This window comes from Tamandua tetradactyla, chromosome X (assembly GCF_023851605.1).
Source record: "Tamandua tetradactyla isolate mTamTet1 chromosome X, mTamTet1.pri, whole genome shotgun sequence".
NCBI lineage: Eukaryota > Metazoa > Chordata > Mammalia > Pilosa > Myrmecophagidae > Tamandua > Tamandua tetradactyla.
In genome coordinates, this window is record NC_135353.1 from 104005172 (window position 1) to 104077260 (window position 72089).

The 72089-nt window shown below is 39.0% G+C and overlaps 1 pseudogene; it reads left to right on the top strand.

Moving 5' to 3' along the window:
- The first annotated feature begins 14110 nt into the window (after positions 1-14110).
- On the top strand, positions 14111-43610 carry LOC143671979 (iron-sulfur cluster assembly 1 homolog, mitochondrial pseudogene; annotated as a pseudogene).
- The last annotated feature ends 28479 nt before the right edge of the window (positions 43611-72089 follow it).

A 72089-nucleotide genomic window follows, 5' to 3' on the forward strand; every position in this document is an offset into this window, starting at 1 on the left:
TATGGCTGATAACATCCGCAGTCAGCTAAGCAGACTGCCTACCGCAATGAGTGATGTTTAATTAGCTGCAGGCTTAAAAGAGAGAGGTCAGAAGAGAAGTCAGTGCAGTACAGCTCAGGCAGCTCAGCCTACCTCATCTCAGCTCTCCCAGCTCAGCCCAGACATTTGGAGATGCAGAAAGCAATCAGCCCAGGGAAGGCTGTTGGAACCCAGAAGCCAGCAGACGTCGCCATGTGCCTTCCCATGTAAAAGAGAACCTCGGATGAAAATTAGCAGCCTTTTTTCTGAAGAACTATAAATTTTTAACTAAATAAATCCCCTTTTATTAAAAGCTGATCCATGACCAAAAGGGGCAAAATAATATAACTAGTAAAGTGTCAGTGGCAGAGTTGAGAGGCTACTCTGGAGGTCACTCTTATGCAAGCTTCAGTTAGTCACTGCTACTTATCATAACTTGCCAACCCCCAACCAAAACCATTCCAGCCAATCCTAAAGAATACCTAGCGCAATATATAAGATTCTACAAAAGGTCCCACGCACTAGGGTAACTTTCCAGAAACCTACAACTTCCATATGGATCCCTGGACCAGATAAGTCCTGAAACCTAGAGGGCCCAGCCTCACCAGAACATCAGCTAGTTCTATCTCCCTACCCCATATTATTGACAGCCCCTTCCAACATGAACAATTTAGAAAGGCCATAGCCCAAATACCCCTAAAGAGTGGGATAGAAAGATCAAAGGGGATGGTAGATTTATACAGAGAAGGTAGGGTTTAACAAACAAATATGATTGTTGAATCATTAAAATGGTATTTCTTTTAGTCCTCAGTATCTTAGAGCAGCTAGAAGTAAAAAACTAAAATTGTGGAATTGTAACCTATACTAAACTCTGAAATCTGTTCTGCAACTAATTGTTGTGCTGTGCTTTGAAATTTACTGCTTTTTTGTATATATGTTATTTTTCATGAAAAAAAGTCGATTATGATGATAAAAAAAATATTTATTATTTCTAGCCTCCTATGTTCTGGAGCAGCTAGAAGGGAAAACCTGAGATGATGGTTTGGTAGCCCATGACAAACTCTGGGATCTGTCCTGTAACCACTTGTTGAAGAGTACTTTGAAAACTACTGCTTTTTTCTTTCTTTGGTTTGTATATATGTTATATGATACAATTTAAAAAGTCAAAAAAAAAAAAAGAAGCTGATCCATCTCTGATGTGTGGCATTCTGGCAGCTTTGGCATGCTAAAACAAATACCATGAGCCAGTCAGCCAAACCAGGCCAGAAATCTGGGAGTCAGTGGATTACTCCCTCTACTTCCCCCTATCTAATCAGTGTCTAACTCCTACTGACTATAAATGCATCTCCTATCCAGCCACTTCCCTTTATCCTCCCAGCCGCTATCCCAGACTAGACACTCCTCATCTTTCACTTGAAATACTACAGCAGTTTCTTGAGGGAGTTCCTCTCTCGTCTCACTTTGCCACCATCTCTTTTCTAAGGTATTCTTCCATTCCTTATGGTGTTATCAGTTTTCTGAACAAACAAATCAAAACAGATCCAATATTCAGTTAAAGAAGGAAGGTGTGTTTATTTCTTCTATACCTATGTGCCAATCTGAATCTTCACTGATGGTAGTAAAAGAGTTTAAAAGATATGCACTATGATAGAAAATAGGAGATGGGCATCAGAAGACAAGAGACAGTCAGAAATTTAAGAAATATGAAAATTGGACAGAGAAGTGGTTACAGGTGAAGCCAGAAAAAGCGGGTGAACCGCAAAAGAATAACAATCAGACTTACCTCAGACTTCTATAAACACCTCAGAATGCTAGAGTACCACAGAGCAATATCTTCAAAATTCTGAGAGAAATAATGGTTTCTAGAAATGCAAGGTCTCAGAAAAATGTATACTTGACACAATTTTTATTAATTTCCTGTGGTTGCTGTAACAAACTATCACTGACCTGGTGGCTTAAAGCAACAGAAATGTATTCTCTCACAGTTCTGGAGGCCAAGATTCTGAAATCTGAATCACTGGGCTGAAATCAGAATTTTGGCAGAGATGCTCTTCCTCTGGCAGCTCTAGGATAAAATCTGTTCCTTACCTCTTCCAGCTACTGGTGGCTGCCAACATTTCTTGACTGTGGCCACATCACTCCAATCTCTACCTCTGTAGTCACCTTGCCACCTCCTTTTCTATGTGAATCTTGAATCTCCCACTTCCTATCTCTTATAAAGACATAATAAGGGCATTTGGGACCCACACAGAAAATTCAGAATTATCACCATATCTCAAAATCCTTAACTTATTTCACACCTGCAAAGACCCCTTTGTCAAATAAGGTAACATTTACAGGTTCCAGGAATTAGGACTTGTATATCTTTGGGAGCACCTTTCAGCTTGTTCACGTGACCAGGTCTGAGAACCTGGCCTGGTAATGTGGTGGTGGTCAAATGAGAGATGTTGCTGCTGTTATCTTTCATCTACTCCTCTCCCCTCACTTAATTCACTTATCCTCATTTTCTCAAGCATCATTCATGCTTCAAAGTTTCATTTAAGCAACTCCTGGAACTCATGTGTCTTGGCTAGAAGTGAGCTCCTGGACTTGACACAGCCCTCAACCACTCCCACACCTGTCTCATCTCTTCAGTTATTATCTCTTTTATACCAGGATCCATTTTTCATATTTACATCCAACAAACTTTATTGAAATTTTATTTTGTGCCAGATAGTAAACATATCAAGCAAATGGTAATCTTAGACTGTGATAAGTGTTACGTGAAAATTTTAAAAAGGTGACAAACCTAGGGTTTGGTAGTGGCAGTTTGGTTTGGATGGTTGGAGAAGGTTCTCTGAGAAGGTGGCCTTTGAGTGGAGACCTGAATAAGATGCATCTTTCTGCATATCCCACAGTTCTTTGCATATAGCCCATAGTGCATACTATGTGTTGCTGATTGACCATGGAGACTCAGGGTTGGAAAGTTCCTTAAAAGTTCATTTAACTCAGACCCCATCTTACATAAGTTTTATCTCCTGGCAGTAGTCTACTCACCCAAGTAGGACAGTCTGCCTCAAGGGTGTCTCCTGTCCTCAAAGATTCCCACCAAAGAAGGTTCTCAAATGTTACTTATAAATAGCTGAAAAACTAACATTTTCCAGACACCTTCTTTGTCAGACACTTCCAAATCCAGTATCTAACTTAACTTTTAACTTAGAAGTACTGTTATTATTATTATTCCCATATGAAAATGAGGAAAACTTAGAGTTTATGTAACTTCCCCAAGGCCACACTGATAGCATGTATGTAATAAGTGTACTGCTTTCAAAGATGGTGCATCTTGCTACCATCCCTTACTCCCTTAATTATGAAATTTAAATCTTCCGTTTCAGGCTTTAGAAACGGAAAGTTATTATTATTATTATTATTATTATTCCCATATGAAAATGAGGAAAACTTAGAGTTTATGTAACTCCCCCAAGGCCACACTGATAGCATGTATGTAATAAGTGTACCTGCTTTCAAAGATGGTGCATCTTGCTACCATCCCTTACTCCCTTAATTATGAAATTTAAATCTTCCGTTTCAGGCTTTAGAAGTTCTTTGAGATTCTTAACTTCAAGAAGGCTTGATATTATTGGGCCTTTCTCACTGGAGTGATCAGCTCAGCCTTTTCCACATAGTGACCCCATAAAGATGTAAAACTTCACTCTGTTTAATCTTCATAATCACAATATGGAGAATGAGACTGTGTTTGAATAAAATTCCTCTGGCTGGACGTTCCTATGCCTCACTCAGGCTCCCTTCTTCAGTTCTCTCGTATACTGTGTGTGTGTGTGTGTGTGTGTGTGTGTGTGTGTGTGTGTGTGTGTAATAAACTCCTTACTTGCTTGGTCCTCAGGCAAAGGATTCATTTCAATCCCCTTCATTGTTCCCCCTTGCTTCAATCTCCAACTCTACTGGACATGTTGTACTTCATATAGAACCCTATCTATACATTGGGTCAACACAAGGCATCTTCCCTGCTGTGTCCCAGAGAGGACCTGTTAGCCTGCTATTCCTATTCCATCCTTAAGCCTCTTTCATACTTGCAGGGCCTGGGCCTGTTGCCCAGGAGGTAGAAAAAAAAAGTGAGAGCCTCAAAATTCTCTGGGTATCTCTATGACAGCCTGTAATGAGGGAAGTATGCCCCCATGTGCTCTCTTCATGCAAATGCAGGCAGAGATTAGAGCTTGCAGCCTTGCTGGTGGATTCTTCTCTGTGGCCTGGCCAAGGATCTTAGCTTTTCTCTGCCAGCCTGAGCCATTGCATGTCCAGCATTTGAATCAGTCTAGCTCTTGGGAATTCTATCTCAGTCTCATTCCAGATGATATCTCTGGCCATTTTCAACTTCTGAATCTCTCTCACCCTCAAAACTGCAACTACACAACAATAATAGTCTCCATTTGTTGAATTTGTAGTACATGCTAGGAGATTTATATGCATTAGTTCATTCAATCTGCACAGGATACTGACAAGTGTATCTTCATGGGATTTTAAGCTACTTGTAAGTTCTCTATGAATAAATGTGTATTCAAGACTTTTGCTCATTTTTAATTGAGTTGCTTTTTATTGTTGAGTAGTAGAATTTCTTTACATATTCTAGATATTAAACCCTTATTGGATGTGTGGTTAACAAATATTTTCTTCCATTGAGTAGGCTGCTGTTTCACTACCTTGACAAAGTCCTTTGAAGCACAAAAGTTTTTAATTTTGAGAGGGTCTCGTTTATATTTTTTCTCTTTTGTTGTCTGTGTTTTAGGTCTAAAGTCTAAGAAACCACAAGATCTTGAAGATACTTCCTGTTTTGATTCGTTAAAGCTTCCAACATAAAACATACCAGAAATGGACTGGCTTTTTTTTTTTTTTTTTTTTTTTTGCATGGGCAGACACAGGGATGGACTGGCTTTTAACAATGGGAATTTATAAAGTTACAAGTTACAATTCTAAGGCTATGAAAAATGTCCACATTAAGGCACCAACAAGAGGATACCTTCTCTGAGGAAAGGCTGATGACATCTGGGGTTCCCCTGTCACATGGGAAGTACATGGTGATGTCTGCTGGTCCTTCTCTTCTGGGTTTCTGGTTTCAATGACTTTTTCTCTCAGCTCCTCTGGGTCCTTGCTTGTTTCTTCTGGGGCATTTCTCCCTCAACTCTCTGGGGTTTACTGTCTTTTATTCTCTTCACAAAGGACTTCAGTAAAGGATTAAGGCCCACCAGTCAGGTGTGGCTGGGTCACATCTCAACTGAAATAGCCTAACAAAATTTCCACCCACAATAGGTCTGCCCCCACAAGAATGGATTAAAAGAACATGGTCATTTCTGGGGTACATAACAGAATCAAACCAGCACACTTCCCCCTATTTTCTTTTAGGAGGTTTATGGTCTTGGTTCTTACATTTAGGTCTTTGATCCATTTTATATTAATTTATGTATAAGGTGTGAAATAGGTTTCTTCCTTTATTCTTTTGCGTATAAATATCCAGTTCTCCTAGCACCATTTGTTGAAGAGACATTTCTGTCTGAATTGAGTGGACTTGACTGCCTTGTCAAGTATCAACTGGCCATAGATGTGAAGGTTTATTTCTGATCTCTTAATTCAATTCCATTTACCAATATATTGATTTTTATGCTACTAACTGTTATTTTGACAACTATAGCTTTTTGATATGCTTTTTTCTTCTTTTTTTTGGGGGGGGGTGTGGTCCAAGAATAATATGCTTGTAAAATCAGGAAATGTGAGTCCTTCAACTTTGTTTTTGGTTATTTGGGGCTCCTTTTGGTTTGCTAAAGCTGCTGGAATGCAATATACCAGAAATGGATTGGCTTTTACAAAGGAGTTTATTAGGTTACAAATTTACAGTTTTAAGGCCATGAAAATGTCCAAATTAAGGCATTTCAAGATGCTTCTTGAACTCTGAAGAAAGGTCACCAGCATCTGGAACACTTCTGTCAACTGGGAAGGCATGTGTCTGTCATCTGCTGATCTTTGCTCCCAGTTCATTGCTTTCAGCTTCTGATTTCAGGGGCAAACTTAGCTTCTTAACTTCTCTGGGGCAGACTCTGGATTGCATCTCTTAGCTTATCATCTCCTGGGTGGTTTTCTGTCACCAAGCATCTGTGCTTTCTCTGAAATCTCTCCCTCTTAAGGGACTCTAATAAATGAAATAAGACCCACCCTGAATGGGTGGGGTCACATCTCATGGAAACAACCTAACCAAACGGTTGCACCGAACAATAGGTCTGCCCACACAAAGTTAGATTAAAAGGACATGGCTATTCTGGGGTACATGACAGTTTCAAACCAGTATATTACCCTTCCAAATAAATTTAATAATTGGGATTTCCAATTCTGCAAAGTAAGCTACTGAAATTATGATTGAGATTGTGATGAACCTGTAAAAGAATTTTGGTGGAATTGACATCATAACAATATTTAGTCTCCCAATCCATGAACAATTTTATTTTCATTTTCTTTGATTTCTTATAAGAATGTTTTATAGTTTTCTGTATACAAGTCCCTTACATCCTTGTTCAAACTCATTCCTAGATATTTTATTCTTTTAGTTGCTACAACAAATGGAATTTTTCTTGCATTATTCCTCAGATTGTTCATTACTACTCTATAGAAATGCCACAGATTTTTACATGTTGACTTTGTATCTCATCACTTTGCCAAATTCATTTATTAGCCCTAGTAGCTGTCTGGTAGATTTGTGGGGACTTTGTATATGTAGGACCATGACACCTGCAAACAGTGAGTTTTACTTCTTCCTTCCCAATTTGGATGGACTTTTTTCTTTTTATTGCCTAACTGCTGTATATAGAACTTCTAGTACAATGGTGAATAATAGACGTGACAGTGGGCATCCATGTCTCATTCTAGACATAGAGGGAAAGCTTTCAGTCTCTCACCATTGAGTGTGATGTTAGCTGTGTGTGTGTTTATATATATATATATATACCCTTTATCATGTTGGGGAAGTTTCCTTCTATTCCTGTCATTCAAAGTGTTTTTAATGAAAAGAGGATGCTGTATTTTGTCAAATGACTTTTCTGCATTAATTGAAAGAACACAGCATGGATGATTTGCTAGGGAGGGCTGATACTTGCCTGAATTAAGATTGCCAAGCTCTGGAGACCCATAACTCCAGGGTTGAGCCAGGCCAGTAAAAGTCACCCCTTCTCCCATCATGGGTGCAATGTACAGCCAGGCCATGGTGCTGGTGGTGGGAAGAAAGAGCCCCTTCTCTCCTCCTCACTTTCCCAGACTTTGTCTTGGGAGCTGAAACCCTGGAAGGATGCAGGGAAGGGTACCAGACAAGTGGCAGAAGCCTGAGCTTTGTTCAGGGACTGTGGGTGCCTACATCCCCAGCATGAGCTGGGGGCAGAGACCAGGTCTCCAACCTTCCATGCTGCCTTAGCCTCTACTCCCTCCCTTTCCCTGCCTTTCCCCTCAGTCTTCCCCTTTCCTTCTCCTCTCCTCTTTCTGGTCTGACCCCCAGCTATTCCACTCATCTTCAGAGGACCCTCATGCCCCTCTCATCCCTTCCCCCATAGAAGCCAATAGGTGTTGGGCTTCTGGGAGCCATCCTCCCATAGGAACCCACAGAGGAGCTCATAGAAGCAGAGAATGCTCTGGAAAGGGGCAATCCTAGACACCAGAGCCCAGTCCCCTGACTTTCCAGAAGAAGAAACTGAGACCAGCCAGAGGGCTGAAGCTAAATTGGGTGGAGTGTGTGTGTGTGGGGGGGGTGGGTGATGGATGTGGAGGTGTACCTGTGGGGGGGTTCCTCTGACCTCATCACTTGTGTATGTGTATGGTAGAGGTGATGCCGGCAAGGCAAGGGGCTTATGGTAGAAGTGGGTTTGCCTTTCCTCATCCCTCCTTACCTTAGTGTGCCCTTCCTTGGAAGGGCAGGGATGGGGGTGGGGTGGAGTGGGCACCCTGCTCTGAGGGTCCGGGCCCAGCTTTATGCCAAGATCAGAAAGTGCTGCTTGGAGGACGAACCACCTATTCACTTGAGCAGGGGCAGGGCAGACCACCTGTGGGAGTGACATGGAGGTGAGGTGTTCCATCAGCCTGCAGCAGAAAACTCTGGCCATTTTGACATAGGCTAGTAAAGTCAGGCAACAGCCTACCTTGTGTGTGGCACACTCATAGAGACAGCCACTATCATGCTGTCATGGGCAGTGGGTCTGTTGTGTGGATTCTAGGGGCCAGCTCTCCATCAGGCTGACACCTTGCTTGGTATTTGTTTGGGGCTGGGGGAGCAGGAGAGGGCCTTGGCAGGGACTGAGTGGGCTTGGGTTCCCTGCCTCCAGCTGCCCCATCCCATGCCTGGAAGGTGATCATGGACTGCTGCATTGTTTCAGTGGCTCCAGGAGGAAGGCAGCAGGGAATGAGTGGCCCCTTTTTCATGGATTAGGGGAGGGTTTCCGAGAGAGGTTAAGTGGCCCTGGCTTGGGCCACTCCCTGCCAGCCCATGGCTCTGAGCTTAGCACAGTGTTCCTCCTTCCCGGGTGCTTTGGGGTACAAGGCAGGCACAGCCAGGGTGGTGCTCTCGGCTATGGGCTGTGAGGGTTTCTTTGTGCTGCCCACAGAACATAGCTCTCTGTCCTCACCTCACCCTGGCAATATACAGTGAGGACCCGTATACCCTTCACTTGCAAGCACCTCCCTCATTCATCCCTGTGAGCTGTCTGCCTCTTCCTCTGTGGCCCCCTTTAGAGCAAACCCCTCTGCCATTGGCCATGGCTCTTCAGGAATTTTTTTTGTAAACCATGACTATACCACCTTGTGGGCACCTGATCAGTAGCCATTCATGAAGCTGAGTAGAAGCACCTAGCCAAGTGGGAGCAGGCCTTTACCTTCCCTTTGTATGTATGTGTGTGCAGACATTTTCTGGCAGGCAATGATGGATACTTCTTCCTTCTCTTTTCACAGGGCCTATCCTTTGCCAATGCAAATCTCAACTGCTGTATCTTCCCCAACCTTTGGGTCATCTGCAAGGCCTTGGGGAATGGGGAACTTCACAGCCTCTGCCTTCACGATGTGGCCCTTGTCCAAGCCATTGGATTCGGGGCCTTTTTCCCTCTGCAAATGGATGCAGGAACAAACCTATCACATTGTGCTCAGAGAGCATTACAGTCTTGAAGCCACCACTGTAGCTGTCTGCCCCACAATCTCCTCATCCATGAAATGGATGAATTTACAAGTACAAAGTACAGTGCTAAATTGAAAGTATTTTCAAATCTGTTTTTAAATTTAAAAATATTTTCAACATTCAAAACTATAGATTAATATAACACTCAGGTTACCAACCACCCACAATTAATAAATATTTCATCATGTTTACTTCAGCCCCCTTTGGACTCTTTCCCTTTTCCCTCCCTCCCTCAAAGTAAGAATTATCCTGAAGTTGGTATACTGTATATCATTCTCTTGCATGATTTAATTCAAGTCTACTACATACACCTGCACCCATCAGCAATATAAAGTATTTTGGGTCATTTTTTAATGTCTACATAAATATTATCTGGCTGTATAACTTTCTGTAACTTGTTTTTCTCACATGTTTTTCTAGTTTAATTCTAATTAATAAGCATTGTAACTTATGAATTCCCCTATTGATGGCCATTTGGGTTGTTTCATATTTTTCACAAACAGTGCTGCAATGAATGCCATTGTTCGTGTCTCCTTATACACATATGTGTTTCTCAGTATATAGTTAGAAGTGAACTTGCTGGACCTTAGAGTATTTACATCTTTGATTTCACTACACATTCCTAAATTACTCTCCAAATGGTTGCACTAATTTCTATCAGCAGTAGATGAGAATTATTTTGCCACGTGTTCTAGTTTGCTAGCTGCTGGAATGCAATATACCAGAAACAGAATGGCTTTTAAAAGGGGGAATTTTATAAGTTGCTAATTTACAGTTCTAAGGCTGGGAAAATATTCCAATTAAAACAAGTCTATAAAAATGTCCAATCAAAGGCATCCAGGGAATGATACCTTGGTTCAAGAAGGCTGATGAAGTTCAGGGTTTCTCTCTCAAGTGAGAAGGCAAAAGGTGAACACAGTCAGGGCTTCTCTCTCAGCTGGAAGGGCACAAGGCGAACATGGCATCATCTGCTAGCTTTCTCTTTTGGCTTCTGGTTTCATGAAGCTCCCCGGGAGGCATTTTCTTTCTTCATCTCCAAAGGTCACTGGCTGGTGGACTCTGCTTCTCGTGGCTATGTTGTTCTGCTCTGCTCTCTCTGAATCTCCCATTCTCCAAAGTGTTTCCTCTTTTACAGGACTCCAGTAAACCAATCAAGACCCACCCAAATGGGTGGAGACATGTCATCACCTAATCCAGTTTAACAACCACGATTAAATCACATCTCCAGGGAGATGATCTGATTACAGTTTCAAACATACAGTATTGAATAGGGATTATTCTGCCTCTATGAAATGGGATTTTGATTAAAATCCCATTAAAACATGGCTTTTCAAGGGGACATGCATCTTTTCAAAGCAGCACACCATGTTACACTTGGTATTGTAAAATATTTTTCAAAAAATTTAACATTTCTTAATGTAATGTGCACACATACTTTTAAAATCAAATAGTTCAAAGGGGCTTACAATGAAAATCAAAAGTCCTCTGGCCTCCCCTTCCAACCCCCGTTCTGGCTCTCCAGAGTGATGCCCTTTTTATTCTTTTCAGGTGTTTCTTCTAAAATATTGCTATTTATATTGTTATCAGTTTCACATTTTATCTATTGACTCCCTCCTATGAGAGGTGATGATTTGGTTTGTTTATACCTGTTCCACCTCTATTTCTCTTAACTAGATGTTGATACCCTCCCCATCCCCTCACTGTGAATGTTAGTTGATAATACTCACAGCTGTGCCCTTCTCCAGACAAATTACCCTCAGCTAGATAGGAGAAAGCTTGGGAGGTGATTCCCTTCCTGCTCCCATTTCTCCCCCACTGCAACCTGTGACCAATGACAGACTGAAATGGGGTGGAGAAGACCAACCCCATTGCCTCAAGGTAGGACTCACTTTTTGTTGTAATTCATGTTTTAGAGTTACAGGTGGGAACAGGCTGAAGGTTGTCTCCAGATGAAACTATGTCCTTGCTTAGCTCCTTCCCCTGCCTTCTCTCATTTCCCTCATAATCTTTCTCCTGAGAGCACTCCCTCAATAAATCTCAAATCCCTGTCTCAGGCTCTGTTTCTAGCATTCCAAGGGCAAGACAGTGAGAGTGTTCTGCCCCAGGTGCAGACAGATGCATTGTCCAGAGAATTTTGAAAGAATAATCATACTGACTAAAAATCAGTCTCCTTCTTACTATAACCATGAACCAGCAATTCTAAACAATGTTGGTGGGAAAATACTCCTCTCTGAAAAAGAAGCTTTTGTTGATCTGAAACTGTTAAACAATTACAGCCACAGTTACTGTTGGGTTTTTTTGTTTTGTTCTTTTACTGTTGGGTTTTTTTTTGGGGGGGGGGGCGGTGCATGGTCCTGGAATCAAACCCTGGTCTCCCACATGAAAGGCGGGCATTCTAACCACTAAACTACCTGTGCACCCTACTGTTGGGTTTTAATAGGATGTATGCAAGTGTCCAATTATCTTGTTTTTATTATTTATCCTTTAATAAAGTTTGTGTTGTACATGGAAATTGGATTTGGAGAATTGCCATTTATGTAATCAGCCCATAACAACACATATTTAGCAACATGCATGCGAATAAATTTGTAACAGTTCAGGATCATTCAGAATTGCTTGAGCTCATTTTAGGTGCAGTTTGTGTTTCCAGTTCCTGTGGTTTATTCCTGAGTTCACACTGTATATTTGAAATAAACAATGACTGCACTGTGATTATAAATAATAGTTAACAAAGGCTCCATTCTCTGCGTTTCATTTCTGCCCATTAATATCATGATTATTAGTGTAAATAATATATCACATAGAGGAGAGGGAGATATTAACAATGATCCTTGTTTATTGTTATTCTTCAGTTTTCTTCCCCACTTCCCAACTTTTGTCACCTGTACTTTAACTTTCATATTGACATATTGATAAGATTTATTTCATTTCTAACTTTTTCTGAATATCTATTCTTGTCCCCTGTGCTTCATCTATAGTTTGATTCTAAAAGTTGAAAGCAATAAAATTCTATTCATACTATAATTTTAAATGTACTATAATTTTATTTTTTCTTGTATAATTTTTGTTTTATCCCAACACTTCTAATTGGTTCTATTTTCCCCTTCTTTTACTGATTTTTCACTGCAGTCTCATTTTTTTATCAAAATTTCTATCATGTTAGGTATTCTAGCAAATTTCTTTTTATTCAGAGTTCTCCGTCCTGGAGTCTTCCCTCCTCCTACTCTAATATTTTTTTAATATTTTTATTGACAGGGAAACATACAAACATTCTTAACATATAAACATTCTATACATGGTGTACAATCAATGGCTGACAATATCATCACATAGTTGTATATTCATCGCCACGATCATTTTTTAGAACACTTGCATCTCTCCAGAAAAAGAAATAAAAAGAAAAAAGAAAAGACTCATGCATACCATACCCCTTACCCCTCCCTCTCATTGACCACTAATATTTTCATCTACCCAATATATTTTAACCTTTGTTCCCCCTATTATTTGTTTACTTTTTATCCATATTTTTTACTCATCTGTCCATACCCTAGATAAAGGGAACATCAGACACAAAGTTTTCACAATCACACAGTCACATTGTAAATGTTACATCTTCATACAATCATCTTCAAGATACAAGGCTCTTGGAGAACACCTTTGTAGTTTCAAGTACTTCCCTTTAGCCCCTCAAATACACCATAAACTGAAAAAGGATATCTATATAATGCATAAGAATACCCTCCAGGATAACCTCTCAACTCTGTTTGAAATCTCTCAACCAACAACACTTTATTTTTTCTCATTTCTCTCTTCCCTTTTGTGGTCAAGGAGGTTTTCTCAGTCCCTTGATGCTGGGTCCCAACTCATCTTGGGATTTCTGTTCCATGTTGCCAGGGAGATTCACACCCCTGGGAGTCACGTCCCATGTAGGAGGGAGGGGAGGGCAGTGGGTTCCCTCCCATGTTGGCTTAGAGAGAGGGGCCACATTGGTGTAACAAAAGAGTTTCTCTGAGGGTGACTCTTAGGCCTAATTTTAAGTAAGCCTAGCCTATCTTTTGCAGGAATAAGTATCATAGGGGCAATCCCCAAGATTGGGGGCTCAGCCTATTTGTCCCCACTTGCTTGTGAGAGTATCAGAAATTCTCCAAATGGAGAAGCTGAATCTTTCCCCCTTCCTCTCCATTTCCCTAAGGGGATCTTGCAAATACTTCTTAATTTTTGATAAGATGTGTGAGATTAGTCTGGTTCTTATTTCTATGCAGATGACTTATTTACTCTTTTGAAGCTTTCAGGATGTTTGTTTTGCCCTTAATGTTCTGAAATTTTATAATAATGTGATTATACATGGGGCTCCTTTTCATTTCTTGGGTAGGTATTTATTTTACCCTTTCAATCTAGACATTAATGGCCTTTGGCTCTGGGAACATCTTTTGCATTATTCTTCTGATATTTTTCTGCCTCTATACTTTCTCTCCTCACTCTATCTTGCATCTTTACTATTTGGATGATGAATTTCCTGGATTGATTATGTCCCTTACCTTGATTTCTTATGCTTTCTATCTCCTTGTCTTTCAGTTCTCCTATTTGAGAATTTTTCTTGACTTTATCCACCAATTCTTCCATTGATGTTCAAATTTCAGAGATAATTTTTTAAATCCCAGGAACTCCTTTTTAGTTCTCTTTTTATATTTCTCTTAACAGTCTGCTCTTACTTTCTAAATGCATTCTTATCAAGTCACTCTGTAGAGACAACTTAGAGTTTAAGTTCACGTCTATTCCCTGAATTCTTAATGTTTTTTCTATAATAATAACTTTTGGATGTTTATCTTCTTCTCTATTCAATGTTGGAAACATTCATTAAGTGTATTGTAAGAATGAAATTAAGTTTAGCTTTCACACAAGATGGCACAGGAAAGGGCTTCAGGACAGCTCAAACTGGTCTTGCAGGTAGGGAAGGAGAAAGAGCCTCTGACACAAGCCTAGAATTGGAGCCAAATAGGTGGAAACAAGTTTAAATAAATAGCAGCCAGGGTAATTGAAATGTAAAGCATAATCAAATGTGGGAACCTTCAGTGGGAAATTTGAATTAGTTGGACAACCTGGATAGGTTGTAACCTCTGGAGTATCCAATCATTGGGGAAACAGAGGAGGGACCATGCATTAGGCTTAGGAAATAAATACTGCTGCTTTGGTTGCTTGGTATACCAGCCACCACATTTGGTTGGGTGCCTGTTTATGCAAGATTGTAAACAAATTATTTTCTTCTCCACAATTGGTGAATGTTTATTCTCTTTCAGGTATGGCATTCTTTCTAACAATTTTGAAGGCTCATCCAGGATCCAAGGCTTTGGAGCAGGACCCCCAGGGAGGAAGAAGAGAAGATGCACCCCACTGATAGAACGGTCTCAGACTCTGCTGTTGGGGGCCTACTTCCAACAGCCAGAAGAACCCGAGACCAGACACTTGGATCTGTCAATTGTGGATGACAAAAGGGGAAGGGAAAATCTGCCTCACAGTGACCGGGCAACTCTGTGCACTGACCAAAGTAAGAAAAAGACTAATTAGTATTGCCTTGGTGGTCAGGATGAATTCTGATGAGCCTAGAGTTGAGTAAGCAAGTGCAGAGTCCCAATCCACGGTTCCCTTCTCCCACAAGGGAAAGGGCTGGAGTCAGATGAAGTGAAACAGTGGTGAGAGAAAGAAACCCAGGAAAGACACAGAATGGTTAGAGGCATCCAGCAAGCCAGGGAAAAAGGGAGGAGGTATCTATGGAGTCTTCCAGGAACATTCCCCTGGATAGTCCATAGGGAGAATGTCAGAACATTGGATCAATACTGATAGACCAAGGGAAAGGACAAAAAAAGAATGGTTAAATATTGTTGTTATATCTGGATTAAAGAAAGCATTGTGCAGCCCAATGTATTCTGGCCAAAATACAGGGCAGGTTGGGATTGGCTTTGTGCTGACCTCATACTTATGTTAATGAAAAGTAGGGAAGACTTCCTGGAAGATGGCGGCTTAGTAAGACGCGCGGATCTTAGTTTCTTCTCCAGGACACCTACTAGGGGAGTAGAAACGATACAGAAAGCGCCCAAAGCCATAACAGAGATAAAAAAGACAGCGTACCCCATCCTGGAATGGCTGGCTGGCTGAGAGAAGCAGCTCGGGTGAGATCGCCGAGGCGTGCGGGCCTTACCGGGCGGGATGGCAAGCGGCCGGAGTTACTCCCTTCCCCCTTCCCGGGCTGGCTGGGAGAATTGGAGAGGCAGTCCCCTGAAACAAAGACGGCTGGCGCCCACACCACGCGCAGCCCCCGGACCAACTGAGAGAATTGGATCGGAAACCCCCAGGCCGCGGAGAATGGTGACGGGAGGGGGAGGCCCCTTCCAAACCCGTGACTCCCAGGGAACGTGCACTCTCTCGGGCGGGCCGCTGCCGCTGGCGCCCTCCCGCCACGCTTGTTGCCCAGGGCCGACTAGGAAATTCGGACGGGCTCTTTCCCTGGCTGCGGCGACCAGCAACCCTCCCTGCGTTCGGACCCCGGGCCGGCTCAAGCCGTTTCGGCTAGCGAACCCCCAGGACGGCGAGAGTTTTCCAAAGTATAAGGTCCCACAGCACCTTTTACTGGTGGGACCCGCAGACAAACGTGTGCCACAAGCGCCACCTACTGGGCAGGATAAGAAAAACAGAACCCAGAGATTTCACAGAAAAATATTACAACCTTGCTGGGTCCAACACCAAGAGAAATCTGAATAAATGCCCAGACGCCAGCAGCAGAAGATAACTGTCCACGCTCAAAAGATTGAGAATATGGCTCAGTCAAAGGAACAAACCAATAGCTCAAATGAGACTCAAGAGCTGAGACAACTAATGCTGAATATACGAACAGAAATGGAAAACCTCTTCAAAAATGAAATCGATAAATTGAGGGAGGACATGAAGAGGACATGGGCTGAACATAAAGAAGAAATAGAAAAACTGAAAAAACAAATCGCAGAACTTATGGAAGTGAAGGATAAAGTAGCAAACATAGAAAAAATAATGGATAGCTACAATGATAGATTTAAAGAGACAGAAGATAGAATTAGTGATTTGGAGGATGGAACATCTGAATTCCAAAAAGAAACAGAAACTATAGGGAAAAGAATGGAAAAATTTGAACAGGGTATCAGGGAACTCAAGGACAATATGAACCGCACAAATATACGTGTTGTGGGTGTCCCAGAAGGAGAAGAGAAGGGAAAAGGAGGAGAAAAACTAATGGAAGAAATTTTCACTGAAAATTTCCCAACTCTTATGAAAGACCTAAAATTACAGATCCAAGAAGTGCAGCGCACCCCAAAGAGATTAGACCCAAATAGGCGTTCTCCAAGACACTTACTAGTTAGAATGTCAGAGGTCAAAGAGAAAGAGAAGATCTTGAAAGCAGCAAGAGAAAAACAATCCATTACATACAAGGGAAACCCAATAAGATTTTGTGTAGATTTCTCAGCAGAAACCATGGAAGCTAGAAGACAGTGGGATGATATATTTAAAATACTAAAAGAGAAAAACTGCCAACCAAGACTCCTATATCCAGCAAAATTATCCTTCAAAAATGAGGGAGAAATTAAAACATTCTCAGACAAAAAGTCACTGAAAGAATTTGTGACCAAGAGACCAGCTCTGCAAGAAATACTAAAGGGAGCACTAGAGTCAGATACAAAAAGACAGAAGAGAGAGATATGGAAAAGAGTGTAGAAAGAAGGAAAATCAGATATGATATATATAATACAAAAGGCAAAATGGTAGAGGAAAATATTATCCAAACAGTAATAACACTAAATGTCAATGGACTGAATTCCCCAATCAAAAGACATAGATTGGCAGAATGGATTAAAAAACAGGATCCTTCTATATGCTGTCTACAGGAAACACATCTTAGACCCAAAGATAAACATAGGTTGAAAGTGAAAGGTTGGGAAAAGATATTTCATGCAAATAACAACCAGAAAAGAGCAGGAGTGGCTATACTAATATCCAACAAATTAGACTTCAAATGTAAAACAGTTAAAAGAGACAAAGAAGGACACTATATACTAATAAAAGGAACAATTAAACAAGAAGACATAACAATCATAAATATTTACACACCGAATCAGAATGCCCCAAAATACGTGAGGAATATACTGCAAACATTGAAAAGGGAAATAGACTCATATACCATAATAGTTGGAGACTTCAACTCACCACTCTCATCAAGGGACAGAACATCTAGACAGAGGATCAACAAAGAAATAGAGAATCTGAATATTACTATAAATGAACTAGACTTAATAGACATTTATAGGACATTACATCCCACAACAGCAGGATACACCTTTTTCTCAAGTGCTCATGGATCATTCTCAAAGATAGACCATATGCTGGGTCACAAAGCAAGTCTTAACAAATTTAAAAAGATTGAAATCTTACACAACACTTTCTCGGACCATAAAGGAATGATGTTGGAAATCAATAATAGGCAGAGTGCCAGAACATTCACAAATACGTGGAGGCTCAACAACACACTCCTAAACAACGACTGGGTCAAAGAAGAAATTGCAAGGGAAATTAGCAAATACCTCGAGGCGAATGAAAATGAAAACACAACATATCAAAACTTATGGGACGCAGCAAAGGCAGTGCTAAGAGGGAAATTTATTGCTCTAAATGCCTATATCAGAAAAGAAGAAAAGGCAAAAATTCAGGAATTAACTATCCATTTGGAAGAACTGGAGAAAGAACAGCAAGCTAACCCCAAAGCAAGCAAAAGGAAAGAAATAACAAAGATTAGAGCACAAATAAATGAAATTGAAAACATGAAAACAATAGAGAATATCAATAAGGCCAGAAGTTGGTTCTATGAGAAAATCAATAAGATTGATGGGCCCTTAGCAAGATTGACAAAAAGAAGAAGAGAGAGGATGCAAATAAATAAGATCAGAAATGGAAGAGGAGACATAACTACTGACCTCACAGAAATAAAGGAGGTAATAACAGGATACTATGAACAACTTTACGCTAATAAATACAACAATTTAGAGGAAATGGACGGGTTCCTGGAAAGACATGAACAACCAACTTTGACTCAAGAAGACATAGATGACCTCAACAAACCAATCACAAGTAAAGAAATTGAATTAGTCATTCAAAAGCTTCCTAAAAAGAAAAGTCCAGGACCAGATGGCTTCACATGTGAATTCTACCAAACGTTCCAGAAAGAATTAGTACCAATTCTCTTCAAACTCTTCAAAAAAATCGAAGTGGAGGGAAAACTACCTAATTCATTCTATGAAGCCAACATCACCCTCATACCAAAACCAGGCAAAGATATTACAAAAAAAGAAAACTACAGACCAATCTCTCTAATGAATACAGATGCAAAAATCCTCAATAAAATTCTAGCAAATCGTATCCAACAGCACATTAAAAGAATTATACATCATGACCAAGTAGGATTCATCCCAGGTATGCAAGGATGGTTCAACATAAGAAAATCAATTAATGTAATACACCATATCAACAAATCAAAGCAGAAAAATCACATGATCATCTCAATTGATGCAGAGAAGGCATTCGACAAGATTCAACATCCTTTCCTGTTGAAAACACTTCAAAAGATAGGAATACAAGGGAACTTCCTTAAAATGATAGAGGGAATATATGAAAAACCCACAGCCAATATCATCCTCAATGGGGAAAAATTGAAAACTTTCCCCCTAAGATCAGGAACAAGACAAGGATGTCCACTATCACCACTATTATTCAACATTGTGTTGGAGGTTCTAGCCAGAGCAATTAGACAAGAAAAAGAAATACAAGGCATCAAAATTGGAAAGGAAGAAGTAAAACTATCACTGTTTGCAGACGATATGATACTATACGTCGAAAACCCGGAAAAATCCACAACTAAACTACTAGAGCTAATAAATGAGTACAGCAAAGTAGCAGGTTACAAGATCAACATTCAAAAATCTGTAGCATTTCTATACACTAGTAATGAACAAGCTGAGGGGGAAATCAAGAAACGAATCCCATTTACAATTGCAACTAAAAGAATAAAATACCTAGGAATAAATTTAACTAAAGAGACAAAAAACCTATATAAAGAAAACTACAAAAAACTGCTAAAAGAAATCACAGAAGACCTAAATAGATGGAAGGGCATACCGTGTTCATGGATTGGAAGACTAAATATAGTTAAGATGTCAATCCTACCTAAATTGATTTACAGATTCAATGCAATACCAATCAAAATCCCAACAACTTATTTTTCAGAAATAGAAAAACCAATAAGCAAATTTATCTGGAAGGGCAGGGTGCCCCGAATTGCTAAAAACATCTTGAGGAAAAAAAACGAAGCTGGAGGTCTCGCGCTGCCTGACTTTAAGGCATATTATGAAGCCACAGTGGTCAAAACAGCATGGTATTGGCATAAAGATAGATATATCGACCAATGGAATCGAATAGAGTGCTCAGATATAGACCCTCTCATCTATGGACATTTGATCTTTGATAAGGCAGTCAAGCCAACTCACCTGGGACAGAGCAGTCTCTTCAATAAATGGTGCCTAGAGAACTGGATATCCATATGCAAAAGAATGAAAGAAGACCCATCTCTCACACCCTATACAAAAGTTAACTCAAAATGGATCAAAGATCTAAACATTAGGTCTAAGACCATAAAACAGTTAGAGGAAAATGTTGGGAGATATCTTATGGATCTTACAATTGGAGGCGGTTTTATGGACCTTAAACCTAAAGCAAGAGCACTGAAGAAGGAAATAAATAAATGGGAACTCCTCAAAATTAAACACTTTTGTGCATCAAAGAACTTCATCAAGAAAGTAGAAAGACAGCCTTCACAATGGGAGACAATATTTGGAAATGATATATCAGATAAAGGTCTAGTATCCAGAATTTATAAAGAGATTGTTCATCTCAACAACAAAAAGACAGCCAACCCAATTACAAAATGGGAAAAAGACTTGAACAGACACCTCTCAGAAGAGGAAATACGGATGGCCAAGAGGCACATGAAGAGATGCTCAATGTCCCTGGCCATTAGAGAAATGCAAATCAAAACCACAATGAGATATCATCTCACACCCACCAGAATGGCCATTATCAACAAAACAGAAAATGACAAGTGCTGGAGAGGATGCGGAGAAAGAGGCACACTTATCCACTGTTGGTGGGAATGTCAAAGGGTGCAACCACTGTGGAAGGCAGTTTGGCGGTTCCTCAAAAAGCTGAATATAGAATTGCCATACGACCCAGCAATACCATTGCTAGGTATCTACTCAAAGGACTTAAGGGCAAAGACACAAACGGACATTTGCACACCAATGTTTATAGCAGCGTTATTTACAATTGCAAAGAGATGGAAACAGCCAAAATCTCCATCAACAGAAGAGTGGCTAAACAAACTGTGGTATATACATACAATGGAATATTATGCAGCTTTAAGACAAGATAAACTTATGAACCATGTAATAACATGGATGGACCTAGAGAATATTATGCTGAGTGAATCCAGCCAAAAACTAAAGGACAAATACTGTATGGTCCCACTGATGTGAACGGACATTCGAGAATAAACTTGAAATATGTCATTGGTAACAGAGTTCAGCAGGAGTTAGAAACAGGGTAAGACAATGGGTAATTGAAGCTGAAGGGATACAGACTGTGCAACAGGACTAGATACAAAAACTCAAAAATGGACAGCACAATAATACCTAATTGTAAAGTAATCATGTTAAAACACTGAATGAAGCTGCATCTGAGCTATAGGTTTTTGTTTTGTTTTGTGTTGTTTTGTTTTGATTTTACTATTATTACTTTTATTTTTTTCTCTATATTAACATTCTATATCTTTTTCGGTTATGTTGCTAGTTCTTCTAAACCAATGCAAATGTACTAAGAAATGATGATCATGCATCTATGTGATGATGTTAAGAATTAATGATTGCATGTGTAGAATGGTATGATCTCTAAATGTTGGGTTAATTTCTTTTTTTCCGTTAATTAAAAAAAAAAAGAGAAGGGATAATTGGAGCTGAAGGGATACAGACTGTACAATGGGACTGGATATAAAAACTCAGAAATGGACAGCACAATACTACCCAATTGTAATGCAATTATGTTAAAACACTGAATGAAGCTGCATGTGAGGTATAGGTTTTTTGTTTTTGTTTTTTTTCTTTCTATTATTGTTTTAATTCTTATTCTGTTGTCTTTTTATTTCTTTTTCTAAATCGATGCAAATGTACTAAGAAATGATGAATATGCAACTATGTGATGTTATTAAGAATTACTGATTGTACATGTAGATTGGAATGATTTCTAATTGTTTTGTTAATTCTTTTTTTAATTAATAAAAAAAAAAAAAAATGGGAACTCCTCAAAATTAAACACTTTTGTGCATCAAAGAACTTCATCAAGAAAGTAGAAAGACAGCCTTCACAATGGGAGACAATATTTGGAAATGATATATCAGATAAAGGTCTAGTATCCAGAATTTATAAAGAGATTGTTCATCTCAACAACAAAAAGACAGCCAACCCAATTACAAAATGGGAAAAAGACTTGAACAGACACCTCTCAGAAGAGGAAATACGGATGGCCAAGAGGCACATGAAGAGATGCTCAATGTCCCTGGCCATTAGAGAAATGCAAATCAAAACCACAATGAGATATCATCTCACACCCACCAGAATGGCCATTATCAACAAAACAGAAAATGACAAGTGCTGGAGAGGATGCGGAGAAAGAGGCACACTTATCCACTGTTGGTGGGAATGTCAAAGGGTGCAACCACTGTGGAAGGCAGTTTGGCGGTTCCTCAAAAAGCTGAATATAGAACTGCCATATGACCCAGCAATACCATTGCTAGGTATCTACTCAAAGGACTTAAGGGCAAAGACACAAACGGACATTTGCACACCAATGTTTATAGCAGCATTATTTACAATTGCAAAGAGATGGAAACAGCCAAAATCTCCATCAACAGAAGAGTGGCTAAACAAACTGTGGTATATACATACGATGGAATATTATGCAGCTTTAAGACAAGATAAACTTATGAACCATGTAATAACATGGATGGACCTAGAGAATATTATGCTGAGTGAATCCAGCCAAAAACTAAAGGACAAATACTGTATGGTCCCACTGATGTGAACGGACATTCGAGAATAAACTTGAAATATGTCATGGGTAACAGAGTTCAGCAGGAGTTAGAAACAGGGTAAGACAATGGGTAATTGAAGCTGAAGGGATACAGACTGTGCAACAGGACTAGATACAAAAACTCAAAAATGGACAGCACAATAATACCTAATTGTAAAGTAATCATGTTAAAACACTGAATGAAGCTGCATCTGAGCTATAGGTTTTTGTTTTGTTTTGTGTTGTTTTGTTTTGATTTTACTATTATTACTTTTATTTTTTTCTCTATATTAACATTCTATATCTTTTTCGGTTATGTTGCTAGTTCTTCTAAACCAATGCAAAGGTACTAAGAAATGATGATCATGCATCTATGTGATGATGTTAAGAATTAATGATTGCATGTGTAGAATGGTATGATCTCTAAATGTTGGGTTAATTTCTTTTTTTCCGTTAATTAAAAAAAAAAAAAAAAGAGAAGGGATAATTGGAGATGAAGGGATACAGACTGTACAACGGGACTGGATATAAAAACTCAGAAATGGACAGCACAATACTACCCAATTGTAATGCAATTATGTTAAAACACTGAATGAAGCTGCATGTGAGGTATAGGTTTTTTGTTTTTGTTTTTTTTGTTTTTTTTCTTTCTATTATTGTTTTAATTCTTATTCTGTTGTCTTTTTATTTCTTTTTCTAAATCGATGCAAATGTACTAAGAAATGATGAATATGCAACTATGTGATGTTATTAAGAATTACTGATTGTACATGTAGATTGGAATGATTTCTAATTGTTTTGTTAATTCTTTTTTTAATTAATAAAAAAAAAAAAGTTAAAAAAAAAAAAAAAAAGAATAACCTCTAGGATAAAAAAAAAAAGAAAAGTAGCCCTTCTCCAAAGAAGAGTCATGTGTTGTCGGAAGGGAAGGGCGACCCCTCTTTATCCTGTAAATATCAAACCCCCAGAGCCAAAGCCTAAGTCTTTAGAAGCTAAAGTCCACAATCCTTTACTGAGCATTCCCCACCCTATGCTTCTCCCTTGTAGCAGGGACTATTGAGCCCTGAAGGCTCAATGGAACTAGCCTGCATTTTAACTGGGGAACTGGAGGGACAATCAGGGCCAACTGCTCCACCCATGACAACCCATTAATAGCTGAAGAAGGGGTTGGATCAGTGTAAAAAAGATATATGAAATTTTCCATTTCTGGGTGCTCCTGAGGAAAAAGGGTGAAAGAACATAGACCTGTTGAGTCCCTATACCTTCTGAGAGAAGTACCTATTGGACCAGGGGAAATTGGTCATATATCTGGTCTAAACTTATGGCTATCCTAAATATCCTGTTTATGGGGGAACAAAGGGGAATGGTGAGAAGGGCAGCTATGAAAGAACAGGAGAGGCAACACCTGCCTGGATAAGGGATAATGGCAGCAGAGCAGAAATTCCCCAAGGTAGATCCCAATTGGAATAATAATGATCAGGAAGACAAGGCACAAATGAGAGATCTTAAAGACCTCACTTATACAGGGAATAAAATTGTCTGTACCAAAATCTCAGAACTTAAATAAAGCCTTTGAGGTCAGTCAAGAAAAAGACAGCTTAAACTATCCTGTAATTTTTAGTCCTTAAAAAGGACTTGAAGAAGCTACCCAGTGTTACTGATACTCTGGTAATTCTCTAGTTTATCTCTTTAGTTCAACAGAACTATTTCAAAGTGAAATCTGGCCACTTAATGCTGGGTCTGGGTTTCTCTATAACAAATCCTTTTGCCAAATGCAGGAGTTGCAGACTTGCTACTGGTAAAAGTTAAGCAAATGAGTGAATAAAACTATCTTGATGTGGGAGCATTTTCCTATAGGAGTTCAGTCTTAATGAATGTGGCAGTGCAGGAACTGGACTCCTAAGAGAGTTATGGTGTCTCCTGACAGAACCTGCCAACTACTTCTGGGCAATAAGGTTGACATTATTTGAGGTGGCAGGAAGGATGCCTGATTTCTGATGTATTTGGGCAAGTAGCTGAGCCAAGGAGAGGTTGGATGATTAAAAGAGACACAGGTTAAACTGAAGATTTCATTTGGGAACCAAAAACCTCAAATAATCTCTTGGACATTGAACCACATATTTTATGAATCTTTTCCAGCAAAATCTTGTTGGATATTATGTTTTTGAGGAGTGAATTTAGACAAGACTCCTTCTGCTTGCCTGCAAAAGTTGAAAGACCAGGTGAAAAAATACTCAGGGATGGACCCTGATAGTCCTGTGGCCCAAGAATGTAAAGGGGTCTTGGCCTGACATTCAGAAAAGATCCAGAAAATAGATGGTTGGATGGATCAAACAGTAGGAGAGTTATTGAGAAAATCTCAGAAAGCATTTGTGAGAAAGGAAGAGGAAAAGCAGGAGTAACAAGCTAAAGTTATGTTAAGTAGGGTCGACCACATGGTCAAGAAGAGATTAGAAATAAAGCAGGGAGGAGACAGGCAGAGGCGAGATAAAAAAAACAGTCTGGGCCAAAGGGGATAAAGGGTGAAGAGGGCACAAGACTCAGCAGGGTCTTATAACTGTGGGAAACCTGGTCATTTCAAAAGGGAGTTTAAAGAAAGGAGGGGGAGGGGTGATACCCCTGGTGAATTCTGAGGAATGGGGGGGTCAGAGGCTCTTCACCTCAAGGATCCACCAGGAGCCTTTGATAAATCTGAAGATGGGCCCATATCAGGAAGAAATTATATTTTTGATAGACACCAGGGCAGCTCAATCTTTTGTGAACCACATCCCAAAGGGAATTAAATTCTCTGATAGCTCCCTCACAGTTTGGGGGGTAAAAAGGGAAGAATTTAAAGTCCCCATTTTCAAACCTGCTGTTAGGAAGATAACCAAATATACGCCCCCTGCTGTACATTCCAGAAGCTAGGAGTAACTTGTTGGGAAGGGACGTGGACCCATGGGACTGGATGGTGGGCATGGTCCAAGACTACTGCATGGAAAGCCAGAGGAGAGTGTAGCAGGATCTGTATGAGGAGAACTGCTGTCTGTTGGGACTAAGAGGGACAGAAGAGGGACAATGTGAAGGTAGAATAGCTTCAGGGGCAGAACTGTGGAGGCTGGAATCTGAAGTCAGAAAGCCTCCAGCCAGGAGAGTCGACCCACCCAGGTGCTTGGAGGGGGTGAGTTTGCCCTGAGGGCAGAGGGTGGGCCTTCCACCTCATTGCAGTGGAGTAGTTGTTCTGCCTCAGGCTTGGAGAAGGTACAGCACATTCTTTGAGGTTTGGGGAAAGCTTGGCTGCCACCACATGGAGGGGTTGGTCGTGTGGCCCAGAGATGGCAGGGAGCCCAGGCGCAGCCCTGATACTTGGAAAAGGTGGAGCCAAGAAGAGAGTGGTTTCTCCAATGTCTCCCAGGGTTGCATTCGGAGAGGCCAGACACTGTGGGCCCTTGGAAGGGGTGGGACTGCTATTTTCTAGAGCCCCGAAGATAGATGGCTCTCAGATTTTGAAATCTAGTGGAGTTTGCCCTGCAGGTTTTTGAGGCTGTTTGGTTTCAGTGACCCCTGTGTTCCTTTCAATTCCTCCCTATGGAAATGGGAGTATTTATCCTATGATTGCCTCTCCTTTGTATGTTGGCAGCAAATAACTTGCTCTGAGTTTTACATGTCCAGAGCCAGAGGAGAATTTTGCCTTAGGACAGACTATGTGAATAGTTGACTTTGCAAAGGACCTCTTTCTTAAGAATTATATACTAGCTTTGTCTTCTACTCAGTCATCCCTCAGGCACATTGGCTTGCTGGGCCAGACCCCTCCTCTTGAATTTGCTGTCCATCAACACCAACCTAGCAGTTGGATCCTGATCAAATCATGGAAAGAGTCCAAACTCCAACTGACCTGGGAAGGACCCTATCAAGTTTTGTTGACAACTGAGATGGCCATCCAGATGGCAGAGAAAAGCTGAACTCACTACACGCAAGTGAAAGGACCAGTACTTGAGCCAGATAAGTACCCAACAACACAGTCTGATTCCTGGGAAATAAGTCCGACTTTGGATCCTTAAAAAATTACATTACAATTAGTACCAACTCTCCTCAAACTCTTCAAAAAAATCGAAGCAGAGGGAAAGCTACCTAATTCATTCTATGAAGCCAACATCACCCTCATACCAAAACCAGGCAAAGATATTACAAAAAAAGAAAACTACAGGCCAGTCTCTCTAATGAATATAGATGCAAAAATCCTCAACAAAATTCTAGCAAATCGAATCCAACAACACATTAAAAGAATTATACATCATGACCAAGTAGTATTCATCCCAGGTATGCAAGGATGGTTCAACATAAGAAAATCAATTAATGTAATACACCCTATCAACAAATCAAAGCAAAAAAATCACATGATCATCTCAATTGATGCAGAGAAGGCATTTGACAAGATTCAACATCCTTTCCTGTTGAAAACACTTCAAAATATAGGAATACAAGGGAACTTCCTTAAAATGATAGAGGGAATATATGAAAAACCCACAGCTAATATCATCCTCAATGGGGAAAAATTGAAAACTTTCCCCCTAAGATCAGGAACAAGACAAGGATGTCCATTATCACCACTATTATTCAAAATCGTGTTGGAGGTTCTAGCCAGAGCAATTAGACAAGAAAAAGAAATACGAGGCATCAAAATTGGAAAGGAAGAAGTAAAACTATCACTGTTTGCAGACGATATGATACTATACATCGAAAACCCGGAAAAATCCACAACAAAACTACTAGAGCTAATAAATGAGTACAGCAAAGTAGTAGGTTACAAGATCAACATTCAAAAATCTGTAGCATTTCTATACACTAGTAATGAACAAGCTGAGGGGGAAATCAAGAAACGAATCCCATTTATAATTGCAACTAAAAGAATAAAATACCTAGGAATAAATTTAACTAAAGAAACAAAAAACCTATACAAAGAAAACTACAAAAAACTGTTGAAAGAAATCACAGAAGACCTAAATAGATGGAAGGGCATACCGTGTTCATGGATTGTAAGACTAAATATAGTTAAGATGTCAATTCTACCTAAATTGATTTACAGATTCAATGCAATACCAATCAAAATCCCAACAACTTATTTTTCAGAAATAGAAAAACCAATAAGCAAACTTATCTGGAAGGGCAGGGTGACCTGAATTGCTAAAAGTATCTTGAGGAAAAAAAACGAAGCTGGAGGTCTCACGCTGCCAGACTTTAAGGCATATTATGAAGCCACAGTGGTCAAAACAGCATGGTATTGGCATAAAGATAGATATATCAACCAATGGAATCAAATAGAGTGCTCACATATAGACCCTCTCATCTATGGACATTTGCTCTTTGATAAGGCAGTCAAGCCAAATCACCTGGGACCGAACAGTCTCTTCAATAAATGGTGCCTAAAGAACTGGATATCCATATGCAAAAGAATGAAAGAAGACCCATATCTCACACCCTATACAAAAGTTAACTCAAAATGGATCAAAGATCTAAACACTAGGTCTAAGACCATAAAACAGTTAGAGGAAAATGTAGGGAGATATCTTATGAAACTTACAATTGGAGGCAGTTTTATGGACCTTAAACCTAAAGCAAGAGCACTGAAGAAAGAAAGAAAGAAATGGGAGCTCCTCAAAATTAAACACTTTTGTGCATCAAAGAACTTCATCAAGAAAGTAGAAAGACAGCCTACACAATGGGAGACAATATTTGGAAACGACATATCAGATAAAGGTCTAGTATCCAGAATTTATAAAGAGATTGTCCAACTCAACAACAAAAAGACAGCCAACCCAATTACAAAATGGGAAAAAGACTTGAACAGACACCTACCAGAAGAGGAAATACAAATGGCCAAAAGGCACATGAAGAGATGCTCAATGTCCCTGGCCATTAGAGAAATGCAAATCAAAACCACAATGAGACATCATCTCACACCCACCAGAATGGCCATTATCAACAAAACAGAAAATGACAAGTGCTGGAGAGGATGCGGAGAAAGAGGCACACTTATCCACTGTTGGTGGGAATGTCAAATGGTGCAACCACTGTGGAAGGCAGTTTGGCGGTTCCTCAAAAAACTGAATATAGAATTGCCATACGACCCAGCAATACCATTGCTAGGTATCTACTCAAAGGACTTAAGGGCAAAGACACAAACGGACATTTGCACACCAATGTTTATAGCAACGTTGTTTACAATTGCAAAGAGATAGAAACAGCCAAAATGTCCATCAACAGACGAATGGCTAAACAAACTGTGGTATATACATACGATGGAATATTATGCAGCTTTAAGACAGAATAAACTTATGAAGCATGTAATAATATGGATGGACCCAGAGAACATTATGCTGAGTGAGTTTAGCCAAAAACTAAAGGACAAATACTGTATGGTCCCACTGATGTGAACCGACATTCGAGAATAAACTTGGAATATGTCATTGGTAACAGAGACCAGCAGGAGTTAGAAACAGGGTAAGATAATGGGTAATTGGAGCTGAAGGGATGCAGACTGTGCAACAGGACTAGATACAAAAACTCAAAAATGGACAGCACAATAATACCTAATTGTAAATTAATCATGTTAAAACACTGAATGAAGCTGCATCTGAGCTATAGGTTTTTTTTTTGTTTGCCTGTTTGTTTGTTTGTTTGTGTCTTTGTTTGTTTTACTATTATTATTATTTTTACTTTTTTCTCTATATTAACATTCTATATCTTTTTCTGTTGTTTTGCTAGTTCTTTTTCTAAATCGATGCAAATGTACTAAGAAATGATGATCATGCATCTATGTGATGATGTTAGAAATTACTGATTGCATATGTAGAATGGAATGATTTCTAAATGTTGTGTTAAGTTCTTTTTTTTCTTTAATTAATAAAAAAAATTACATTACAGGGACAATAGTTAGGAGGGTAGAAGGGAATTTTGGATTTAGGTTTTGGACTCTGTATTTTAATCTAACATAGTTAATTATGACCCTGTCTTACCCAAGGAAGACAGATGAGGGATCTGAGGCCCAATTTAAAAATGAGAGTAGTTGTACTAGTCATAATGTTCCAAATCGGAGATGCAACAAGCCCCATCAAATTGGTAGTGAATGTAAAGAATCCTAAACTGTACAGTTTGATGCTTGCCAAATAATAGACTATGGAGACTTAACAATTGAATGGCAATTGAGTAGGGAAAACAAGTACTTGTGTTCAGAACCAGTAGGGGGTGTTACATTCAAGCCTCTCCTTGCCCTTCCTGGGATGATATATGATGGACTACCCAGTTTCACGGGTGTACTGTGAACATGGGATTAATTTCACAGACTTAGAGGCCATTAAAGGAAAGGAAACTCCCCACCAAATTGCAGAAATCTTAAGTATAATCCGGTGGTGATAACCATCAAGAAAGCAGACAAACATCCAGCAGAGGGTGGCAGCAGAGATGCAGTAGTAGTTGATAGAATATATGGGATGGGGGCAGACCTCATTGGGAAAGACCCTTTAGGAAGGTTCAGGATAAAAGTCCTTTCCCTGACACCAACAATGCCCTCTCCAGTTAACAGAATGATCCCAAAGTTGTCAGGGTGGTCAAGGCAGAAAATTTGAAGAAAAATAAAGGAAAAAGCTTACTTAGTTCCTTTGATAGGGGTGCCATTGGGAATCCCGAATGAGTTTAAAGCTAAGAATCAAGCAGATGTAAGATTTGAGTCATCCTTATTCTGGTGGGTCACCATCAACAAAAATGTGGCTCAGCAAAGATTTATCAATTATGTCAAGGATGCAGTTTAAGGAACAGAGAACAGTTAGATACTACTAGCCAAATGATGTGGGAGAATAGGATGGTCCTAGACATGATGCTAGCTGAAAAGGGAGGCATTTGTGTTATGGTCAGGGATAATTGTTGTGCATTTATTTCCAATAATACAACCCCAAATGGTACTATCACCAAAGCTTTAAGAATTGACAAAAAATTCGGACATTGATACTCCCCTCATGGGATGTTGGTTTGGGAAATGGAAAGGGGTGGCACTGTGCATGCTAACTTCTTTAATTATTGTAACTGGGGTACTCATAGCATTTGGATGCTATATTATCCCATATGCCCAAGGGTTAGTTGAGAGACTCATTGAGGCTGCTTTAACCAAGCAAATGTCTATTCAGTACAGGCAAAACAATTTGTATGCCCCCAAAGAGGAAGATCCCTATGATGAAGAGTGTTAAAAGGCTCTTATCAAATTTGAAGAAAATGTGAAAACTAAAAGAGTTCAAAAAGAAAGAGGGAGGATTTGTAAGAATAAAATTAAGTTTAGCTTTCACACAAGATGGCACAGTAAAGGGCTTCAGGACAGCTCAAACCGGTCTTGCAGGTAGGGAAGGAGAGAGAGCCTCTGACACAAGCTTAGAATTGGCTCCAAATAGGTATACACAAGTTTAAATAAACAACAGCCAGGGTCATTGAAATGTAAAGTGCAATAAAAAATAGGAACCTTTGGGGAGAAATTTGAATTAGACTATCCAGATAAGCTGTAACCTCTGGAGTATCCAGTCAATGGAGAAACAAGGGAAGGACCTGCATGCTAGGTTTAGGAAATAAACACTACTGCTTTGGGTTGCTTGGTGTGCCAGCCACCATATTTGGTTGGAAGCCCATTTTTGCAAGATTGTGAATAAATTATTTTCTTCTCCACAATTGGGTGAGCATTTACTCTCTTTCAGGTATGGCTTTCTTTCTAATAGTATGGAGATACTTGATTTTCCATTCATATTTTATTATGATGATTTATGGTTGGGAATAAAATGAATAAATAACAGAATCAACAATGATGGGGAAACCCCATAATGAAATACAATGATATAGTGACTTACAGTTAACAAATGGCAACAACACCTTCATCAGGTAGTCAGAGACAGCATTGTCATTAATGCAGCAAATAGACATCATGCATCCCAAAATATGCACTCAAAAGGATAAAAATCCCTTCTGTAGTATGCTTGATGAAAATGCATAACACAAACTTAATCTTGAGGAAACAGCAGACAAACTCCAAGTGAGGAAAATTCATTCTATAAAATAAATGGCCTATATTATCCAATAATATCAAGGTCATGTTGTGAAAAACAGAAAAACTTTATAACTGATACAGATTAAATAAGACTGGATTGTATCCTGGACTAGAAAAGTGGTTGTTGTTTTTTTTTGCTGTAAATATATTAGTAAGTTAATTGATGAAATATGAATAAGGTCTGTAGATTGGATAATATAAATGTATCAATGTTAATTTCATGCTTTTCATAACAATACTGTCGCTATTTGATTATGTAAGAGACTGTCTTTGATCTAGTAAATTGATACTGAAGGATTTAGGAGTAAAGGGACATCATGCTTGCAATATCCTCTCATATTTCAATAATAATAAATATATAAATAACATAAATATATATATAGAAAGAGAATGAGACAAAGAAAATGTGGTAAAATGCTCACATTTTATATTTCCGGATGAAGGATATATGGAGATGATTTTTTCCAACTTTTCTGTAGATCTGAAGTAATTTCATAATAAGCATTTTTTAAAATTTGTGAGATGGTGGGAGGGGCTTGTCAACTGGTAGACTTACATAGGATAGTGAGCTAGATGTTACACTTGGAAACTCCAAAATATCAGAGTATGGAGATATCTTCTGTGGAGCCAATTTCTTTAGAGAAAAATCCTCTGATATTTCACCCAAAGGGTAGGCACCTGGCTGCTGAGAGTGAGAGTAGAGAATTTGTTGGAGGGTGTAAGTGATTTGAGAAGTTCAAGTTCCTGTCTTCCCTGCCTAAGTTCTGAACACATTGAGAAATGAGAAAAAGGAAGAAAATATACAGAAACCAAAATATTTTCTTTATACACATACAGCTGAATTAGAATATGGCATATATTGAGACCAAATTGGTTTCCTAATATTGAAACCCAGAAATAGAGAAGTTTACCCACTCAATTGTCCACAGAGCTGAACCATCCCAGGCCTCCACATAAGGGCAGTGCCTTTTCTGCTACAGTGATTTCTTGGTGAAGAACCATGAAGAGTATGTATTCTCTGTGGGTAGAACCCTCTCAAGAGGGAGAGAAGGCAGGAGCCAAAATGGTGGCTTGGTGAGGAGTGGGATTTAGTTCATCTTCCAGAGCAGCTAGTAAATAACCAGAAACAGTACAGAACAACTGCTGGGGCCACGTCAGAGACCAGACACACAGTGTACTCCAATCTGGACAAGCTGGACTGGCTTTAAGCCCACCCAGAACAGTGAGTTCCCTAAGCTGCGGCTGCCAGCATACCTTCCCCACACACTACTTCCAAGAGGGGATAGGAAAGAGACTCTACTAGCAGCAGGGGCTGAGCACAGCCAAGCTCCAACTGTGGAATTAGTTAACAAATTTTGACTACGAAAAATAGGCTCCCAGTTCAGCTGAACCTCAAGTAAAAGCTGAGGTTGTGGGCTTTGCCCCAGTGCAGGGGGGACAAGGCTGACAGAAAAAGGAAAAAAAACAAAAAATCCAGAGGTTTTTTTGGATCAGGCAACACAAAATACTTGAAAGGATCAGGGCCCTAAAGGAAAGAGTGGGTACATAGGACCTGGAGATGCACAGAGCAATGTGACAACTTAAGATCTTGATTAGCAAGCCTGAGGAATGGGGATCTTGCTCTGAAAAAGATTTTCTTTCGTTTTCTTTTTGTGGCTATGTTTCCACAGCTTGACTGCTGTTTGAATACAACTAAAGGGCTTCTCAGGCTCCAGCTGCCTCAGGTATAGGCAGAATTAAGCTTGTTTGAGAGTTTGCCTGGAGGCTGGGCCTTCCCCAGCAGAAGGGTGGGACCCAGCTAAGGTAGAATCCCTTCCTCAAGGAATTCAGACACCTGGGTATGGAAAACTGAAGTGATTAAAACCAGCTTACAATCTCTTCTCTGTCTCACCATGCCCCCAGCAGGGAGAGTCTGCTGAAGTTAAAAGTACCATATCATCTTATGCTGGTGGGACCCACAGGCAAACAAGTGCCACATACTTGACAGGATAGGAAAAACACAGAGTTCGAAGGTTTTATAGGAGATTCTTTCAACCTGCTGGGTCTCACCTTCAAGGAAAACTGATGCAGGTGACTCCTTCCTTCTGAGAGAAGTCCAGTTTGGTCTGGGAAAATTTGATTGGGGTTTAAAATACCTAGGTAGACCCTCCTAAGGGGGGAAAAAAAAGGCACCACACAGGCAGGGCAAGAAACAAGTAAACGAGAACTGAAAAATGTCAATCTGTTAAAAAAAAAAAAAAGAAAAGAAACCTAAGGAAGAGGTCTAGAATAAGCTGAACTGAATGTCAAAGAATAACAAAGTCATCCAGCAAGAAAATCCTAGGTAAAAAAAAATGAAAACAATCTCCAAAATAAACTAATTAAGGAAATTAAAGGCCTAGACACCAGCAAAAATAACGAATCATATAGGAAAATTGAAGATATGGCCCAGTCAAAGGAACAAACCAACAACTCAAATGAGATACAGGAGTTGAAACAATTAATTTAGAATGTTCAAACAGACATGGGAAACCTCATCAAAAATCAAATCAGTGAATTCAGGGAGGATATAAGGAAGGCAAGGAACAAACAAAAAGAAGAAATCAAAAGTCTGAAAAAACAAATCACAGAAATTATAGGAATGAAAGGCACAGTAGAAGAGATTAAAAAAAGAATGGAAACCAATAATATTAGATCTCAAGAGGCATAAGATAGGATTAGTGAACTGGTGGACGAGACATCTGAAATCTGACAAGCAAAAGAAAATAAGGGGAAAAGAATGGAAAAATATGAGCAGGGACTCAGGGAATTGAATGACAACATGAAGCACACAAATATATGAGTTGTGGGTGTCCAAGAAGAAGAGAAGGGAAAAGGAGGAGAAAAAACTAATGGAGGAAATTATCACTGAAAATTTCCCAACTATTATGAAAGACTTAAAATTACAGATCCAAGAAGTGCAGCATATCCCAAAAAGAATAGATCCAAACAGATGTACTCCAAGACACTTACTAATCAGAATGTCAGATGTCAAAGAGAAACATAGGATCTTGAAAGCAACAAGAGAAAGACAATCTATAACATACAAGGGAAGCCCAAAAAGTCTATGCATAGATTTCTCAGCAGAAACCATGGAGGCAAGAAGACAGTGGGATGATATATGCAAGATACTAAAAGAGAAAAACCGCTAACAAAGAATTCTATACCCAGCAAAATTCTCCTTCAAAAATGAGAGGAAAATTAAAACATTTTCAGACAAAAAATCACTGAGGGATTTCTGACAAAGAGACTGGCTCTGAAAGAAATAAGAAAGGGAGCACTAGAGGCAGATATGAAAAGACAGGAGGGAGAGGTGTGGAGAAGAGTGTACAAATGAAGACTATCAATAAAGGTAAAAAGAATTAAAATTAGATACGACATATAAAATCCAAAAAGCAAAATGGTGCAAAAAGTACTGCCCTTACAGTTATAACACTAAATACTAATGGATTAAACTCCCTAATCAAAAGACATATACTGGCAGAACGGATTTAAAAACAAGACCCATCCATATGCTGTGTACAGGATACACATCTTAGACCCAAGGATAAACATAGATTGAAAGTGAAAGGTTGGGAAAAGATATTTCATGCAAACAATAATCAGAAAAGAGCAGGAGTAGCTATACTAATATCCAACAAATTAGACTTCAAATGTAAAAGAGTTAGAAGAGGAAAAGATGGACACTATATATTAATAAAAGAAGCAATTCAACAGGAAGACACAACAATCATAGATATTTATGCACTGAGCCAGAGTGTTCCAAAACACATGAGGCAAACAGTGAAAGAGAAATAGACACATCTACCATAATAGTGGGAGAATTCAATTCCCCACACTCATCAATGGACAGAACATCTAGACAGAGGCTCATTAAAGAAACAGAGAATTTGAGTATACAATAAATGAGCTAGTCTTAACAGACATTTATAGAACATTACATCACACAACAGCAGGACACACCTTTTTCTCAAGGGCTCATGGATCATTCTCAAGGATACACCATATGCTGGGTCACAAAGCAAGTCTCAATGAATTTTAAAAGATTGAAATCACACAAAACACTTTTTCAGATCATAATGTGATTGAGTTGGAAATCAATAATAGGCAGAGGGCCAGGAAATTCAGAAATATATGGAAGCTCAATAACACACTCTTAAACAACCAGTGGGTCAAGGAAGAAATTACAAGAGAAATAAGTAAATGTCTCGAGGCAAATGAAAATGAAAACACAACATATTAAAATTTATGGGATGCAGCAAAGGCAGTGTTAAAAGGGAAATTCATTGCCCTAAAAACCTATATAAAAAAGAAGAAAGAGCAAAAATCGAGGAATAAAAGTCCATTTGGAAGAACTAGAGAAAGATCAGCAAACTAACCCCAAAACAAACAAAATGAAAGAAATAATAAAGATTAGAGCAGAAATAAATGAAATTGAGAACATAAAACAATCGAGAATATCAACAAAACCAGAAATTGGTTCTATGAGAAAATCAATAAGATTGATGGACCCTTAACAAGGTTGACAAAAAGAGGAAGAGAGAGGATGCAAAAAAATAAAATTAAAAAAAATGGAAGAGGAGACATAACTACTGACCCCACAGAAATAAAGGAAGTAATAAGAGGATACTGTGAACAACTTTATGTTAATAAATTACACAATGTATATGAAATGGAAAAGTTCCTAGGAAGGCATGAACAACCAACATTGACTCAAGAAGAAATAGATGACCTCAAGAAACCAATCACAAGTAAAGAAATTGAATTAGTCATTAAGAAGCTCCTAATAAAGAGAAGTCCAAGAGTAGATGGCATTACATGTGAATTCTACCAAACATTCAAGAAAGAATTAATATGAATCCTGCTCAAATTCTTCAAAAAATTGAAGAGGAAGGAAGACTACCTGGCTCATTCTATGAAGCCATCATCACCCTCATGCCAAAGCCGGACAAAGATACTACGAGAAAAGAAAATTACAGACCAATATCACTACTGAATATAGATGCAAAAATCCTCAACAAAATTCTTGCAAATCGAATCCAGCAGCACATTAAAAGAATTATACACCATGACCAATTAGGATTCATTGCAAGTATGCAAGGATGATGCAACATAAGAAAATAAATTAATGTAATGCACCAAATCAGCAAATCAAAGCAGAAAAATCACATGATCATCTCAATTGGATGAGAAAAGGCATTTGACAAAATTCAACATTCTTTCTTGTTGAAAACAATTCAAAGGATAGGAAGCGAAGGGAACTTCCTCAATATGATAAAAGGAATATATGATAAACCCACAGCTAACATCATCCTCAATGGGGAAAAACTGAAGATTTTCCCCTAAGATCAAGAACAAAACAAGGATATCCACTATCACCACTGTTATTCAACATTGTGTTGGAAGTTCTAGCTAGAGCAATTAGACAAGAAAAAGAAATACAAGGCATCAAAATTGGAAAGGAAGTAAAACTTTCACTATTTGCAGATGATATAATACGATATGTCAAAAACCCTGAAAAATCCACAGCAAAACTACTAGAGCTGGACTTCCAGGCCAAGATGATGGCTTAACAATGTGCACATTTTGGTTTATCCTCCAGAACAACCACTAAATAACCAGAAACAGTACAGAACAGCTCCTGGGGCCACATCAGTGACCAGACACACAGCATACACCACTCTGGATCAGTTGGACCAGCTGCGAGCCTCCCCAGAACCATGAGTTTCTCAAGCTGTGGTAGCCGGTGCCCCTCCCCTACAGGCTGCTTTCCAGAGGGGAAAGTAAAGGGACTTTACCAGCAGCAGGGGCTGACCACAACCAAACACCAATTGTGGAATTAATTAACAAATTCATACTACTAAAAATAGGCCCCAAGCTGAAGTGAACCTGGTCAAAGTGTAGGTCGCTCATTTGTGCCCTGGCACCAAGGGGGCTGGGCTGATGGAAAAAGAAAAAAAAAAAGGAAACAGAGGTTTTAGTGGCTGTGTTTCTACAAAGGCTTGACTGCCTTTGGATTCAGTGGCAGGGCTTCTCAGGCTGCAACTGCCCCAGGCATAGGCAGAAACAAGCTCATTTGAGGGCTTGTCTGGAGCCTGTGCCTTCCCCAGGGGAGGGGTGAAGCCCAACTCAGGTGGAATCTATCCTTCAAGAAATTCAGACACCAGGCCTCAGTAATTTGAAGCCATTAAAACCAACCTTCAACCTCTCCTCTGTCTCCACCACACCCCCAGCAAGGAGAGTCTGCCAAAGTTAAAGGTTCCACATCATCTTATGCTGGTGGGACCTGCAGGCAGACAAGTGCCTCATACTGGGCAGGATAAGAAAATCAGAGTCCAGAGACTTCATAGAAAAGGCTTTCAACCTGCTGGGTCTCACCCTCGAGGAAAACCGATGCAGGTGACTCTTTCCTCCTGATAGGAGGCCAGTTTGGTCTAGGAAAATCTGGCTGGGGTCTATAATACTTAAGCAGACCCTGCTAAGTGTGTGGGGGAAGGTACAATAGAATCAGGGAAAGAAACAAGAAAACAAGAACTGAAAAATTCTCCTCTGTTAAGCAAAACCTAAGCTAGAGGTCCATATAATACTGAACTGAATGTCAAAGAATAGATAGACAACAAATTCATCCAGCAAGAAAACACTAGGTAAGAGAAGTGAAAGCAATCTCCAGAATAAGCCAACTAAGGTAATTAAATGCCTAGACACCAGCAAAACATAACAAATCACATTAGGAAAATTGAAGATATGGCTCAGTCAAAGGAACAAACAAACAATTCAAATAAGATACAGGAGCTGGAACAGTTAATTAAGAATATACGAACAGACATGGAAAACCTCATCAAAAACCAAATCAATGAATTGAGGGAGGATATAAAGAAGGCAAGGAATGAACAAAATGAAGAAATTGAAAATCTGAAAAAACAAATCATAGAACTTATGGGACTGAAAGACATAGTAGAAGAGATGAAAAGAGCTAAGGAAACCTATGATGGTAGATTTCAAAAGGTAGAAGACAGAATTAGTGAACTGGAGGATGGAACATCTCAAATATGACAAGAAAATGGAAATATACAGAATAAAAGGAAAAATATCAGCAGGGACTCAGGGAATTGAATGACAATATGAAGCACACAGATATACATGTTTTGGGTGTCCCAGAAGGAGAAGAGAAGGGAAAAGGAGGAGAAAAACTAATGGAGGAAATTATCACTGAAAATTTCCCAACTCTTATGAAAGACTTAAAATTACAGATCCAAGAAGTGCAGCATACCCCAAAGAGAATAGATTCAAGTACATGTACTCCAAGACATATACTAATCAGAATATCAGAGGTCAAAGAGAAAGAAAGAATCTTGAAAGCAGAAAAAGTAAAGCAATCCATCACGTACAAGGGAATTCCAATAAGTCTATGCATAGATTTCTCAGCAGAAACCATGGAGGCAAGAAGACAGTGGGATGATATATTTAAATTATTAAAAGAGAAAAACTGCCAACCAAGAATTCTATATCCAGCAAAATTGTCCTCCAAAAATGAGGGGGAAATTAAAACATTTTCAGACAAAAAAATCACTGAGAGAATTTGTGACCAAGAGACCAGCTCTCAAGAAATACTAAAGGGAGCACTAGAGACAGATACAAAAAGACAGAAGAGAGAGGTGTGGAGAAGAATGTAGAAAGGAAGACTATCGATAAAGGTAAAAAGAAGGAAAATTAGATTTGACATATAAAATCCAGAAGGCAAAATAGTCGAAGAAAGGACTACCCATGCAGTAATAACACTACATGTTAATGGAGTCAACTCCTTAATCAAAAGACATAGACTGGCAGAATGGATTAAAAAACAGGACCAATCTACATGCTGTCCCTACTCAAAGGACATGAGAGCAAGGACACAAACGGACTTCTGCACACCAATGTTTATAGCAGTATTATTTACAATTACTGAGAGATGGAAACAGCCAAAATGTCCATCAACAGAAGGGTAGCTAAACAAACTGTGGCATATACATACAATGGAATATTATGCAGCTGTAAGACAGAATAAAGTTATGAAGTATGTAGCAACATGGATGGACCTTGAGGACATTACGCTGAGTGAGATTAGCCAAAAAACGAAAGGACAAATACTGTATGGTCTCACTGATATGAACTGACATTAGTGAATAAACTTGAAATATTTCGTTTGTAACAGAGACCATCAGGAGATAGAAATAGGGTAAGATATTGGGTAATTGGAGCTGAAGGGATACAGATTGTGCAACAGGACTGAATATAAAAACTCAGAAATGGACAGCACAATACTACCTAACTGTAATACAATCATGTTAAAACACTGAATGACGCTACATGTGAGAATGATAGAGGGAGGAGGGCTGGGGCATAAATGAAATCAGAAAGAAAGATAGACAATAAAAATGGAGATGGTGTAATCGAGGAATGCCTAGAGTGTATATAATGATAGTGACTGAATGTAAAAATTTTAAAAATGTTTTTGCATAAGGAAGAACAAAGGAATGTCATTACTGCAGGGTGCTAAAAATAGATGGTAATTAATATTTTAAAATTTCAACTTATGTGTGAGACTAAAGCAAAAAATGTTTATTTGATACAAAATTTATACTTTGACTAGTGCATCTCCTAATATAACTTATGTAGATAGTTGGTTGAACAACATAAGTACATGGAACCTTGGATAGGACATGAGATTTTGTTGGTTTGTCCAGAGTGATGCCCCAATGTATCCCAGAGTGATTTGATCAGAAAGTGGAAAAGTATTTGTAAAGTCCCCTTCAGGGAATGGTGAGAACGGGGGAAAATTCAACCTCCCCAACTTGAATTCTTGATATTCTCACAAGCAGTGTGGACAACCAAAGCTATAGGCTGAGTCCCCAGTCTTGGGGGTTGTTCATATGAAACTTAACCCCACAAAGGATAGGTCAAGCCTACTTAAAATTAGGCCTAAGAGTCACCTCCAAGAGAACCTCTTTTGTTGCACAGATGTGGCCTCTCTCTCCAGCCAACACAACAAACAAACTCACCACCCTCCCCCTGTCTACATGGGACATGACTCCCAGGGGTGTGGACCTTCCTGGCAACGTGGGACAGAAATCCTAGAATGAGCTGAGACTCAACATCAAGGGATTGAGAAAACCTTCTTGACAAAAAGGTGGAAGAGTGAAATGAGACAAAGTGTCAATGGCTGAGAGATTCCAGATTTGAGAGTTTATCCTGGAGGTTATTCTTATGCATTAAGTAAATATCACCTGGTTTTCCAAGATGCAATGGCGAGGCTGGAGCGAACTGCCTGAAAATGTAGAGCTGGGTTCCAGTAGCCATGTTTCTTGATTATGATTGTATAATGATATAGCTTTCACAATGTGACTGTGTGATTGTGAAAACCTTGTGTCTGATGCTCCTTTTACCTACTTTGTCAACAGACGAGTAGAACATATGGAATAAAAATAAATAATAGGGGAAACAAATGTCAAAATAAATTTAGTTTGAAATGCTAGTGATCAATGAAAGGGAGGGGTAAGGAGTATGGTCTGCATAATTTTTTTTTCTGTTTTTGTTTTATTTTTCTGTTGTCTTTTTATTTCTTTTTCTGAATTGATGCAAATGTTCTAAGAAATGATCATGATGATGAATATGCAACTATGTGATGATATTGTAAATTACTGATTATATATGTAGAATGGAATGAGCAAATTTTAAGAATGTTTGTGTTTCTTTCTTGTAATTTTTTTCATTAATAAAAAAATTAAAAAGTAAATAATTAAAAATAAATTTAAAAACTACTAGAGCTAATAAATGAGTACAGAGAAGTTGTAGGTTGCAAGATAAACACTCAAAAATCTGTAGTGTTTCTGTACACTAGTAGTGAACAATCGGAGCAGGAAATCAAGGCAAAAGTTCCATTTACAATTGCAACCAAAAGAATAAAATATTTAGGAATAAACTTAACTAAGGATACAAAAGACATAAACAAATAAAACTACAAGAAATTGTTAAAAGAAATCACAGAAGACCTAAATAAATGAAAGTGCCTACTGTGTTCATGAATTGTAAGACTAAATACAGTTAAGATATCAATTCTACCTAAATCAATTTACAGATTCAATGCAATACCAATCAAAATGCCAAAATATTTCTTTTCAGAAATAGAAAACCAATGACCAAATTTATCTGGAAGGGTAAGTAAGGTGCCCCAAATACCTAAAAATATCCTGAGAAAGAAAAATGAAGTCGAAGGTGTCACACTACCTGAGTTTAAGGCATATTACAAAGCTAATGTGGTCAAAACAGCATGGTACTGGCATAAAGATAGATGTACTGACCAATAGAACCGAATAGATTGTTCAGATGTAGAACCTCTCATCTATGGCCAATTGATCTTTGATAAGGCAGTCAAGCCAACTCACCTGGGACAGAACAATCTCTTCAGTAAATAGTGCCTGGAGAAGCGGATATCCACATGGAAAAGAATGAGAAAGGATCCATGTCTCACACCCTATACAAAAATTAACTCAAAATGAATCCTTAAAAAGGTCCAAACTAAGGCATCCAGATAAAGATACCTTCACTCCAAAGAAATGCCAATGTCTTTCACATGGGAAGGCACATGGCTGGCATTTGCTGGTCCATTGCTTCCAGCTTATGATTCCAGTGGCTTCCTCTCTAAGCATCTGTTGGCCTTCATTTAGCTTCTCCAGGGAAAAAATCTGGATTCTGGCTTGCTTAACATCTCATGGGAAGGCATGGGAAGGTGACACCTACTAAACTCTGCATCTCCAAGTGACCATATGTCTAGGCATCCACTCTTTCCATCGACCCTCCAAGCATCTCCAAATGTCTACATCTATGTTGATTGTGGTTTCTGTCTAGCTTCTGCCAGCTGTCTTAGCTCCTGGCATCTCCTGGGGCTTCTACATTTCCAAACATCTGTGCCTCTGTCAGCTCTGAAACAACTGTGCTTTTACAAATTGTCTCCCTTTTTAAAGTACTCCAGTAAACTAATTAAGACCCATGTTAAATGGGTGAAGTCACATCTCCATCCAATTAAAAATTCACACCCACAACTGGGTGTATCACTTCTCTATGGAAACAATCCAATCAAAGTTTCCACCCTAAACAATGGGTCTGTCCCCACAAGATTAGATTAAGAAAAAGAACATGGCTTTTCTGGGGTACATAACATCTTCAAACAAGCATACATGCCCTCACAGGGCTTACAGTCTAGTAGAAAAGCAGACATTCATGAAATAATCACAACATATGTTATGTGTTAAGAGCATGAAGAAAGAAAGGACTTAACCTAGTCTAGAAGGGAAGGATTTATTGAAGCTGAGATGTATAGTTAATCAAGTTAAAAATCAGGGAAAAGGGAGACCATTCCAGGTGGGGAAAACTCAGTCTGAAAAGGATCAGAAGTAAGAGAAAATGAGATGCTTTGAAGAAGTTGAAATAATTTCAGCATACCTTGATAAAGTGATACAAAAGGGAAAGAGACAGAAGATAAAGCTGGAGAGATAGGAAGGAGCTAGATCTTAGGGGACCTTGAGGCTAAGCTAAAGATTTTGGGCTTTAAATGCACCAGTTGTGTCCATGCAGAGAGGTTGAGTTGACAAAATTCTGACCAGAGGCACCCGGGCACCAGGACGGCCAAGGTGTTGGCTTCACTAGTCCAGGCCACTGTTTGGGCTATGAGCAAAAAGAAGCTGCAACCCACTCAGGCTGCCTTCACCCTGACACCTTCAACAGTAAACAAGGTAAAACAACTTCTTAACGATAAGCCTGAACATGTAGGTGTGAAAGTTGGTATCCAAACAAAGGGGGTGTAATGGCCTTTCTTATGCTTTAGATTATATGAAGACAAAAGGAGATTATGATGAAGAAGCTGTTCAAGATGGAGTCAGAGTGTTCATTGAAAAGAAAGCACAGCTTACATTGTTAGGAACAGAAATGGACCATATAGAAGACAAATTATCCAGTGAGTTTGTGTTCAATAACCCAAACGTCAGAGGAACTTGTGACTGTGGAAAAAGTTTTAATATTAGACACCCAAGGACTTCTCCATTAGCTTTAGGCTTCAGGAATGCTCCTGAAAGACTTGGGGGCTTACTAAAGAAATAATGTGACTCCGGGTTTCTAATATATGGCTGCCTTATGAGGAAAGAAATGCATTTTGAAAATGAAGCCCGTGTGTTGAATTCGAGGTAATATTTGTATTCTTTTTAGAAGATGAAAAATGAGAAGCCATTACTCTCTTTGCATCAAGTGTAGGATATCTAAACTTACATCCTTTCTGTTAATACTTGTTTCATTGAAGTTGCCTTAGTGGTAAGAGTTCAGATAGATTGCTGTCAAATGGCTTGAGTTGTTCAACTCCCTTGGCATTTTCCCAACTGGATTGATGACGCTTGAAATTCAGAGGCAAGAAATCCTGACTGCTTAAAGTAATGTGGTAGGACATTGTTTTTACTGCCCAAATTTGCCATGGCCTTTTTACATTTTAATTTAAAATGTCATTACTGAATGCCTCATTTGCCTACCCTTTACAGTACCAGCCATTAGATGAAAGTCTGGGGCAACAATTTCCAGGAAATGAATGATGCTACAAAAGATAGAAAATACTCCACCAATATTTCTTTTTTAAAAATATTTTTATTAATAAAACAACATACAAACACACAAACATTCTTAACATGCAAACATTCCATACATGCTATACAATCAATGGCTCAAAATACCATCACATGATAATTTTTTTGAACATTTGCATCACTCCAGAAAAAGAACTTAAAAAAGAAAAAGCTCATTCACAGCATACCTCTCACCCCTCTCTCTCATTGACCACTAGTATTTCCATCTACTCAGTTTATTTTAACTTTTGTTCCCCTATTACTTGTTTATTTTTATCCATTTTTTTTTACTCATCTGTCTATACCATAGATACAAGGAGCATCAGACACAAGGCTTTCACAATTACACAGTCACATTGTAAAAGCTATATCATTATACAATCATCTTCAAGAAACAAGGCTGTTGGAACACAGCCCTACAGTTCAGGTACTTCCCTCCAGCCACTCCAATACACTATAAATTGAAAAAGGGATATCTATATAATGCATAAGAATAACCTCCAGGATAACCTTTTGATTCTGCTTGAAATCTCTCAACCATTGACACTTTATTTTGTCTCATTTCTCTCTTCACCCTTTTAGTCAAGAAGGTTTTCTCAGTCCCTTGATGCTGGGTCCCATCTCATCCCAGGATTTCTGGTCCCACTTTGCCAGGGAGGTTTACATCCCTGGGGGTCATGTCCCACATAGGAAGGAGGGCACTGATTACACTTGGCTTAAAGAGAGAGGCCACATCTGAGCTACAAAAGAGGTTCTCTGGGGTGGCTCTTTTCTTTTTTAATTGACAAACCAAAACAACATATAAACATGACCATACTTAACATATAAACATTCCGTACTTGGTGTACAATCAATGGCTCACAATATCATCTCTATCCCACTTAGTAAAAGTTGCTGCCCCTTCCATGATGGAAGTGGTCCAATGTAATCAACCTCCCACCATGTAGCTGGCTTATTATCTCAGGGAAAGATGCCATATTGGGGACTGAGTATGGGTCTCTGCTTCTGGTAGATTGGGCACTCAGCAGTGGCCATAGCCAAGTCATCCTTGATGAATGGAAGTCCATGTTACAGAATCCATGCATAACTTCCATCTCTACCACAATGCCCACTTTATTCATGAGCCCATTAGGCAATGGTAGGAGTGACTGAGGAAAGAGAATGACTTGTATCCACAGAACGGGTCATCTTATCCACTTGATGACTAAAACCTGCCTCTGCTGAAGTCACATTCTGGTAAACATTCATATGGGACACAAATATCTTCAAGTTCTTTGCCCACTCAGAAAGGTCTATCCATATACTTCTTCTCCTGACCTCTTTGTCACCAATTTTCCAATTATGTTACTTCCAAGTCCTTAACCATCAAGCCAATCCATTAGCAACAGCCAAGGGGTCAGTTTAAAAATGCACCTCTGGACTTCCTGGAAGATGGCGGCTTAGTAAGATGCGCGGATCTTAGTTTCTTCTCCAGGACACCTACTAGGGGAGTAGAAACGATACAGAAAGCGCCCAAAGCCACAACAGAGATAAAAAAAGACAGCGTACCCCATCCTGGAACGGCTGGCTGGCTGAGAGAAGCAGCTCGGGTGAGATCGCCGAGGCGCGCGGGCCTTACCGGGCGGGGTGGCAAGCGGCCGGAGTTACTCCCTTCCCCCTTCCCGGGCCGGCTGGGAGAATTGGAGAGGTGGTCCCCTGAAACCAAGGCGACTGGCGCCCACACCACGCGCAGCCCCCGGACCAACTGAGAGAATTGGATCGGAAACCCCCAGGCCGCGGAGAACGGTGACCCCGTGACTCCCGGGGAACGTGCACTCTCTTGGGCGGGCCGCTGCCGCTGGCGCCCTCCCGCCACGCTTGTTGCCCAGGGCCGACTAGGAAATTCGGACGGGCTCTTTCCCTGGCTGCGGCGACCAGCAACCCTCCCTGCGTTCGGACCCGGGGCCGGCTCAAGCCGCCTCGGCTAGCGAACCCCCAGGATGGTGAGAGTTTTCCAAAGTTTAAGGTCCCACAGCACCTTTTACTGGTGGGACCCGCAGACAAACGGGTGCCACGAGCGCCACCTACTGGGCAGGATAAGAAAAACAGAACCCAGAGATTTCACAGAAAAATATTACAACCTTGCTGGGTCCAACACCAAGAGAAATCTGAATAAATGCCCAGACGCCAGCAGCAGAAGATAACTGTCCACGCTCAAAAGATTGAGAATATGGCTCAGTCAAAGGAACAAACCAATAGCTCAAATGAGACACAAGAGCTGAGACAACTAATGCTGAATATACGAACAGAAATGGAAAACCTCTTCAAAAATGAAATCGATAAATTGAGGGAGGACATGAAGAGGACATGGGCTGAACATAAAGAAGAAATAGAAAAACTGAAAAAACAAATCACAGAACTTATGGAAGTGAAGGATAAAGTAGCAAACATAGAAAAAATAATGGATAGCTACAATGATAGATTTAAAGAGACAGAAGATAGAATTAGTGATTTGGAGGATGGAACATCTGAATTCCAAAAAGAAACAGAAACTATAGGGAAAAGAATGGAAAAATTTGAACAGGGTATCAGGGAACTCAAGGACAATATGAACCGCACAAATATACGTGTTGTGGGTGTCCCAGAAGGAGAAGAGAAGGAAAAAGGAGGAGAAAAACTAATGGAAGAAATTATCACTGAAAATTTCCCAACTCTTATGAAAGACCTAAAATTACAGATCCAAGAAGTGCAGCGCACCCCAAAGAGATTAGACCCAAATAGGCGTTCTCCAAGACACTTACTAGTTAGAATGTCAGAGGTCAAAGAGAAAGAGAAGATCTTGAAAGCAGCAAGAGAAAAACAATCCATTACATACAAGGGAAACCCAATAAGACTTTGTGTAGATTTCTCAGCAGAAACCATGGAAGCTAGAAGACAGTGGGATGATATATTTAAAATACTAAAAGAGAAAAACTGCCAACCAAGACTCCTATATCCAGCAAAATTATCCTTCAAAAATGAGGGAGAAATTAAAACATTCTCAGACAAAAAGTCACTGAAAGAATTTGTGACCAAGAGACCAGCTCTGCAAGAAATACTAAAGGGAGCACTAGAGTCAGATACAAAAAGACAGAAGAGAGAGATATGGAAAAGAGTGTAGAAAGAAGGAAAATTAGATATGATATATATAATACAAAAGGCAAAATGTTAGAGGAAAATATTATCCAAACAGTAATAACACTAAATGTCAATGGACTGAATTCCCCAATCAAAAGACATAGATTGGCAGAATGGATTAAAAAACAGGATCCTTCGATATGCTGTCTACAGGAAACACATCTTGGACCCAAAGATAAACATAGGTTGAAAGTGAAAGGTTGGGAAAAGATATTTCATGCAAATAACAACCAGAAAAGAGCAGGAGTGGCTATACTAATATCCAACAAATTAGACTTCAAATGTAAAACAGTTAAAAGAGACAAAGAAGGACACTATATACTAATAAAAGGAACAATTAAACAAGAAGACATAACAATCATAAATATTTACGCACCGAATCAGAATGCCCCAAAATACGTGAGGAATATACTGCAAACACTGAAAAGGGAAATAGACTCATATACCATAATAGTTGGAGACTTCAACTCACCACTCTCATCAAGGGACAGAACATCTAGACAGAGGATCAACAAAGAAATAGAGAATCTGAATATTACTATAAATGAACTAGACTTAATAGACACTTATAGGACATTACATCCCACAACAGCAGGATACACCTTTTTCTCAAGTGCTCATGGATCATTCTCAAAGATAGACCATATGCTGGGTCACAAAGCAAGTCTTAAAAAATTTAAAAAGATTGAAATCTTACACAACACTTTCTCGGACCATAAAGGAATGATGTTGGAAATCAATAATAGGCAGAGTGCCAGAAAATTCACAAATACGTGGAGGCTCAACAACACACTCCTAAACAACGACTGGGTCAAAGAAGAAATTGCAAGAGAAATTAGCAAATACCTCGAGGCGAATGAAAATGAAAACACAACATATCAAAACTTATGGGACGCAGCAAAGGCAGTGCTAAGAGGGAAATTTATTGCTCTAAATGCCTATATCAGAAAAGAAGAAAAGGCAAAAATTCAGGAATTAACTACCCATTTGGAAGAACTGGAGAAAGAACAGCAAGCTAACCCCAAAGCAAGCAAAAGGAAAGAAATAACAAAGATTAGAGCACAAATAAATGAAATTGAAAACATGAAAACAATAGAGAAAATCAATAAGGCCAGAAGTTGGTTCTATGAGAAAATCAATAAGATTGATGGGCCCTTAGCAAGATTGACAAAAAGAAGAAGAGAGAGGATGCAAATAAATAAGATCAGAAATGGAAGAGGAGACATAACTACTGACCTCACAGAAATAAAGGAGGTAATAACAGGATACTATGAACAACTTTACGCTAATAAATACAACAATTTAGAGGAAATGGACGGGTTCCTGGAAAGACATGAACAACCAACTTTGACTCAAGAAGACATAGATGACCTCAACAAACCAATCACAAGTAAAGAAATTGAATTAGTCATTCAAAAGCTTCCTAAAAAGAAAAGTCCAGGACCAGATGGCTTCACATGTGAATTCTACCAAACGTTCCAGAAAGAATTAGTACCAATTCTCTTCAAACTCTTCAAAAAAATCGAAGTGGAGGGAAAACTACCTAATTCATTCTATGAAGCCAACATCACCCTCATAACAAAACCAGGTAAAGATATTACAAAAAAAGAAAACTACAGTCCAATCTCTCTAATGAATATAGATGCAAAAATCCTCAATAAAATTCTAGCAAATCGTATCCAACAACACATTAAAAGAATTATACATCATGACCAAGTAGGATTCATCCCAGGTATGCAAGGATGGTTCAACATAAGAAAATCAATTAATGTAATACACCATATCAACAAATCAAAGCAGAAAAATCACATGATCATCTCAATTGATGCAGAGAAGGCATTGGACAAGATTCAACATCCTTTCCTGTTGAAAACACTTCAAAAGATAGGAATACAAGGGAACTTCCTTAAAATGATAGAGGGAATATATGAAAAACCCACAGCTAATATCATCCTCAATGGGGAAAAATTGAAAACTTTCCCCCTAAGATCAGGAACAAGACAAGGATGTCCACTATCACCACTATTATTCAACATTGTGTTGGAGGTTCTAGCCAGAGCAATTAGACAAGAAAAAGAAATACAAGGCATCAAAATTGGAAAGGAAGAAGTAAAACTATCACTGTTTGCAGACGATATGATACTATACGTCGAAAACCCGGAAAAATCCACAACAAAACTACTAGAGCTAATAAATGAGTACAGCAAAGTAGCAGGTTACAAGATCAACATTCAAAAATCTGTAGCATTTCTATACACTAGTAATGAACCAGCTGAGGGGGAAATCAAGAAACGAATCCCATTTACAATTGCAACTAAAAGAATAAAATACCTAGGAATAAATTTAACTAAAGAGACAAAAAACCTATATAAAGAAAACTACAAAAAACTGCTAAAAGAAATCACAGAAGACCTAAATAGATGGAAGGGCATACCGTGTTCATGGATTGGAAGACTAAATATAGTTAAGATGTCAATCCTACCTAAATTGATCTACAGATTCAATGCAATACCAATCAAAATCCCAACAACTTATTTTTCAGAAATAGAAAAACCAATAAGCAAATTTATCTGGAAGGGCAGGGTGCCCCGAATTGCTAAAAACATCTTGAGGAAAAAAAACGAAGCTGGAGGTCTCGCGCTGCCTGACTTTAAGGCATATTATGAAGCCACAGTGGTCAAAACAGCATGATATTGGCATAAAGATAGATATATCGACCAATGGAATCGAATAGAGTGCTCAGATATAGACCCTCTCATCTATGGACATTTGATCTTTGATAAGGCAGTCAAGCCAACTCACCTGGGACAGAGCAGTCTCTTCAATAAATGGTGCCTAGAGAACTGGATATCCATATGCAAAAGAATGAAAGAAGACCCATCTCTCACACCCTATACAAAAGTTAACTCAAAATGGATCAAAGATCTAAACATTAGGTCTAAGACCATAAAACAGTTAGAGGAAAATGTTGGGAGATATCTTATGGATCTTACAACTGGAGGCGGTTTTATGGACCTTAAACCTAAAGCAAGAGCACTGAAGAAGGAAATAAATAAATGGGAACTCCTCAAAATTAAACACTTTTGTGCATCAAAGAACTTCATCAAGAAAGTAGAAAGACAGCCTTCACAATGGGAGACAATATTTGGAAATGATATATCAGATAAAGGTCTAGTATCCAGAATTTATAAAGAGATTGTTCATCTCAACAACAAAAAGACAGCCAACCCAATTACAAAATGGGAAAAAGACTTGAACAGACACCTCTCAGAAGAGGAAATACGGATGGCCAAGAGGCACATGAAGAGATGCTCAATGTCCCTGGCCATTAGAGAAATGCAAATCAAAACCACAATGAGATATCATCTCACACCCACCAGAATGGCCATTATCAACAAAACAGAAAATGACAAGTGCTGGAGAGGATGCGGAGAAAGAGGCACACTTATCCACTGTTGGTGGGAATGTCAAAGGGTGCAACCACTGTGGAAGGCAGTTTGGCGGTTCCTCAAAAAGCTGAATATAGAACTGCCATACGACCCAGCAATACCATTGCTAGGTATCTACTCAAAGGACTTAAGGGCAAAGACACAAACGGACATTTGCACACCAATGTTTATAGCAGCATTATTTACAATTGCAAAGAGATGGAAACAGCCAAAATCTCCATCAACAGAAGAGTGGCTAAACAAACTGTGGTATATACATACGATGGAATATTATGCAGCTTTAAGACAAGATAAACTTATGAACCATGTAATAACATGGATGGACCTAGAGAATATTATGCTGAGTGAATCCAGCCAAAAACTAAAGGACAAATACTGTATGGTCCCACTGATGTGAACGGACATTCGAGAATAAACTTGAAATATGTCATTGGTAACAGAGTTCAGCAGGAGTTAGAAACAGGGTAAGACAATGGGTAATTGAAGCTGAAGGGATACAGACTGTGCAACAGGACTAGATACAAAAACTCAAAAATGGACAGCACAATAATACCTAATTGTAAAGTAATCATGTTAAAACACTGAATGAAGCTGCATCTGAGCTATAGGTTTTTGTTTTGTTTTGTTTTGTTTTGTTTTGATTTTACTATTATTACTTTTATTTTTTTCTCTATATTAACATTCTATATCTTTTTCGGTTATGTTGCTAGTTCTTCTAAACCAATGCAAATGTACTAAGAAATGATGATCATGCATCTATGTGATGATGTTAAGAATTAATGATTGCATGTGTAGAATGGTATGATCTCTAAATGTTGGGTTAATTTCTCTTTTTCCATTAATTAAAAAAACAAAAAAAGAGAAGGGATAATTGGAGATGAAGGGATACAGACTGTACAACGGGACTGGATATAAAAACTCAGAAATGGACAGCACAATACTACCCAATTGTAATGCAATTATGTTAAAACACTGAATGAAGCTGCATGTGAGGTATAGGTTTTTTGTTTTGTTTTTTTGTTTTTTTTTCTTTCTATTATTGTTTTAATTCTTATTCTGTTGTCTTTTTATTTCTTTTTCTAAATCGATGCAAATGTACTAAGAAATGATGAATATGCAACTATGTGATGTTATTAAGAATTACTGATTGTACATGTAGATTGGAATGATTTCTAATTGTTTTGTTAATTCTTTTTTTAATTAATAAAAAAAAAAAATGCACCTCTGGCCAGTTCTCCTTCCAAGCAAAATGAATACCCAGGTACAAAGCTTGAAGTTCCACCCACTGGGAGGACTTCTCCTCACCACTGTATTTTAAGGATATCCCAGAATAGTCTTATAGTGCTGTAGCTCTTCACTTCTGGGTGGTCACTGCATATCATGCAGAACCATTTGTAAACCAGGCCTGGGTTTTCCCTTCCTCAGTCAAATGACTGTAAGGAACTCCACAAGAGGCCATAGCTTTTGGCTGGGAAAGAGAAGGTAATGTGGCAGGAGTGGGGGCCATGGGCATTTGGGCCACTTACTCATGTAACATACTTGTGCCTTCAGGACCTGCTTGAGCCCTATCTCTCATACCATTTCCATTTTATGATAGAGAGCTGCTATACATGCCCAACTTTATGGCTTGGTGGGACAGACAACCCAGCTCATGACAGACAATTCAAGTTTCGGGTAACTTGGTGGCCCACTGTTAAGTGTTCAGCTTCTACTAGGGTCCAGTAACAGGCTAAAAGCTGTTTCTCAAAAGGAGAGTAGTTGTATGCAGGAGATGGTAAGGCTTTGCTCCAAAATTCTAAGGGTCTGCATTGTGATTCTCCTATAGGGACTTGCCGAAGGCTCCACACAGCATCCCTATTTGCACTGATACTTCCAGCACCACTGGATTGGCTGAATCATATGCCTCAAGTGGCAGAACAGCTTGCACTGCAGTCTGGACCATCACAGAGCCACCTCTTGTTCCAGTCCCCACTCAAAACTCACAGCTTTTATGGGATGGCAGCTGTGATTTGAGTCACCACCTGGCTAAGTTTATGATAATCCATCATCATCTCCTAAGGCCTATCTGTTTTCTGCACAGACCAAATAGGAGAGTTGAATGGGGATGTGGTGGAAATCACCACCTCTCCATCCTTCAAGTCCTTAAGAGTGGCACTAATCCCTGCAATCCATCCAGGAATCTGATATTGCTTCTGATTCACTATTTTGCTAGGTAGGAGCTGTTCTAGTGGCTTCTGCTTGGCCTTTCCTACCATAAGAGCCCTCACTTCATGAGTCAGAAAGCCAGTGTAGGGATTATGCCAGCTGCTGAGTATGTCTATTCCAATTATGCTTTCTGGAACTGGGGAACTGACCACAGAATGTGTCTGAGGACCCACTGGATCCATTGTGAAATAGAACTGAGCCAAAAATCCATCAATCATCTGATTTCCATTAGCTGCTGAACAGACTGGGGGAACAGGGTGATGTTTTGGGTCTCCTGGAATTAGTGTCACTTCTGAGCCAGTTTCTAACAATCCCCAAAGTATATGATCATTTCCTTTTCCCAAGTGCGCAGTCACCCTGGTGAAAGACTGTAGGTTTCCTTGGGGAAGGCTGAGAGTAAGGTTATCAGTATAAATTTGGGGCAGTGTAAAAGAATCCTTCCCCAAAGTTACCTGGCCCTTCCCTCACTCAAGAGGCTCTGGGTCTGTAAACTGTCTCAAATCTGGGAATTGATTAAGGGTCCACAATTCTCTGTTTTTGTAATTCAAGTTAGACTTCTGTTCACTTGACCTAGAATTCTTCTGCCTATACAACTCAAACAAGAATTTAGTAGACTGGCCATCTATTTTGCTTCTAGGTATTCCATGATCTATTAGCCAATGCCACAAGTCTCAGAGAATCAGATTAATTTTTTTAAATAATGATTTTATTGTATTATTGAGATGTCCCATATGAAAACTACTAGTGATATAGAAAAGTTTCATGCAAAGTTTCTTTTTAGGTGATCCAAACCCCCTTTAACACAAAGAAATAACCATCTCTAACATCAAATAACATTATTCCAGACATACCTCAATATATGTGAAGATAGAAAGATGGATCAGTGAGATTTAAACATACATAAATAGTAAATTTAAGAAAAGTAGACACAAATTACATATGCAATTTAATTTCTTAATGTGATATTTTATTCATATAGAATTTAACTAGGAAACTGAATTTAAATTCACATTGAATTTAACTGAACTAAAAACTGAAGGAATCACCAAAATTATTTTAAATGTATATTAAACACAAAATATGCTCTCTTTTCTGAAAAAGCACTACAAATTTGAAAAAAATAAAAAACCTTTAGAATATTGGATTATTTTTCATTATCTATTTCAACATTAGGTACTAGATATTAACTCCATGCTTTAAATATAAGGAAATTAGCTAACTGTCACTTAACAATATTTCCTCCCCTCATCCTGAATCATTGTTATTACTATGCTTATATTATCACAGTTTATAACATTTGTATTCTATTTTATAATTCCTAAAGCTTTTATTTTTAATCCATAATTAAATAACTTTGATGCTCACCACCTTTTTATAATCAGAGATTCTCCATTCTTCAGCTACTGGTACTATTAATTCATCTTTGGCTTGTGTGTGTATGTGTATGTATGTTTTTATAAAAACGCTCAAGATTCTGTGTTTTTTAGATCCTTGCCTATTTGAGAATGTCACTCTGATGACATTATATTTGACTGAAAATAAAACCGAGGTCACATTTCCCTTCTTTTGTAGAAATTGCTTCTCAAATCAGATTATTTTGACTCCTGCTTTGAGTTTGCTGTCCATTATCGTGGCCATGCCCACCTTGTCTATGGTGATTAACTGTCACCATATGGCTTCTGCCAACCCACAATCTGATCATACCCATTATGTTTAAGGATTCCAGTTCAGTGAAAGCAGTTTCCACAGTAATGTCTGACCTACAGAAAAGGGCAACTACAGAGCTTTTCAGCAATGATGGAGCTAGTCTCATGAATCTATTTCTCAAGGTTCTGGTAAAAGATGTGTCAATTAAACATTCCTGGAGTGTGTGAGCAGGTCTCCCATGATAAATCCACTTTAACCTTCCCATCTCTCTAAGCCTCTGGATTCCCTTATCTACATGATACCAGGGCAGTTCTGGCATTTTGACCTTAGATAATGTTGGCCATCTTTTGATCCATGTTTCAGCCAACCATCCAAACCCCTTTCTAACCCCCTCAAGCTACAACATTGAATGAAGAATCTCTGCTTAGTGGGCTTATATCAATAAATTCAGTTTGATCCAACTTTATATTCTTTCCACCATTATCCCGTACCCTTAATATCCACTCCCACACATATTCTCTTTATTTCTGTCTATATAGATTAGAAAATTCATGCAGTTCTTTTGGAATATAGTATAACTCTTCATGGGTCATACTCTGTACCTCACATTTCAGGACCTTTTGGGACTTTAGTCTATTTATAGGTCTTGAAGAAAAAAGGGGTAGGGGGTCATGAAAAGAAATAAAAGTGTCTTTCAAGCCAATCACCTCAGAGCATTCCATTGCAGTTTTATCTGGTGAAACAGGATTAGTCATTCCAGACAGAAGAGTGAGGGCTGCTTCCCTGGGCACTGAAGGGTTAATCTCATTAGATGGAGTTTGGATGGCAGATTCCTCTGGGGACACTGGAGACCAAGTGCTGGATAAAATGTGGAGAAAGTTAAATTTATTCCTATATATTTGATTATTTTGCTATCTATTATAAATAGATTTTTCCTTTGATTTCCTCCTAAGATGCTCATTACTAATGTATAGAAACACTGCTGATTTTTGGGTGTTGATCTTGTACCCCGTCATTTTGCTATACTCATTTATTAGCTTTAATAGCTTTACTGTAGATTTTTCAGGATTTTTGACATATAGTATCATATCATCAGCCAACAGTGAGAGTTTTACTTCTTCCTATCCAATTTGGATGCCTTTTATTTTTTCCTTGAGCAATTATTCTCACTAGAACTGCAAGCACAATGTTGAATAACAATAGTGACAGTGGGCTTTTTGCCTTGTTCCTGACCTTAGAGGGAAAGCTATCACTCTTTCCTTATTGAGAATGATGTTAGCTGTGGGTTTTTCATCTATTCCCTTTGTTATGTTGAGGAAGTTCCCTTCTATTTCTATCTTTAAAGTGTTTTCATCAAGAAAGGACATTGAATTACATCAAATACCTTTTCTATATCAATAGGGATGACCATGTGGTTCTTCCAGTTTGATTTACTGGTATGGTGTATGTGTTCATTGGCAAGGTGCAGGAATGTGATATACCAAAACTGGAACCATTTTGAGAAAGGGGAATTTAATAAGTTACAAGTTTACAATTCTGAGCCTATAAAAACTCCAAACTAAGGCATCCAAGTAAAGATACCATAACACAAGGAAAGTCGATATGTCAGGAACACCTCTGTCAACTAGGTAGTCACTTGGCTGGCATCTGCTGGTTCCTTGCTCATGGGTTCTGTTGCTTTCAGCCTCAACTCCTGTTGGGGTTCCTCACTTTGCTTCTCCAGGGCTGGTTTTCATCTCTTGGCTTCCCTTGGCTCTCTCTAGGTTCTGGTTTGCTTAACATCTCATGGCAATGTTTGCTTCTAGGCCCCAAGCATGTGTGTCATCTCTCTCTGTGTATTGGCTCTGTCATTTTGGTAGGCTCTGTTGTTTCTGAAGTTTCTCCAAAATGTTTCCCCTTTTAAAGACGTTAATAAACTAATCAAGACCCACCTCAAGTGGATGGAATCAAATCTCCATCTAATAAAAAGTTCATAACCACAATTATGCAAGTCACATCTCTGGAGAGAATCTAATCAGAAGTTTCCAACTTACTGTGTTGAAGTAAGATTAAAAGAAATGGTTGCTCCCATGAGATTGGATCAGGATTAAAACAGCTTTTCTGGGGTACATAATACTTTCAAACCAGCACAGTGTATTATATTAATTTATTTTCTTGTGTTGGACCAGCCTTGCATACCTGGAATAAATCCCACCTGGTAAGATGCATATTTCTTTTAATGTGCTGCTGGATTCAATTTGAAAAATTACAGGCCAATCACTTTAATGATTTTTGCATCTATACTCATTTAAGTGATTGGTCTGTAATTTTCTTTTCTTGTAGTATATTTGTCTGGCTTTGGTAATAGGAATTGATGTTGGTTTCATAGAATGAGTTAGGTAGCTTTCCCTCCTCTTCAATTTTTTTGAAAAGTTTGAGCAAGTTCTATAATAATTCTTGAATGCTTGGTAGAACTCACATGTGAAGCCATCTGGTTCTGGGCTTTTCTTTTTGGGACAGCTTCTTTATGACTGATACAATAATTTTACTTGTGATTGTTTTGTTGAAGTCATCTATTTCTTCTGGAGTCAATGTTGGTTATTCATGCTTTTCTCCTAAGTTGTCCATTTCATCTACATCGTCCATATTATTTGCATATAATTGCTCATAGTATCCTCACATTGCCTCCTTTATTTCGGTGGGGGTCGGTGGTTAAGTCCTCACCCCCATTTCTGACTTTATTTGCATTCTTTCTCTTTTTTGTCAGCCTACCTTAAGGTCCATCTATTTTATTGATTTTTCTCAAAGAAACAACTTCTGGTTTTGTTGATTTTCTCTATTGTTTGCATATTCTCTATTTCATTTATTTCTTATTTAATCTTCATTGTTTTTTTTCATTTTGTTTGCTTTGGGGATAATTTGCTCTTCTTTCTCTAATTCTTACCTGTGATAAACAGAAAATTACTCGATTTTTTTTCTTTCTTCTTTTTTAATATAGGCATTTAGGGCAATAAATTTTCCTCTCAGTACCACCTTTGCTGCATCCCATGAATTTTGATATGCTATGTTTTCATTTTCATTTGCCTTGAGATATTGACTGATTTATCTTCTAATTTCTTCCTTGACCCCCTGTTTTTTCAAGAGTGTGTTATTTAGCCTCCGTATATTTGTAAATTTTCTGGCCCTCTGCCTGCTATTGTTTTCCAACTTCATTCCAGTATAACACAAGAAAGTGTTTAGTATAATTTCAACCTTTCTAAATTTATTGAGACTTGCTTTGTGACCCAGCATGTGGTCTATCCTTGAGAATGATCCATGAGCATTTGAGAAAAATGTGTGTCCTGATGTTGTGGCATGTAATGTTCTGTAAATGTCTGTTAAGACTTGTGAGTTTTCTGTATTATTCAAAATCTGCTACTTTATTAATACTTTGTCTAAATGTTCCATCCATTGATGACAGCATGGAAATTAAGTCTCAAGCTATTATTGTAGAGGTGTCTACTTCTCCTTTCAGTATTGTCAGTGTTTGCCTCATGTATTTTGGGGCACTCTGGCTTGGTGCATAAATGTTTATGATTGCTATGTCTTCTTGATGAATTTTCCTTTTATTAATACATAGTGTCCTTCTTTGTCTCTTTTAATTATTTTACATTTGAAGTCTAATTTGTTGGATATTATGATAGCTAGCCCTGCTCTTTCTGTTTGTTGTTTGCATGAAATATCTTTTTCCAACCTTTTGTTTTGGATCTGCTTTTGTCTTTGGGTCTAAAGTGAGTTTCTTGTAGACAGCATATCTGTCCTGTTTTTTAATCCATTCTTCTGTCTCTGTCTTTTGATTAGGGACTTTAATCCATTAACATTTAATGTTATTACGTAAAGGTAGTACTTTCTTCTACCATTTCATCTTTTTTATTTTATATGTCATATCTTCTTCTTTTTCTCTTTGTACATTTACTGATAGTCTTCATTTCTACACTCTTCTCCAGACCTTTCTCTCCTGTCTTTTCTTATCTGCCCATCGTGCTCCCTTTAGTATTTCTTGTGGAGCCAGCCTTTTAGTCACAAACTCTCTCAGTGACTGTCTGAAAATATTTTATACACCCCTTAATTTTTGAAGGACATTTTTGCTGGTTATAGAATTCTGGACTGGCAGTTTTTCTCTTTTAGAGTCTTAATTATTTCATACCACAGCCTTCTCACCTCCATGATTTCTGCTGAGAAATCCTCACATAGTCTTATCACGTTTTCTTTGTATGTGATGGATTGGTTTTCTCTTGCTTCTCTTAGAATACTCTCTTTGTCTTTGACATTTGACAATCTGATTAGTAAATGTCTTGAAGTAGGTCTATTCTGATCTATTCTGTTTGGGTATGGTGTGTTTCTTGGTTCTGTAATTTTATGCCTTTCATAAGAGATGGAAAGTTTCAGCAAGTTATTTCCTCCATTAGTCTTTCTGCTCCTTTTCTCTTCTCTTCTTCTTCTGGAACACCATAACACAAATATTCATATGTTTTATGTTGTCATTCAATTACCTGAGACCCTGCTCATATTTTTCCATTATTTTCCTTATCTTTCCTTTTGTGTGTAGGATATCCTTCTTCTAGTTCACTGATCCTTTCTTCTGCCTCTTCACATCTTCAGTTGCAGGTCTCCATTGATGTCTTCATTTCCATAAGTTCTGTGATTTGTTGTTTGAAACTTTTGAGTTCTTCTTTATGCTCACTCAATATCTTCTTTATAGCTTTTATTTCTTTTGCCATATCTTCCCTCAACTCATTGATTTGATTTTTAATGTGATTTTGCATGTCTCTTTGAACAACCTGAATTAGTTGTTTCAACTCCTGTGTCTCATTTGAAATGTTGGTTTGTCCCTTTGACTGGGCCATATCTTTGATTTTCCTAGTATGAATTGTTATTTTTTGCTGGTGACTGGGCATTTGATTTCTTAAATTAGTTTATTCCAGAGGTCATTTTCACTCTTTCACCTAAGGTTTTCTTGTTGGATGGTTTTGTTCTCTTTCTGTTCTTTGGTATTCAGTTCAACTTATTCTAGACTTCTAGCATAGCTTCTATTTCACTGATTAGAATTTTCAGCTCTTATTTTTCTGTTTCTTGCCTTGCCTATATGGAACCTTTTTGAGGACAGTCCTTAGATGTGATCAATCCCAGTCAGATTTCCCCAGACCATACAGGTCAATATCTCAGGAGGAAAGAGTAACCAGTATCAGGTTTCCCTGAAGGTGAGACCTAGTAGGCTGTCAGCCTGTCCTATGAAGACTCTAGACTTTGTGTTTTTCTTATCCTGCCCATCATATGGCATTTGTCTGCCTGCAAGTTCCCAATAGGGTAAAGCGATGTGGTGCCTTTAATTTCAGCAGTCTCCCTTTGCCAGTGATTGTGGTTGAGGCAGATGCTGATGTTGAGGGTGCTTAGTTGGCTTCTTTTTTCCAGCCCCTGGGCCCTGAATTCCCTGATGGAAGGCAGCCTCTTGAGCTAGGCCCCCTTTTACTTGGAGAAGATACACCCTTTAAGGGTTGTCCCCATTCAATTGACCATTCACTTCCTTTCTCAAATATGCCTTAATTCTGCCCTTGCCTGGGGTAGAGCTGAAACTTGAGAGTGCTGGCAGTTCTACATAGTGAGCTGTCAAGGAGTTAAACAAAAAAGACAAAAATAGCATTTTCAGAGCCAGTCCCCAGCTCCCTGAGTTTGCCAATCAATACGTGGAGTTGGTATGTGGCTGTATGAGTCCCCAGGCTCTATGTGTTCCCTTTACTTTGGGTCCAGCCCTTTTCCAGTTCTTTGTGCTGTCCAACTAAAAAATCCTCTGTTTTGTTTTGTTTTTCCCGTCTGCCCCACACCCTCTCTGCTGGGATGAAATGTCTGGATTCTTTTAGTGCTTTCTCCAGATTTGTCTGTGTTCAGGGCCTGTTTTCAGCAGTCAGAATTTGTTAATTTATTCGGCAATTAGTGGTTGGTTGAGCTAACTTCCTTGCTTCTAGTAAAATCTATTTCCTTTCCCCTTTAGGAACCAGCCTGCTGTGGCTTTGATGGAGGAATGCTGGCCTCTGTGGCTTGGGAGACATACAGTTCTCTATGGGATCTTAGCCATTCCACCCATTCCAGGCTGTTGTATAATGTGTGTCCAGTTGCTGACACACCCTAACCGTTGTTACATACAGTTCCTGGCTATTTGTTAGGCGCTCTGGGAGACTAACTAAATTCCATACCTCACTATGCCACTATCTTGTCAGTACTTCCCCTTTGAAAGTAATTTCTGCTTCTAATTTGGCTAAAATGTCTCTTCCCAATAGAGGAGTAGTGCACTCAGACATATGCAAGAATTGGTGAGAAGCTTTATAAATTCCAGTTTTACAACAGATGTGGGCAATAAAATTTGTGTGTAAGTTTATCCAGCCATCCCTTTGACAGTTATCCCTTCCTTTGTGAGGGACCCCATGGCAGAGTTGAGGACTGAATAGGTAGGTCCTGTATCTATTAACAGGTCAACAGTGTAGTATCCCACCTTCATTTGAAGCTGGGGTTCCTGATTCGTTACTGGGAGACCTGTCCCCTTTTCCCAGGCCCTGTCAGTCTGAGTTGCTCTGGGTAGCTTTCAGAGCTCCCAGAAAGGATGCTTTCTGATTTACTTGGGCATTCATTCATCCAGTCCCTTCCTTCTTGCAATAAGCCCATTGTTGGGGCCTAAGGTGGAGGTAGTCTGAGTTCTTTTTATTTATTCTTCCTCCATTCCATGGGTTAGAAAGCCCAGAAAATACACAGACTCCCCACAACTGTGGTTATTTTCTTGGATGGGCTGCTATTGCAGCCACTAGGAAAATAGCGTGTTGCATGGCTTATTTTTGCTGTTTTTTTTCCAATGCTCAATATTGTTTGATGTAGACTTCAAAAGCTATTTCTACCAACTGAGAGATGGGCACTCTGTCAGGTCTGTTGCTGATTTGTAATTTTTTTTTCTTATATCTGGGGCGCTCTGGGTGATAAAAGTGATATTGACCAGCCTTGAATTTTCAGGCTTTTCTGGGTCTATATCAGAGTACATTTGAAAAGTTTTGAAAATATGCTCAAAGAAGGTAGAGGGATTTTCATCATCTGTTTTCTGGACTTCCCTTATTTGGTAAAGATTTTCTGTTTAGGGTGCCCTTTTTCAGTCTCTCTAGAATGCACACTTTATAATGGTTGAGTTTGTAAATGTCCCCGGATTCATTAGCGTCCTGTTTTGGATTGATATCTGGGATAGATTCCAGAGCTTGCCTGTAAGCTGAGTGTTGAGAGGCTCCATCCCTCAGACTTTTGGCTTCTTTTTTGCCTTGTCTAACACCATGTGTCTTTTCTTGGGTGTGAAGAAGATGTTTAACAAAGATTGAATGTCAGCCCAGGTAGGGTTGTGGGTTGCAAAAATGGTCATGAAAAGAGAATTCTTTTTTTCTGAGTTGGTTCAATATAAAGGATAATTTTGTTTCCAGTTAAAAAGATCAGAGGTTGTGATGGGGGTGTGTATGAAAAGGAGTCTGTGGGGCCTTCCCTGTTTGTCTAAACCATTTGGAAAAAATTACCAATGGCTCAATTCTGGGGCACATAGAGCCCTCGGACTAATAGTGGCTCCACTTCTAGTATGAGAGGGAGACTGGATGGCCCCAGAAGCCTCTATTGGGGAAGGTAGAAGCCCTGTGGTAGCCAGAGGTGGAAGTCCAGGATATTGGGGTGGGGGTGACAATGCTGGTTGGGGTGCAGTCAGGTTACAAGCAGATGCCAGGTCAATAAGGTCATCTATAACCTCTGGCTCTGAATTGGGAATAGAGTTTTTGTCATTTTTTCCCCATTTTCTGGCTTGATATAGATCATTAATCCACACCACTTCTGAATGTCCTTACTCTGACTTAACTCACAAAAATCTGAATTAGGGAATTCCCCCCACACACACTTTCCTATTCATCTGAAAAATAAATCCAGCTCTACAAATGTCTCAGTTCTCAAAGTTCTGCTCTCCTGCCAAGCTTCTCTATTCTCCAGGATACACTGGGGCCATACAGTGTTACACAAAAAGATCATTCACTTTTGCTCTAGAGTGAGTAACCTGTAATCTTTGATCAGTCTTTAAGGATGCATCCTAAGTGGGGCTTTTCAGGAACAGACCCCTCATGACTAACGACAATTATTTAGACAAACTAAGGGAGGTAAGAGAAAACCAGCATGGTGCTGTGTGAGAGCAGAAACCAGATTTAGGAAGAGGTGTTAGTTCAAAGACCTCTTCACAAGTGAGGGTGTGGGACCCAAACTCACCAGCCTCTTGAAACCTATCCAAAGGGAGACCTCCAACAGTTCTCACAATGAGACCTAAAACAGACCTTCAGTAAATTGCACAAAGGGATCTAAAATGAGAATCATTGACCAGATGATGTGAACACAAAATGGAACAAACTTACTCTCAAAGGAAGGAAAGGGCTCTCAGCGAATTCACCAGACAATTGTGGTTGCTGGCCCTCAAGGGTGCTTGCCAAGTCCTGACCCCACAGAATACTGTTGTCCAAACAAAGGGAGTTCAGGCAGCTCCTGAGAGCAGAGCTCTGGGTCCAAGGGAAGGGAACATAGCGAGTCCCCAGTCAGAAGACCAGTTGCTGGGAAGGATGATAATTAAGAGTCCCACTCTGGGTTGCCAATTGTTAGGTTAGGAAACCACCAACTTCTTAGGGGAACCAACGATGACCACTCTATGTTAGAAGAACCACAATGTGAATAGGAGTTTCAAAGAGTTTAAATGCTTCTTCAAAGGCAAGGATCCAACCCTCATCCAGAAGTTAGAACTCCTAAGCTATCTTATGCTTGGCTTGTATAGCCTTGTGCAGCTTTGGGCCAGATGTTTTACATAAAGCTAGCATCATTTGCATCTATGATTATTTGTTGACTACTAATTAATGAATATGTCCCTAGGGTTATATAATCCTATGCTGTCTACATACTATTTCATACATTGCATGTTCAAAAATGGTGGAACATCTCCATGTCTGGGTGTATCTTTTACTATGTGAATAAGGCAGAGGTCATCCTAAAGGCATTTTGGGGACTACTGTGCCTGTGCTTGCAACTGGTTGAATCCAGTTTTTCTGCTTGACCAGAGAAGCAGGATGTAATTAACCACAAGTGCAAGTTGTTGGCCTAAGTATAGGTTCTAAATTTACATAATTTATGTATATCTCCTTAGTTTTGAATACTGGGCTCTTGGTTCCCTTTCTTCAACAGTTCTATCTGGTTACCAACTTCCCCTATGAAACTGAAATAAATTAAACCCTAGTAATTTCACTGCCATCATTCACAACCACTCCAAGACTGAGGAAGAAGGAAGGGAGCTACCATCCTTTAGGTTTAAGAGTGAATACTTCCATGCACTTTCTCCCAAAAACAAATGAACAAACAAAGCAAACAAAAAAATTCAACAAATGATGCTGCAATAATGGGATACTCACATGGAAAAATAATGAAATGTGACCCCGCCATATAACATACAAAAAAAAAAAAAGAGGGGGTGCAAGGGTAGTTCAGTGGTAGAATTCTTACCGGCCATGCAGGAGACCCAATTTCAATTCCTAGTCCATGTGCTTCCCAAAAAACAAACAAGCAAACCAAGCAAACAAACAAAAATTCAACAAATGGTGTTGCACTAACGGGATACTCACATGGAAGAATAATGAAATATGACCTTACTATAGAGCATGCAAAAAGAAAAGAATGAATACTAGCTGGGCAGCTCATTCCTGTTCAACTGGGGAACAAGAGGGCACATGTGCCAAATTAAGAGGTATGAGAATGAGGCTTAGAATGGGCTCAGTTAGTTGGACTGTAGCTTTGACTGCTGTGCCAGTCTAATAATTTCCTAGAGAGAGATGTTAGTATTATTTTCTGATGGCCAGGGCAATGAACTACAGGTATTTCTGTTAGCAAGAGCATGGCATTTAAAAGATTGTGTATTTCTTGTGTCATTTAATTGGGAGAAAGCCTTGTTTTTACTGCACTGCTGTGTAAGCATGCAGGACTAGGAAAGCATAGCCTTTTGCCTTTTCCTGGTTCTAGCGTTCACATGGGGGAATTAGTTTTGTTTTCTGACCTATAGTCCCTGGGGACAGGGCTTTGGCTTCACCCTAGTTTAGCTAACTACTGCCTACTTTGCTTTCTTTGTTTATTTGTTAATGAAACTACTTTTAGAAGTAAAAATATTTGACAAATTACAAGGCGTTTTGTGCTGTTTCCTTTACACATTTACCAGGGTTATGCTCACTAACAGGTAGACCATAATTAATATACTTGCCTTGTTGCTTCTTTAAAGTCCTTTTTATTGAAGATGAAATTTTGACTAATAGCTGACCACTTGTACTTTTTAGAGAAGCTTTATAGTAATGTAATTGACAAGCAAATTTGGTTTTTCCCATGATTTGTAACTTTTAACATTATCCTGATTAGTATTAGGATAGAACATTGTTAAGTTTTTAGGAATTGTAAAATTTTTTAAATATATGGATAGTATTTTACCCATGCAAACTTAGTTAATAAAAGGATAGAAAATTCTTTTTAATTATTGTTATCTTATTTTTAAGAGGTGAAAGAACAAATCCTTTGTAACAGTTTTCCTTTAAGAATGAGAAGGTTTGACTTCTGGAATTAAAAGATGATAAAGTTAACATAAACATTAAGAAGGATATTATATTGATATGATATAAAATTTTTATATTTTAGACAGAGTACTCAGATGGTTAAGAAAAACTTTTTATAACTTCTTATTAAGAGTAGACTAACAGAGAGTGGAAGGTAGTTCAATGGCGGAATTTTCACTTGCCATGCAGAAGACCTGGGTTTGATTCCTGGCCCATGTACTTCCCCCCACAAAAAAATTCAACAAATGATGCTGCAATAATAGGATACTCACATGAACAAAAGAATGAAATGTGACCCCCACCATATAGCATACAAAAAAAAAAAGAGTAGACTAACAATTTACATTATTTTAACAGAGAAAACTAAATTCCAGATTTGTATGCATACATGGTTTTACAAAAAAGTTCTTTTTTAAAAATCAAAGTTTCCACCCTAAATCTGCTCCCAGATTAGGAAAAGAGCATGGCTTTTCTGGGGTACATAACAGTAGCCCAGCACATTCTACCCTCTGGACCTCAAAAAGACATGTTTTTCCATATACAAAATACATTCATTCCATCACAATATCACAAAAGCCTTAAGCTATTTAAGTAAACAATACAAATACAATACGAAGCCAGGAAAAGTACAAAATGTCATCAAAGTCAGTTAAAAGAATGGTTTATCCTAAGGCAAAAATTCTTCTCTAACTGTTGACCTGTGAAGCTCAGAACAAGGTATCTTCTTCCAATATACAGAGGAGGGGCAGTCAAAAGATAAATGTTCCCACTGCCATAGGGAGAAATTGGAAGGAACACAGGGGACACCGGACCCAACACAGTTCTTAAAACCATCAGGCAAACTCCATTAGATTTCAAAGTCTGAGAGTCATTTATAGAATGACACTTTATCCTTGCAGCTTCAGAGAGCCACAGCTACATCTTTGAGGACCTACATAGCAGCTCTGTTTTCTCAAACACTGGGATGAGAATTGCAACATTGGGGGCTTTGGAGGGATGATTTATTCTTCATTCCCCATTCTCCAAGCATTGGGGCAGCACCCAGGCTCTCTGCCATATCCAGCGCACATAGTCAACCCCTTCAGAACAATGGGTTGACTGCTAGGTTCCCCCAATGCTCAGGAAATGTGCTCCACCCTCTCTCAGGATTGAAGCAGTGAAATTCTTCCTGAACAATGAAGCAGAAGGTCCACCCTCTTCTTCTGGGACAAACTCACCCTCTCCACATATAGTGTATCTCTATAAATGGATACACTCTACTGGCCTGATATTTCTTGGCTCCAGACTTTAGCTTCCATGACTCTGCCTTTGAAGTCATTTTTCCTTCAATTTCTCCCTTTTCTATTCCTCTTAGTCCAGACTGACAGTGGTTCCATTTATAGAGATCTTGCAACACTCTTGTCAGTTTTCTATGCCATATGCAAGGATCATAACCATCAGACAATAGGACTTTCCACAAATTCCTTCTGGATAACTCCATTTCCAATCCTGTCCTATACTTTAATGAATGACTGGTTCCATGTTTGGTTAAATCCTTACATGGGACATTATTCTTTGGGGTCTCCATTTCTGGAAGCCCAGAATTTTCCAGACCATCACTTTCTGGTTTCTTTGTACCCAAGAGTTCAGTTCTCAACTTTTCTGTTTCCTGTTGCATTTTACTACAGGCTGCAAGGAGCAGCCAGGATACATTCCCCATATTTAGTATGGAAATTTCCTCAGCAAATATCTAAACTCATTGCCTTCAAATTCTACCTTCCATCCACTACCATGGCTCAATTTTGCCAAAATATCTGCCACTTTAAAACAAGGTGTTCTAGTTTTCTAGCTGCTGGAATGCAATATACCAGGAACAGAATTGCTTTTTAAGGGGGATTTTAATAAGTTGTTAGTTTACAGTCCTAAAACTGAGAAAATGTTCCAATTAAAGCAAGTCTACAGAAATGTCCAATCAAAGGCATCCAGGGGAAGATACCTTGGTTCAAGAAGGCCAATGAAGTTCAGGGTTTCTCTCTCAAGTGGAAGGGCACATATTGAACACAGTCAGGGTTTCTCTCTCATCTGGAAAGGCACATGGTGAACACAATCAGGGTTCCTTTCTCATCTGGAAGGGCACATAGTGAACATAGTGTCATCTGTAGGCTTCTTCTCCTGGCTTCATGTTTCATGAAACTCCCTGGGAGGCATTTTCCTTCTTCATCTCCAAAGGACGCTGGTTGGTGGATTCTTCTTGTGGCTGTGTCATTCTGATCTGCTCTCTCTGAATCTCTCATTCTCCAAAATGTTTCCCCTTTTATAGAACTCCAGTAAACCAGTCAATACCCACTCAAATGGGTGGAGACACATCTCCCCTAATCCAGTTTATCAACCACTCTTGATTAAATCACATAAGAAATGGCTGCCTTCACAAAATGAGATTAAGATTAAAACGTGGCTTTTCAAGGGTACATACATCCTTTCAAACCAGCACACAAAGGTTGCCTTTCTTCAAGTTAGCAATGACACATTCCTCATTTCTATCTAAGGCATCATTGGAAGTATCTTTAGAGTCCTGATTTCTACAAAAGTCTCTTCAAAGCAGCCTTGGCTTTCTCTATTAAGCTCTTCACAAGTCTTCCAGAATCTTCCCACTATCCATTTGAATAGTTGTTCCAACATTTTTGATACTTGCAAACTGAAGCACCCACTTTTCTTGTACAAAAATCTGTTTTAGTTTGCTAAAGCTGCCAGAATGCATATACCAGAAATGGATCAGCTTCTATAAATGAGATGTATTAAGTCACAAATGTATAGATCTGAGGTCTTAACAATGTCTAAACTAAGGCACCCAGAGAAAAATACATTGAGTCCAAGGAAAGGTAGATGTCTGTCACATGGGAAGGTATGTGGTTGGCATCTGCTGCTCCTTGTTCCTAGTTCAATTCCTTCCAGCTCCTGATTCCAGTGGCTTCCTCTCTAAGCATCTGTGGGTCTTCACTTAGCTTCTCCAGAGCAATCTCTGAGTTCTGGGTTGCTTAGCCATGGGAAGGTACATGGTGATGTCTGCTGGGCTCTACATCTCCAAATGATCAGTCTATGTGTCTGCTCTCTCAGTTGGCACTACAAGCATCTCCAAACGTTTGCATCTATGTTGAGTCTGGACTGTCTCAAAACTGTTTCTCTTTCTAAAGGACTCCAGTAAACTAATCAAAATCCACCTTGAATGGGTGGAGTCTCATCTACATCTAATCAGTAGGTCACACCTACAGCTGGGTGTGTCACATCTTCAGGGAAATAATCCAAAGTTTCCATCCTAAACAATAGGTTGCCCCCATAATATTGGATTAGGAAAAGTACATGGCTTTTCTGGGGTACATAACAGTTTCAAATGAGCACAATAACCATAACAAATGAAATTTTATTTTCATATTGGAAATATATTAGTTTACAAAGTTAGCAGTTTGCAAGACCATGCTCTGTGTTAGTTGGAGGTCAGCAAGGTCTGCTACTAAAACATTTTTAAAGATATGGGGATTTTTTTTAACTCTTGGTGCAGCATTGTCTAAGTGAATGTGGTGGAAATATTATTTTTAAAGCTCATGCCATTTAACAGCAGATAGGTTTTGAGAGCTAGAGTGAAGAAGGATACAAAAAATGCATTTTTAAGATCTAGAATTGAAAACTTGAATGTAGTCGGGGGTTACTCGGTAGGCTCGCCCTGGGATGCTTTCATCCTATACAGACTGGTTTGTTTGCTTAAGGATTTATTTTGAGATGCCAAGAGGCCTTGATTTAGTAGGACCTCAGGGAAAATGAGGGGTAAACACTAGCTTTAATAGTCCTAAAGTGGCTCCTAGGGAGTGAAAAAGATCCTTCCCTAGAAACGCTATGGGCCATTCAGGGACAATGAGAAATTGACAGGATATCAGAATGTCTCTAACCTTACAAAGAAGAGGGTATAGTGAAGGCTTGGCTTTTGCTTTACTGTTAACTTCCATAACTAGGCAAGTCTGAGTGGAGGTAGGCCCAGAGTGGCAGTTCAGAAAAGAGTGGCTCCAGTGTTAAATAAGAAATTAATACCTTATCTGTCCCATCAAGTATCACCTGGAGCTTCACTAAGTGGTCAAATGTGAAGTCGCCAGAGCCATACATGGCCTTGGGCACCCTCAGTTTTCTCCACTTGCTGCAAGTAGGGCTTGAGAGGCTATCCTGTCCCTGCATTGGGAGGCAGTGCAGTTCCTGGGTCCAAAGTCCATGTTGGTGGTGCCTGGGACAAGGCCAAAGGGTGTCCTGAGGTTCAGAATATTCCCAAGATTACTGGCACCCTTTTGCCAGTGACTTTGTGACTCACATTTGCAGTAAGACCTTTGAAACTTGGAGCCATGATTTAGGTGATCTTGAGAGGACAGGGCGCTGTTAACAGCAACTGAAATAAACTGAGCTTGTTCTTGGTTTTTTGCTTTCTCTCTCATTGCCTTCCTTTCCTCCTCAGCCTTGTTTTGATTGTTAAAGCCAGAAAAGGCAGTTTCTAATAAGTCACTAATGAGAGTTTGAAGGCCCATGAAGAACTTTTGCAGCTTTTTCTGAAAATTAGGGGCAGATTACTGATGAAATGGGTGCCCAGAAAATTTGACCTTCCCAGGAAAGTCTAACTTTTAAAAGCTTCTGCTAGCTTTCCTTGTAACACAGTCAAGTTTTCCTTTCTCCTAAGTGATCTCCCTTAGCTGACTACAATTAACTACAATTAACTAGCTTGGTGGTGCATTTTCTCATGCCTTTTTAGCAAATAAGTTTTCCTATAATGGAAATTGAGATATGGGCATAACACAAGTGGCAAGTCACTCTCAGGTCTTTGTCTTGAGAGAGAGCCATGAACATTAGGGCATAGGGGATTTTTTACTACTTTCTGAGTCTTTTACAGATTGGAAAATGGTATTGTAATTGAGATTCTCATTGGAGGGCTATGCTTCCCCATCTTTTAGCAATATTGACTATGGGCATTTCACATTTTCCTTGGAAAAGGAAGAACTTTGGCTACTGTCTAGCTTCTGTTGGCTTTTCCGACTCCTGGCATCTCCTGAGGATTCTTCACCTCCAAATGTCTGAGTCTCAGCTTTCTCTGTATTGGCTCTCCAAGGATCTCTGTGGGCACACCAAGGATCTCCAAATGTCTGTGTCTATGTTGCCTCTGTGCTTTTGACAAAATGTTCCCCCTTTTAAAGGACTCCAGCAAAATAATTAAGACCCACCTTCAATGGACAAGGGTCAGACCTCCATGGAAATAATCTAATCAAAGATCATACACACAATAAGGCATGCCATATCTCCATGGAAACAGTCTAATCAAAGAGTCCCAAATTCAACACAGTACCAATCAAATTTCCAATAACCTATTTTGAAGATTTGGAAAAGCTAATTACCATATTCATCTGGAAGGGAAAGAGACCCAAATAGCTAAAAGTACTGTAAAAAAGAAGAACGAAATGGGAGGATTAACACTCCCTGATTTTAAAACCTATTACAAAGTCACAATGGTCAAAACAGGATGGTACTGGCACAAAGACAGAAGCATTAACCAATGGAATTGAATCAAAAGTGCAGAAATAGATCACCAAATCTATGGTCGACTGATTTTTGACAAGGCCCCCAAATCCTCTGAACTGTGACAAAATAGTCTTTTCAATAATTGGGCATGAAAGAACTGGATATCAATAGCCAAGAGAATGAAAGAGGACCCCTATCATACACCCTACACAAAAATTAACTCAAAGTGGATCAAACACCTAAATATAAGAACTAACACCATAAAGCTTCTAAAAGAAAAATTAGGGAAACATCTTCAAGACCTAGTAATAGGAGGTAGCTTCCTAACCTTTCCACCAAAAGCATAAGCAACAAAAGAAAAAAATCAATAAATGGGAACTTCTCAAAATCAAATGCTTCTGCACCTCAAAAGGTTTTGTCAAAAAGGTGAAGATGCAGCCAACTCAATGGGAGAAAATATTTGGAAATCACATATCGGATAAAGGTTTGATTTCCTGTATATACAAAGAAATCATGTAACTCAAGAACAAAAGAACAAACAACCCAATTATAAAATGGACTAAAGATATGAATAGGCATTTTTCTGAAGAGCAAACAGATAGCTCAAAAGCACATGAAAAGATACTCATTTTCATTGGCTAAAAGGGAAATGCAGGTCAAGACTGCAATGAGATATCACCTCACATCTATAAGAATGCAGCTATTAAACAAACAGGAAACTAAATGTTGGAGAGCATATTGGGAAAACTGGGACACTTATGCACTGCTGGTGGGAGTGTTTAATGGTGCAGTCACTGTGGAAGACTCTACACCTGTTCCTTAGGAAACTAAATATCAAATTGCCATATGATCCAGCAATAGCACTACTTGGCATATACCCAGAAGAGCTGAAAGCAACAATACAAACAAACATTTGCACACCGATGTTCATAGCAGCATTATTCACAATCACCAAAAGATGAACACAAACTAAATGCCTGTCAACATATGAGTGGATCAACAAAATGGTGTATATACATATGATGGAATATTATGAGGTAGTAAGACAAAATGATGTCCTGAAGCACATGACAAGATGGATAAGCCTTGAGGAAATAATGCTCAGTGAAATTAGCCAGACACAAAAGGATAGATACTGCATGATTCCACTTTTATGACTAGCACAAAGGCATAATCAGAGGCTTATAATACGGAATATAGGAGACTTAGAAATATGTAGAAATTGGAGAGGGGTGAACCATTAGGTAATGAAGTTGAACTCCAATGCAAGGGAAGAGATAGGAGCGAAGGTGATTCTCTAGTGCGTCTGCAAGTACTATTACCATAAATGAAGATGAACAAGAT